The sequence below is a fragment of the Myripristis murdjan genome, chromosome 6, assembly GCF_902150065.1.
Source record: "Myripristis murdjan chromosome 6, fMyrMur1.1, whole genome shotgun sequence".
Taxonomy (NCBI): domain Eukaryota; kingdom Metazoa; phylum Chordata; class Actinopteri; order Holocentriformes; family Holocentridae; genus Myripristis; species Myripristis murdjan.
In genome coordinates, this window is record NC_043985.1 from 10,559,098 (window position 1) to 10,631,186 (window position 72,089).

Sequence of the window (72,089 nt, forward strand, 5' to 3'; positions counted from 1 at the left end):
GTTTTTCAGCTGCTTGAACCTTTAATTGATCCCCTTGCGTGTTTATAGCAAAAGTCAAGGGCTTCTGCTTTGGGCCTTTGATGTTCAGTAGCCTGGTTAATTGCAAGAGCAACCAAGGCAACTATGAGATGTGACCACTGGCTGCGAAAGAGTGGAAAGGAATGACATCAAATACAAAAAAATACATTAAACACTTACATATACACATACATTAAACACAAGATTTAACAGAGAAGAAAATGTTTAATGAATTAATTTAGGAATGGAGTGCGGATTTACTGAAGCCAAGCCCCAATGGGGAGTGAATCAACGGTGTAGACTACTGAAAACACTAAAAACACTATGGTCTTAATAGTCCAGTAATTTTAGGCCAAAATTTGGGTCAACCTAGGACAAATTGCAAGAGAAGCAAACTCAACTGATTTTGTATCCTCAGTATGTCCTGAGTGAGGGAAAAAAAAAGTCCCAGGAAATCCCATTGGTGGAAAGTTTTGAAAATCACCTCTATATGACCACATATTACCAAAAAACACTGTTTTTGACACACAGGGGAAAGGGGTTCAAAATTTTACTTTCAGATATCACTATAAAAATTCACAAGTTGATTGCACACACAAAGACAAGAAAAAAAGTCAATTACAAGTTCTTTGAATTATGATGTTTACACATGCATATCACACATTATCTGATTTGATATGCGCTAATAAGGAATATCAGGAATAAATGCCAGAACAGATATTCAAACAGTGAATTAAAAGGCTACTATATATACAGTAACCCTTTAATTCACTGTTATGTAGTAACCTTTTAATTCAAGGTTACTATATATATAGTAATGTGTGTAACTTTTAACTAAAAGACGTTTTTGTAGGCTACCTTGTAATCAGACATGGGATGTTTATTTACCTTAAGTTTCGGAGGTAACTTCCTTCTTCAGAAAGGTCCAATTGACAGCCGGAGCAGCACCTGTCAGATCCGGTAGACCTGACCTGACCGTGTGGATCTGACAGGTGCGCTGCGCACACAGACTGCTGTACTTTCATTATAAACCGACTTTTGTTTATATGCGGTTGCAGCAGCACAACGGACACAACATAGACAACATGGTTCATTATTGATTGCGCAACGCGGCGATTTGCCGGTAATCGCACTGCGCACATTAAACGATTTTGCGGAGGCAAGAGGAAAGTTGCATGATTTACACCGTATCCACGTTCGCACTGCGTGCGTGACCGTGCATGTGCTCGTGCATGAACGCTTGGGCGCGGTACAAACTTTGTAATGTGAGTAGCCTCTAACTCATTCATTTCATTGGATAATATGCCGGTGGGGTGAGGGGAAGCCCCTGATTGATCGAAAAGATTCTTCTGATTGGCTGGGCCTCTTGTAAAAGTGGCCCAGCCGCCGCCACCTCTGCTCTGCAGGCATAACTTATCGATCACAAGTGGCTTTTCTCAGGCTCAACAGATAGATCACAGATAAACAGAACTGTTTTAGTCAAAAGGAAAAAAAGGCTCTTGATTAGCACTTCAGCGTGAGAAATCGGAGGTGTGGCGTGAGAGCGTGTGCAGCCAATCAAATGCGCGAGTCTCACGGCCAATGCGTGAGAGTTGGCAGCTCTGCAATTGCTCCTCATCCATTGTCAACACAGAGCAAAAAGGAGGGAAAATACAGGAAAGTGACACAGAAGCAGAGAAGAAGAGCAGCTACGGAAGCTGGGATGGACATCCGGAAGGGAGAAAATACGCTTTTTCAGGCGAGGCGACGCTGGAAATAGGACAGTGGTGTAAAAGGTAGCGGCGCGGTGCGTTGACGCGCATCTAGCTGCTGCCGGTGTGTGGACATACATAGAAAATAATGGGGACGGCAGTTTGACGCGCGTCATACGCCGCCGGTGTGTGTTGGGCTTAACACCTGCATGAACCCAGATATTAGATTTTCAGGTTCTGATGAAGTCAAAAGAAAAGTGTGTTATCCAAATACAACAAACTCAACCAGCAAACTACATGTGTACTTTATAATCTATTTACGTGACACAAGGAAATAGGCAAGCATTTTTTACAAGGAGACAGAGAAAGAGAAACACATTCTGACAGATAAAGAGAGGAAACATCTGAGAACTCAACAGCCTCTCCTCTGTTCTCAGCATTTAGAGTGTACCAGCTAAGAGCAATTTACTGGCAGGAAAAAATGCACCAGCTTTTGAAACGACACAACTGAAGAGACCTGTTGATGTTGCAGTTGTGCAATAATGAACAAAAGGCTGTGGATTATACTCTAACACTGCAATAGGTGTTTTTAGGCTCAATACCAAGCTGATGGACAGCAACACCAAGATACACACCTCCCTAACACAATGAAACTACCATTTAGTTAGTTATTGTTAACAAAGTGAAGAGTAAGAAGAGTAAGGAAAGGAAGAGGATGAGGAAAGAAATCATAGCATGGTGATCTTAGTGAAGTTGTAATCTGCAAATGTTCATCATTTTTTATTTATGAATGGCTAAAATATTTCACCAAATACCAAAATTATAAGTGTTTTTCTGTCAATTGCCTAGTCAATTAATTGATTGATCAATTAATCGTTTCAGCACAAAAGCTTAAAAAAAGCCCCCAAAAAATTAATGTCATGATTTCTTTCTACTGTTTAAATATCTCTTATTTAGTCTGTTGGAGTCTATTGGAATTTTACATAGTTATATCAACATGGGAATACTGATTTTAGGACATTAAACTACAAATATTTTCTGTGGATTACCATGAAATTGCGTTGTTGTAAAATTTCTCCTGGACAGTTGAGGGCTGTGGCAACTATCTGCTTTATTAACTGACTTGAGCATCCTAATAAAGTCTGTGCAATTTGCTAGCATTCTGTTTTATGGATAGTATATACTACAAGGTTTCAGAGCCCTGTGTTTCCCTCACCAGTGTGGTAGTGCAGCCGCAGGTCCTGCCTGTGGTCTCCTGCAGCCCTGGGCTTGAACTCCACAGTTACCTGCATGCTCTCATCTACACCAAGATTCCCAAATGAGGGCGTCACAGAGAAGGGGCTGAAACAGAGTTGAACAGAACAGAGCATGACACACACAGAGTGAAATACAGTCAAATGAAGTGATAGGACTTGTTGGTTCTATAAAATGGTGATAGAAACCAAATCTTGAATATAACATGTTTTTTTAACCGCTGGTAATAAAACGATAAGCAAATGGTTTATCTAATGCCAAGCAATATAGCCCTAAGCTGTATATGTAAGAGTGGTGATTTGGAGTTAGTAGTCAATAGTTTAAATAATCTAACAAACACAGTGCCACCAGAGTGTATTTATTTGGTATTTTACATTGGCTCCCAACATGTCTCAATCGGACTGGTTTACACAGAAAATAACATATATTGAAATCATGGAAATCAAACACAGTAAACATTAATAAACAAAACAATCTCCTGGTTCTCACCTCTGTGTGCTGAGCTGGAATTTTGCCTGGCTGTTTCCAATGTTGCGGACAAACTGAGTCCTTTCTGTGGACCCTTTAACTGGACACATGGGTAAATGGATCTGGTCACGAAAGTCAAGAATGGCCCGTGGCCCAATTGCACGAATAGGCACTTCAAACTTCTCCCTCTCTGTCACACAAACCAGTTTGTGGAGGTAGTCCTGGACAGAGACCCCCCCCCCAACACACACACACACACACACACACACACACACACACACACACACACATCCAGATGCATGCAGACACATGTAGTGGGACAAACACTCATTACTTACAGCCCATAATTTATGGGATGTATAAATAACAATAAACAACAACAACAAAAAGCAGGGGATATATTTTCTCCTGTGTACACCACTCAGAAAAGCAGTCCCCAAAACCTTATAGTTCACTGTGGCAACCACTATATGAAAGCCATATCCATGACCTTTCACATAATATTGTTACACTTCATGTCAACTCTTGCTACTCACTTTTCAATTTCACCCAAAATGTCAGGAAGAGAGAAGACAAAGGATGTGCGTGTGTAATATGATGCCTGACTTTTGACCTTTATATCCCTATCCTATCCTTTGTCAGGATACTTCACAGAAATTTGAGCTCAAAATAAAAATAGAAGTAGTCCCAAGTCATTAATTACATTTACTCATGTTACTAACTGAGTAGCTTTTTTGTGTAGTTGTACTTTATTAAATATTTTTTGGTGAGCCTGTATTATTATTTTTACTTCTGTATGTTTTTGCTTGAGTATTGTGCTTCACTACAAGCTATGTCAGCTTCGTATGTGTACCACCCAAAGTTGCAATTTTACTCCAAATTGCTGTATAGATTTCTCCAGCTACTCTTTCTATGTATTCTAATTCTATGGAGCAGTGTAATTTCTCCCTATCTCTGGTACCTTGCTCTCTTGCGGAGTGAAGAAAATGGTGAAAGTGATGGACAGTCCTGGTGGAACCTTTCTATCTGCATTCTCTGAACCGACCACACGGAAATAGTCAGAGTCCTCCAACACCACCTTCACTTGATGTGAAACCTTCCCCCATCCCAGAAAAAAAGGAAAAACAAAGAAACACAGGCTTTATAAAAATGCAAACACTGTCACAAACATACAGTCAGGTAAACACATGGGTAAAGATTTATTGATAATTACTTGATGGTGTCTTGTACAAATCACAGAGCTAAATCTCCTTCAATCCTACCTTACCTTTTCCTTTTTAGTACTTACCTGAGGACATGCACACAAACGCACATTCACACACTCTGACACATATACAGGCACTAGAACACATACAAACACACTTACTTGTTTGTGCATGCAGTCAAAGCAATCAAAGCATTGTGCTACTGCTTGAAATCTTTCACTTTGGAGTCACAAATACCAGCATTGTTCATTGTTCTATTTCTTGAGAGAAACATCAGCTCAGTGCCTGTGCTGTTGTTGTTGTATCTGCCCACACATTTACATACCTTGTCATTGTTGCAGAGCCTTAGAGGCAGTTCATATGTTTGTGGCGGAGTGAAATTCTGGAAAACCAGTTCAGATGGGTAGGGCTGGAAAAGCGCCTTGTCTGTTTCCACGCAGGAGTGCTAACAAAACACACATAAACACACACACGCACAATGTCCCGAATCAGATGATAAAAAAAATTTTCCCCTCAATAACACATCTTCCCCTCTCCTTCCCTTCTCTCTGACTTTGCCTACTCTATCTCACACATTAAACACTGTCTGCCTCTCACTGTCTTTGAAGTCACACACTCACTCACGCAGTACACACATTCCCTCTCATTACCATGCCCCTACTATCCTTGCATCAGGTTTATTTTTAATTACTTGCATATTATTTATACCTTTTGTTGTTTTTTGCCATTTCTCCTGTGATAAGTTTTGGTGTCATTTGGTCTTCGTGCCCAGTTCAGCTGTGTCTCTTCTTGTCGTTTTGATTTTTCCTCTCTCTTTTCCTTCTGATATTTCTACTGCTTTAGAGGGGTTAATTTCATAGCCAGAATAGCAAAGCAGCATTTAAATGAATGAACCCAGCAAGCAATAGACGTCAAGTAAACGCCTCGGCTAGATGTAGCCTTAATTTAGCCCGGCTAAGTGTAACCTACATTTAGCCGACATAATTTTGAAATTGGTCAAACATAGTTTTTGCCAACGCAACTTGCAAAATGTACAGTATTCAATCAGGTAAGCAAAGTCAACAGTGATTGCAACAGTGTTTAGTTTAATTTTTTGACATGTTCTATACATAGCCCCAATTCAGCTCACAATTAGACTGGACATTTGTAGCCGACTTCTAAACAGTACTGTTTCGTTGTAGTTTAAACTGCTGTATACTACGTATACTACTGCATAGTGAAAATTTTCACTATGGTCAGTACCATTTATTTCATATGGTTTATGTGTAGCCACGATTTAGCCTTGAATTTGACTGGCTACGTGTAGCCTGTTCTTAGCCCATCTGGCGAAATCGAGGCAAGCAGTTGTTGTGATTTCAACGGCCCTGATAGACCGGCTATGTGTATCCCACTTCCAGCCAAAGCACTGTTAAAATTGGTGACATGTAACGTTAGCTTTGGCCACAGGACCCTTCTCGATGTGCATGCCATAATTTCATGTCAGCAACTATGAAAACAAATTTCCATGAAGTGGTCTACTTTTAGCCACGATTTAGCTCTGAATTTAACATAGCAAATCCCATTTTGCGAATTAATATTAACTTATTAATTGATATTTTTGCTGTCACACATATTAATACACACCATTCTCAGTATTTTACTTTTTCAGTTTAAAAGTAACATAATGAAATTACGATTCTCAACCGCTAGAGGGTAGTTGAACTGCGTCAGAGACAGGACGACTGACATCGCGAGACACCGCGATAATAGGCTGGAAGTGTCGGTTGACAAAGAAGGAGAGCCATTTTGTGAGCAGCCCACGCCACGCCACGCCGCTGCGACGTTGTTATTGCGAGTAAGTGTGTCTTTGTCTCGTCATGTGTTCATTATTTATGTACATTATTTGATATATATGCAGGAACCGTGCTTATATATCGGGAATGTTCGCAGTTTAGACTAAGCCAGTGTACCTTACCTTAACAACACGTGGCTTTTTTTACTTTCCTTTTTTTTTTTTTTTTAAACCTAACTTATCTAACAGTTAGAAGCGCATGTGCTGGCAATATTCATGCCCATTTCGCATAAGCAAATGATGGTCATTCAAGTTGCATATGTTTCCGTATTTCCCAAAGTAACTGCAGTGCCCGTTCTTGGCTGAACGGTTACCTCCGCCATAGGTTCTCGACAACCTACTCCTCCCGAAAACGGCACGGGCGACTCTGCACAAAATCTTACACAATTAAGGGAATTGGTTGGTCTTTTAAATTTATACACTCTCAAAAATGCCGCCTTTATCTGGGAAGCCGTGTTTGGCCAGTAATATCCGCGAAACTATTGTTTCTAGCTTCAGTAAACATTGAACGATGGAAGAGGAAGATGTTTTTCAGAAGTTTTTACTGCGTGCCTACTTTTTCTATGGCCCTAGATTTGGGGAGGGAAAAAAAACGAAATTCCTCAAAGAGAGTGAGTGTGTTTACATGTGCATTACTATCCTGGTTTTGAGCCTTATCCATTTTTTTTATTAAGTATACGTTGTTGACATGGATAATAATAATAATAATTTTGAAATGTACCTTTGTCCACAATTAATAACTTCCTTAATATGTATCTTGTTTTAGGGTTTTAACCAATGGCCTGATGGCAAAATTTAACATGAAGGGTGGTGGGCCAATCGAGAAGCTGCCTTTTGAGAAGACCAGGCTATTCACAGTCATGAAATAAGAAATAAGTAGGGTGGCTTCCCATTGTTTTGTTTTTTGTTGTTGTTGCTGTTGTTATTTTTAAGGTATCTTTAAGTTTTTAATTTTTTAAATTTTTAATTATTGTAAATCTTGTTCTTGTTTTCCTGTTAAATATTGTATTATTTCATTATATATATTTTTTGTATTGTTTTAAAATGATCCTAATTTGAAGTGTTATATAATTTATATCTTCTATCATTGTTTTTGTTTAGTGTTTTACAAGTTCTAATAATAAATTCTTTACATTTAATCTGTCTGGATGGTTTTCCTTGTATTTGAATAAATAGAATCCTCAATCCATTATTTTTCAGTCTGTTAGATGTATATAGTAGTTGTTCAGTAGCTGTGTCTAACTGATGGCTAAGCTGCATTTGGGCGACGGTTAGACGTCTACTAAATTTTCACTGACAGCCCAAATTTTGCCGTGTTTTAGCCTAGATGTTATTTTGGCCTCTATTAGACATATATATGTAGTCGTTCATTGGACGTCTAATTGATGACTAGGCTATACTTGGGCAATGACTAGACGTCTACTAAATTTTCACTGACAGCCCAAATTTTGCCGTGTTTTAGCCTAGATGTTATTTTGGCCTCTATTAGACGTATATATGTAGTCGTTCATTGGACGTCTAATTGATGACTAGGCTATACTTGGGCAATGGCTAGACGTCTACTAAATTTTCACTGACAGCCCAAATTTTGCCGTGTTTTAGCCCAGACGTCAGGTCTACGTATAGACGTCTATTAGACGTCTTTTAAACTAAAAAATGCTTGCTGGGAACAAGTAGAAAGAACTGCACAAGGGGGTGATTCTGAATTAAGAAATAGAAAGGTAGGCTGTTGGCATGGCAATAGTGTTTAGGGACCAACAGAACCACTTTGTTTTCTACAATGAATTACTTTTTCAGAGCCATAAAGTTATTTTTTCCAGCCCATTAGCCCACTCAGACTATAATAGAAAGCTTATGAAAAATGGCATAGATTAGTTGACTATAGTTATCAGCATGTGTGATAAGAATTTTGCAAGTACATACACAATGCAAGAGATTTCATTCATATTCCCAAACATAAAGTTAAATTTGTGAAAATATAAATTTGTAAACAAATCTTTTCAAAGCCACAACGTGATAAAGTGTGACAATTTTATATCAATAGAAGGAAGGCCACAGTGCCTTTTAATGACGGGCAGTGATAAGTTTAGCTATTTGGTAGTTTTGGTAGCAGCATTATTACAATGTTACAATGTTTTTGTTTTGCTCAAATGAATTCATTGTAATTGTTTGCTGCTCTTGCAAGAAAATTCATGTTAATTCATTAACATTATCCCATCAACTTTTATATTCTGATAAACATGTTGAAACTGTTAGCAGTATAAACTGACATAGCCCATATTTTTATAGGCTGCTTTTTGCATTGTTATTTGTTTCTGTTTTATTGAATATTTTTTAAAAATGTAATTGTGCACTTTTATTCTGTTTCCTTCACAGCTTAATGTTATTACTTCAGACCTAATGTACCCACAGAGATCAATACTTTGATATAATTGTATCTTAAATATGTCCATCTTTCCATGGTTCATGTGATTGGTTATTTCGTACACACTCCTAGCTCAACTGGAAAGTCCTGTGTTGACAGAGAGAGTAAACACTTTTGTGAGACTAGTTTGCAGAGACTGACATGAGTAAGTTTTGTCAAGCCAAAGATACATTGACTACATGGAACTGGCTTTGTGACATAGGACCAACATTGTGGACTAGTTTGTTTTCTGATCAAAACAAGCTCTATTTTTCTCTCCCAGAGCCAGAGACTGGAAAATACTGAAAAAAATGGAAAATATGGCCACTGGTGCCACAAATCACCTACGGTGGCCCATGGTGGAAAGGAATCACATTTCTGTGTGAATTTGTCATGTCAGTAAAACAAATGTGGACAGGCTGAAATGTCAAAAAGGACACTTTTGATTATCAGGGCATTTTTTTGGCACCTCATTATTTTCCCAAGCATTTCAAGAACTTTTGAGGACATTTTTGCACATATCATTCAGTCACACTGGTTGCCCTTTGCCCCTTCAATTAGATCCTGCGGAACGACCTTGGTGGGCAGCTGCTCTGCATGCAGGAGACTAATGATGAGATAATGAGACATCTGACTGCTTTGTTGTTTTCATTTTCTCTCTGGGTACATCTGCTTTTTCAATCAAGATTGTCACTTTAGTGAGAGATTTTCCTTTGTTTGTGGAACAAGTTTGCTTGAGCCAGAAGGTAAAGTCATTCTGACTTAAAAGGGGGATTGGGCCAGTCTTTCAATGAAGTGTGGTAGCTAAGCCTACAGTCCATGTTACTAAAAATATTCCAAAGCTGAGTGACACGAACAAAGAATTTTCATAGGCTGTTATGTATATGTATATCCCTGTGGTCTTTGAATCCTTGATAGTGACGAGACAGCTTATCAAAACCAAATGTAGGTCTAAACACAATTGGTGGACTCCCATTGTGGATTCTCCAGGGATTTCATTCTCAAAAGATGAGCATCGTCCCCTCAAGAAGATGTGCTGGTACAGCTGCTGCCAGCTATTGTCATTGTCACTGTTGTCATTGATGGTGCTGCACTAATACCAGACTCTAGTATGTGCTTCAAGTTCATACAACAGCCTAACACATTTAACTGGTGTCATTAATCCTGTTATTAGTACTCGCTGTATTCTTGAATTTAATGTCACATCTCCCATATGCAACCTTTTTTCTGCTGGTCTCCCCTTAAACATCCGGTTTAATTTAATCAGTAGCAGGCTTTTACTTTGTGATACGTGGTCTCGCTGATGTCAAATGGCTCCACGATGTGAGGTGGATGGACCTCCTTGGTGTTGGCCAGACGCTCCTCTGTAGTTTGTAACATCTCCTTAGCATAAGAAGATGGAGTCACCTGCAACCACACAGCAGCATAATCTATTACAATATTGTGATATATGTGTAGTTTATGTATGTTGGACATATATGTGTAATTTATATCTATGAACAGCATCCAGCCTTTAATGAATGCTTAAGTGCACCCATACTTTGTCTCAAAAATTTAGGGTGTAATATCTTGCACATACAGCATATGTCCATCTATGAAAATGTGTCTGAATACCATTTATGCACAGGTATTTAACAAGTGGAAATTGGGGACACCGCTCAGTTGGCAAACTGTGACAGTCAAAGCGCAGTGTGTCATTAATTTATTGTTCTGTCTTGTCTGCACGCACTGACCGGAAGGTCAGTGCGTGAACAAAAGCAAAATTCTAAGTTGTGGACAATAAAGACATCTTACATAGACATACACTCAGTGGCCACTCTATTAGGTCTGATTGTACACTCTCATGCAGTTCAATGCAACAGCTCTGCCATAAATTCTACCTTGTAAGAAAGTTTATTATGTTCAGTCTTTGTTGACATTGTGGAGAATGTATAAATTTAATTCTGTTTATATTTGAGGTTGTAGTATACATAGGTCTTGTACTAGACTACATTATACTGAGAGGTATTTTTTGTCCTCCTTATATGAGGGGGACAGAATACTAGAAACACATCTCAATAAAATTTAGTCCAGTACAACAGCACCACTATGAGCTCAATGCCAAATATAGAACTGAATGAACATGTCTATTACTGTGACAAAAAGAAAACCTGAGCATTATAGGTATCAGAAAAGTAAACTAATGGCAGAGCAGTTGCACTGGAATTTATTAGCTTGCGCAGGTGTACCTAATAAAATGGCCACTGAGAGTACATGCCTTATGTCGAAATTCCCTAGGCCTGTTCACACTTGAATTACTAACTAAAGTCAGGGCTTAGTTAGATCACGGTTAATGTCTTCACAACACAACATTCTGTTGCCTTTCTGAAGTATTCCATTGCTGTTGTTTCAACCTTGATTCCGTGAAACCATACCCCTGACTTTTTGGGGATATCCCCAGAAAATCCAGAATAATCCAGTTCTGGATCAGGGATTAATTAGCCCATGGGTTAACAGTGGGAGCATCCTGCATTCTATGTTGCAAATGTGATAAAAAACAACTGTCTTTTCACACTTGGCCCTCATTAGCTTAGGGCTAACATGGGTATTAGTCCAGACCTAACTGGACTCTTAGCCCAGGGCTAAGTGTAGTGTGAAAAGGGTATATAGGCTATGCTATATTTCCATATGGGCAGTGTTTCTTAGATATTAACTGACCACAGAAAATGGGATATAAAAAATACATTATAAATTAAATCCATCCTTGACCAAAATAAATAAATACATTAATTAATTAGTTAATTTAAAAATAATAAAAGACAAGTGTAACCAGGGTTTACGAGAAATTCTAACTTGTGCTAACCTAGTGAAATATGTGCACACAGATGTTGGCTACCAATGATAAAATGTTAGCTATGGCGCACACACACATGCACACAGCAGAAACATTTGCCTCAGCTGATTTCATGCACTCTAAGAATGTTAATACTGTCTTCCATCACAGAGGACCATCTGCAGCATCTTGTGGTTAATATCTTCTCCACACAATCCTCTGGCTTGTCAGTACACCAGCAGCAGAGAAACATCTAACTGCACTTAGCCCACTTCAAGGTCAGGATAGAAAAGGATTTTTCGCTTGAAATCTAAATGAATTATGCAGCACTAGGGGTTACTGTACATGCAGTATTTAACAGCTGCCAGTTAGGTGTGGATTCATAACATATACTCCTTTCTATTATTCACAGACAACAAAATTGCTCACCTAAACACTATTCTTCAGAAAGGTAAATTAAGAAATAAGTTAGTTTTTCTTTCAAAGTACATCACCAAAAAAATGTACCCATGCGGTGTTAACAGAAAAAAATGGCTACATGAAGTTCATCATTAAAGTGTTAAATATTATGACGTTAATGTTACATTTAGACTATTATATAATATTATCATATTCTGACTCTTTCCTTTTCACTCCAATTAAGAACAGAAAGTTACTGTGAGTAACCACTACAGAAATTCAGCAAAATTTCAGCTATTCATAATTAGTGGCTCATTCCACTTTACCTTTGCACAAAAACAATGGGTACAGTCAGGCCAGTGATTCTTAATAATTAAGAATTGGTACTAGCTTTGTAGATATGATTAAAAAGGAATCATCCCCAAACTCTGGCCTGAAATTGATATTAGCAAATTATTTATATGGGTAGTAAGTTTTGGCAGAACAATAGCTGAACAAAGTGACACAGTGACAGTCTGAAAGAATTCACATCCAGCAAAGCTATGAGGGATATCAGGCCCCAGTTAGGCCATGAAAATGTTTAAAGGCAGGCTATGCAGCTTCAAATGGAAGGGCACAAGCACTTTATTTACTAATGTTAAGGATGAGGCTGAGGTAGGATAAACCTCTCAGGTTCACACAGACAAATAACCCCCAGAATTAACATAACAATTTTAAATGCCTGTCTTCAAGCTAATATCTTGATGTCAAATGTACACAAAAACATAAATAATGGAGTGACATTCTCTTGCTTTTTGGGTTTTGAAAAGAGTTGTTCTAAACCCTTGGGGTATTTCTGCGTTATATTCTTTTGAGAACTGAGTGGCATTTAACAGTCTTCATTCACAAAATCGTAATAAAGCGGGGTGACCACAAATTTGAAACTGCATAGTCTGCATTTAAGAGGGTTTTGGGTTTGGGTTTGGGTTGTGTCGGCGCTGAGATGACCCTTTTCGGTAACTTCATAATCAGTGTTGGGCACGCTACTTGGAAAATGTAGTGAGCTAAGCTACAATTAATGTAGCTTAACTACATCAAAGCTACTTTTTTTTTTTTTACACCAAACCACCTTCATTCCAAGTCATTGCTATCTTAATGATCAATAAAACTGTCAGTCAAACAGATAGTCAGGCAAATAAATGTTCAGTTCAATAGTTTATGAAACTGTGCTCTCTCTGCTTTTACTGCTACAAACCATGGCAACAAAAGCATGCTTCACATAATAACAAAAAGCAGGTGGTGTGTATATGCAAATGTGGGGGAAGTGTGTATATATGTGTATATGTGTACATATAAGTGAGAAGAAGAGTGAGAGAGAGAGAGAGAGAGAGAGAGAGAGAGAGAGAGAGAGAGAGAGAGAGAGAGAGAGAGAGAGAGAGAGAGAGAGAGAGAGAGAGCAAGTTTCTGCCTCTACATTCCAATGTTTTTTCCTTATTAGTGGATACAACAGGTGATTGTTCACGTGACACAACGGAAGGTTTTCAACATCGGCATCTCCCTCCTCCTCTGTCATCTTCGCCACCTGCGTGCTCGTTTCCCGCTGCAGAATAGGTACGCGACGTCAAACGGAAGAGCGTCGGCTGCACCAGAGCCCGTCTTCTCTGGCTGCACGTACAGGTCCGTGAACGGCGGTGACGTTAAACAGCAGCAAAAGCTCTGCTGCGTTTAAGGTTTAGAAATGCCTGGGAAAATGTAGGTTCTGTGTACGCTACCGCGCTATTTGATCAGTAAAATAGTTTCACTACTCAAAAGCTATTTGATTTAGAAAACAGCGACGTTACGACCGCGCCACTGAGAAATGTAGTTAAACTAGTACTAATACTAGCACTAGCTACTTGTAACACCGCTACTGCCCAATACTGTTCATTATGTCAGTGACGACAATACAGACTGGATGACAGGATGTCAGATGAGGGACAAAGTAGTGAACTTCAGCATAAAATAACCGTCGCCCAAAGTGGACTCTTCTGTCTGATATCTTTTTTAACGATTTAAAATCCAAAAATATCAATATATCTCCATGAAAATTTGTATTTATAGTCTCAAATAGGTGTAATTGAGCATACTAAACTTGTAACCACAACCGTTGAAAATTAAAGTACAAAAACGAACGAAAGATGCGTGAGTGATCGTTAGGCCAGAACTGGTATCAGTGCTAGTTAACCTAATGTGAAATCACTCAATCAATCAAACTTTATTTATAGAACACTTTTCATACATAAAATGTAGCACAAAGTGCTTTACATGTTAAAAGCACCCCCACGCCCCCCACTCCACCCCAACCCCAACCCCAACCCCTAGACCCCCACCCGACGACTCTCTCCCTCTCTCTCTCTCTCTCTCCCACATACACACGCACGTACGCGCGCGCGCACACACACACACACACACACACACACGTTTGTTTCGTGGCTTGAAAGAACATTTCCTTTTATAAGTAAATTCACTTAAAGTATGTGAACTACAGACATAAACAGCACACCAGCCTCACCTTTCGTGGCCTGTCTTTGTTTTGGACGAGTTTGGACGACACTAGTCTCTTAATTGGCTTTGCTGTGGTTGCCATTCTGTGCTCAACTGCCAAGCAAAACGAGAAGGGAAGATTTTCACTGTTTCTCAAGCATGACATAGACGTTAGCTAAAGTTAGCCTCCGACACGCTCCTAAACTGAAGCTAAACAGTAAAACTTTTATTTTATTGCACTGAAATCGTTAAGCCTTACCAGTAAATCTCCATAAATGTCTGTTGCCTTCTAACATGCAGACGCTCGAGTCTGCTTCGTGTTGTGTCGTTGCCGTGGCAACGCGCTCTTCCGTTTGGCCTGCTGCCATCTGAGTGAGAATGATCCACTTCACACTCTGTAGGCTACGTTTCAAAATGTAAACGTGTGTGTTTTAAGATACACACACAAAAAAAAATGATTGAGGTCTGCCTAAGTGGTTCTGCCAGTTTAGATGTCCCCACAGTATGTCTCTTCTCCTCTTTCCCCTCTACCTTCAGTTGTGACTGTTACTAACCTTTTCTCCTCTGTCAATGTGTCTGTCTGTGTATCTATAGGCTGGCGGACTGGCTCTGTCTCTGTGTATTGGTACTCCACTAATGTTCTCCTCCCATCACCCCTAATTTTCAGTGTGTGTGTGTGTATTACATGCTCAAGTATGCATGTCTTGTGTCTTCTTCCCACATATGCCCTACTGCCTTCCACCAACCAATCCTCCCCGTCCTCTTCATCCCTCCCTGTCATCCTCTTTGTCATCGTCATCCCCTTTATCCTGGCTGCCGTGGCTGCTCTGTGGCTGGTCCTCGTCCTGTGTGTGTCTCCTGCCTCAGCCAAGGCCTCCAGCTGCTTCTGTTGTCATATTGTCTGTTAGTGTTTTTCTTTTGCATTATAACTGAATTGTATTGTATGACCGTATATATTGTTTGTAATTTGCTCAAATTCAAAAGTGCAAAGCAGACATCACATATAGGAAATGAAATCAGTATGTATTCATATCCAGAATCACTACAGGTGAAAAAAAAAAATGAAAAAACAAAATAATGATTACAATTTATGTGATGTTGCATGTAATCACAAACATGCAAACATGCAGGACAAGCAGTCAGTACATACACTACCAGTCAAAAGTTTGGACACACCTTCTCATTCAGTGTTTTTTTCTTTATTTTTACTACTTTCTACATTGTGGATACATACTGAAGTAATTTCATCTAGGGCGCCAACATAGGCAGAGCCGGCACTGACCTGACCTAAACCCAGTCGAGATGATTTGGGATGAGATGGACTGCAGAGTGACAGCAAAAGGGCCAACAAGTGCTCAGCATCTCTGGGAACTCCTTCAAGACTGTTGGAAAACCATTTCAGGTGACTACCTCATGAAGCTCATCGAGAGAATGCCAAGAGTGTGCAAAGCAGTAATCAAAGCAAAGGGTGGCTATTTTGAAGAATCTAAAATATAAAACATGTTTGAGTTATTTCACACTTTTTTGTTTACTACATAATTCCATATGTGTTCATTCATAGTTTTGATGCCTTCAGTGAGAATCTACAATGTCAATAGTCATGAAAATAAAGAAAAAAAATAAATTAAGAAGGTGTGTTCAAACTTTTGACTGGCAGTGTATATCAAATATATAAATACCCATATACACTGGCATGTACAAGAAATCAGTACAGTACCATAGAACTGAATTCAGTTGAACTTTGCCCATCTTGCACACCTGTCTGGCCAGGAATCGGGTCTCCTCTCTCTGTGGTCCTTCAAGATTTCTCCCATTTTTTCCCATTATAGCTGTGTTTTTTAGGGGGGAGTTTTTTCTTGCTTGTTATGAGGATTAAGTCAGGGGGTGTCACCCTGTTTGTTGAAACTCGTGGGTGTAAAGGCCTTTGAGACTGTAAACAGTCATATTGCTCTTTTGGCCTATTTCTTGCTGTGACCAAAATATTTTCAACATGATAAAAGCCTGGACATGTGAGGCTGTATTATGGGTATTCTGACTTCCAGAAATTTTGACAAATCCTATTGAACTGTGATTTGTTGTAATTCTTGTTTGGTTTATATGATGTAATAGGGGATTGGCGACTGACAATCAGTGCTGGTTTATCTAAACAGAGAATAGATGCACTTTATAAGCATACATAAAACATAATGCATTCAACATAAATATACATATTTACCTCTTGACTGAAATAATACAATACACAAGATCTAATCACTGTAATTTAAAAAAAGGAAAAAAAAAAGGAACTCACAGTATCACACAGACAAATAACTGCTTCCAGTGGAGTACAGGGATCTGCTTCAAAGAAGTGGGAAAACGGGTTCTAATACAGTAACACGGTAGGCAAACTATGAAGTAGGTATATTTTAAAGTGTCTAAATTTTACGTCACAAATGAAAGGCAAACCAGTAAGCCTGGGTTTAGGTGTATGCATACACACTGCACTATACCATAATGCTGACACCCTGCCTGTTGGCCAATAGGAACTGAACATCAGGTTGTAAGGTCATCTTTGTCTATAGCTTTTTTCTTTTCGTCAAGCAGGGCTTTTTTGTTTCTGTTTCTTTCTTTCACCATGCTCGCTTTCATTCTCTCTCTTACCCACTCTTTTTATACCCTATCTATTGCATACAGTCATGGACGAAAGTATTGGCACCCCTGGAATTTTTCCAGAAAATACACCATTTCTCCCAGAACTTGTTGCAATTACAAATGTTTTTGGTATACACATGTTTATTTCCTTTATGTGCATTGGAACAACACAAAAAAGCAGAAGAAAAAAAAGCCAAATTTTACATAATTTTGAACAAAACTCAAAAAATTGGCCAGACAAAATTGTTACAAGAAATGCAAGAAAATTATTAGTTCAAGCAACTCATGCAAAATCAGTAGATTACCATATGATTTGCATATGATAATGAGTGCAACCTCATGATAACAGACTCTACATATAGCCGAACAAGTTTGGACTGTATAATGGTTAGTTGCACATTTGTCTTTGAAATTGTGATTGCCCTGTATCTTATCTTATCTTATCTTACCTTTCAGTAAAACCAAATGAAACATGTTATAAATATACTGCATGGCATTATGATACATTTTAGGATGTTTCTGAAGCACTTAACACCAATTACAGTGAAAGCCACAGGATTCCGAGTCAAAAAATCAGTTTCAGCCTTATATTTTATCAAAAAGATAATATATATATATAAATGTCATGAAAATTTTTGTCCACTCTGAATAAGTGTGTTCCTTTTATTTCATGAATGACAAGGTAGCAAAACAGTGTTTTAGTTGAAACTCAGTTATGCTGAAAAATGAGTATTCCTGGCATTATTCCTAGAAATTCCAGAGACTGCTCTGTGGTTTTTGTTTTCATGTTTGTTTTCTTGTTTTAAACAGCAGTGTTTGACCCAGTCACTGTCCATCTCTTTGTAATTATATGAGGGTACATGGGTGTCACTGCTCTTAGCATTCCATCATGTAAATTTTCATCAAGGAGGTTTTTTTTTCTTCTGATGTTTTGCCCACCCCCCCCCCTCTCTCTCACTCTCACTCTCTCTCCCACTCTCAGCCCTGGCTCTTTCAGTGTACGGATCACTGAGTTGCCCAGTCTAGTAGAAAATTAGATTTAGTCTTCTTCAGAGGCACCGGCAGCGTACGCAGACCACGCCCCCTCGTTCTCCACCCCTGACGTCACCACGCAGCGTGACCTCCGCCGACTCCCTGTCCGTAGCTGCTGAAACACCATCATCCACTCAGCAACCCTAGTTCCACCGCGGGGAGCAACAGCGTCTGAAACAAAATTAACACCGTTTCATCAGTTCAGTAGATTGGTCTCGCTCGCCATCAGATATGGAAATATCGACCTTCTCTTCTAATCAGTGCAGGTAAGACAGATAAGGCTGTATGTCGCTGGGCTGCAGCCAGAAGAGGCTCATGGAAATGAGCCTCTTCTGGCTGCCTCATGGTTGTCACGGCTACTTAAATTCTAATTATATTCAGTGACATCAAATGATGTCCAAAGCTTCACTCCAGAAATTCTCGGTGTATAACACACATCTTGAAACAGGCTGGGGTATTTGAAAGGACGTCTGTGTTTTATTTTGAGGATCAGTGAGGGCTTCACTCTGCTCACACTCATAATCTGATCAGGCGAGAGAATAAACACATCTATGGTCGCGCTGACGTCATCTTGGGTTTAACAGGAGTTTATCGACAAATATTTAATAAGTTCTATGAGGGATTTTTGTGGGCAAATACTTTGTAGGCCTACATAAATGACTTCCATCATGAATCTTCCCGCGAGGCACTTTAAGGGAAAGTCCTAATCATCCCTTGTTTCAAGTGAACACTGGAGCGTGTAGGACCCAGTCATAACCCGAGCTGCTCATTTGTATTTGACAGCCGTGCTGCTTGGTGTCTGCCAAAAACAGCGGGCCATCACCGACGCTGCAGGCCGCCCGTCCTGCCCCGAGCCTGTCCGGGGAGCACGAGCCTTGAATGAAAAGTGCTGATCCGGCAGCACCACGGACAGCTCCGCGCGTCGTGGAGGGAACTTACAACCAAGGAATGTATAGGCCATATGATCCCTGCTTACAAGGTATTAGGCAGGTTTTATAGGTTCTGTGCGTATAACCCGGAAGTTAGGGGCTAGGGATGCGTTGGTTGTATTTTGTTTGCTTGCTTGCTTTTTTTTTTTTTTTTTTTTACAAGCAGTAATGCACAGGTAAGTAATGCACAAGTAGCATTAATACACATTTATACATAATGCATGTACATTTTTCCCCTGCAGGGATCAGTAAAGTATTTCTGATTCTGAAGTTCATGTATGTATACATGTATTCATTTATTTAGCTTACTTATTTATACATTTCCAGTTTTTATTATACAAAGTAGAGAGACAAGGAGACAGGAAAGTTTGGGAAAAAGTTCTTACATAAAACCAAACCAAAACCCCTTCTTCTTCTTCTTCTTCTTCTTTTTAAACAGTAATGCTTAGGTACCCAGTTGCATCTCACAAGCATAGTCCTGTTCAGAAAGTAAGAATAGATTTGTGAAACTTAGGGTTAATGTTAAGGATAGGTTTAGGGTTATGGTTAAGGTTAGTTAAAGGGTTAGGGTTAAGGTTAGGTTAAAGTAAAATATGACTGTACTGAATCAAGTGTGCATGTGCAAGAGTGTGCTTGACTTTCACAAATCTAAGGTCATCATCTAGATACAACCAACAACTGTTGTCATATTTTTTTTTTGTTACCTGCTATCGTGATAAAAAGTCAAAAGATTGCTAATGTTAGCTAGTGCGTAACTTATTGTCATCTATGTTTAACCACTTTTGAAACTTCTTGAACTTCAACACAGCCAGTGGTTTATTCATCTAGTCTGTGTATGGCATAATTCACAATACACTGGGATTAATATACTGGAATTTTGTTTCACTCAGTCTGACACACCAATTTGTCCTCAGTCATTTTTTTTACTCTTAAAAAACTACATTATTAGCAAAGAACTGCATTCACTAAACTTGCCACTGTGGTCCAAGTTAGCTTCATGCTCTGTTAAACTTTTGCTATAAGAGGATGGTTAGAGGGCAATGAATTGTTCTCACTGCTGCCATCTTCATGTTTTGTGGTGCCTGGGTTTATGAATCACTAACGTCATTACTCATTGAATGATGTCAGGTTACCCTTTGATACCTCATTCCCCACCTTCTGCTTGCAGTAGTTTGTTGAATTTCTCCATGAATCACATATTAATGCAACACCAGAATTTACCATAAGTGTGTGTGCAGCAGTGTTACCAGGAACTCTAGTTCCCCTGAAACAATATTGCACTGGTTCTTTTAGTTTGTGCAAAGCATGCTGTAAATTGTCTTATGATTTTTATATACATTGTATATTTAATTCAGTTGATTATTACTTGAATATAGAGGTCAAACCAATCGTCCTTCCTGCTCCATTTGTATTCTCCTTTGTTTTACCCATCTCTTCTGGATATCACAAGAAATGACGGCATAATGCTGACACCAAATCAGAATCAAGTCCAGCGAGACTATTCTTTATCAGTACCACTGGTCGGTAGCCAGCCACATAAACTTGCTATAACCAAATGCTCATTCACCTCTCAAGGTTGAAGTGGGAGACCCTGTGCTGAATAAGGATTTTTTCAACTGCTCCCTGCATTTAAATTGGCTACTAATGTTACAGTGACATTGCAGCAACAAGTGCCATGGAAGACTAGAATTTCTTATCAGTAGCATATCACTTGGTTGGGAAGGTCAACATCAACACCTGTATACACTCCATACACAGTATATGTGGATAGAATATGATTATCATCAGCACATTTTGCATTATATACAGTTTTATTATTTCATTCTGAAAGAGCAGAAGCCTACTTTAACAAAAAACATGCTACACATTTCATGATCCTACTGGAATTGTTCGAGACCAGTGTGGACCCTCTCCAGCTTCAGGCCCCTAGAAATGTCATCACCTTTCCCCTGCTTATGTGTGTGAGAAGCTGCCATTACCACCTGAAGAATTAAGTGAGGCTTAGTTATGCCAAATGCGACCTCTGTAAATGACATCCATTCAAAGCCTGTGTTCCCACTTGCCTTTACAGTACAATGAAGAGCTCATTACAAGGGTGAAAATGTGTTGCAGAATCACCCTCATTAAGATTTGTGATCCTCCATGATATTTTCCCACACATATTTAGAGAAAATCGATATAGAAATGCAATCGTCCAGCTCACTGTCCGTCCACCTAAGTTTGAACAACTCACCCACACATTACGGCCCAGTCACCTATTGGCAGGAGAATTGTTCACGCTTTCTCAACTTTAAAGGAAGTTTTGGCATGCAAGTTATCACAGTCTCTTTTATAATTATTAGTAAAATTAAACATCAATTAAATTAAATTAAACATGGAAAATGCTAGAAAGCTTTTCACTGAAATGAGCTCTAAATCATCAGGCTCAGCCCTACTGCACACTGAAGCATCATTGTGTTTTAATAACAGAGCTTGAGGGATAGAAGGAGCATTGACCGAGCTATAGTTTAACAATCAGATTTATAACCAGAATTACACGCTGACTCTTACATACTTTCTATTGTCTGGATCCTTGAGGCACTCCCAATCAAATTCACATTCAAACATTCCTCAGTAGTAATTCGTCTGGTACACTTAAGATGGTGGGGTAAAAATGAGTATAGAACCAACAGCTCTGGATTACAATTTTTCATTTGTTCTAATTTTTCTACAGTATTTGTTCCATTGGTCTGGGCACCAACAGAGCTGGTGCACTTCCTGTTGTTTTTGTGGAAATAAGTGTAAACCTGGCAAAGCATCATTTGACTGAATATTCCAGTAGAAGAGGTTGTGTTAAAAATTCCAGCTTTGTCAGTTTCATGTCCATATCTAAGCATTAATCAGTGGTAGTAATCTTTACTGAGCTGAAGTACCTCCTCTAATCTTTCAACTCTTTTTTCAATTAATTCCCTAAGCATTTAAATACAACAGTTAATTCATACACAGTATCCTAGTTCACTCATATTACTATATCATTTTTCCCCATACATTTCTCCCCATACATTTCAGTTGTGCACTTTTTTTGTTTGTCATTTGCTACATTCTTGTCTAAATTGTATTTTTTGTTTCATTCTGTTTTCCTTTGCTGTATTGTTTCCCCGTAGCGATTATTACAATTACATCATACTCACTTATACTCACTGATAGAAGTTTCTTTATGTTAAACAGGACCATACTGGTCTTATTTTGACTTCAACAGTCATGTCTATCCATCAGAAATAACAACTTCACACAGTTATGTGTGTAATGTTATGTGTGTGTACCTCAACTCCCATTCTTGTGGAAAAAAACTGAAAACATCTTGAATCTTGAAAGCTGCTATGCATAAGGAAGTCCATTTTGTTAATAATTGACTGGCTTGTTAGGCAAATTAGTTTCACCTCATTATAATCACATAAATTCCCAAATCAATAATAAATGTGTTCAACACTCAAAGCTTCCGTACATGTAAACTAGAAAGGGAGGGAACACTTGAGCTTCAAAATAGTACCTGTACATTTTTTTTTTTTTTTTTTTGACATGACATGCAGTTGATTTATCAATATCTGAGATCTGATTTGGTATTAAATGACATTAATTGCTATTATTGTCTGTTGCTGTCAGATACAGATATGAGGACTACAGGGAAACAGCAGACTGGTTGCTCAACCACACAGAGCATCGTCCTAAAGTGGCCATCATCTGTGGTTCAGGACTGGGTGGCCTGGCTGACCTGCTGGAGGACAAGATTGTCTTCCCTTATAATGACATCCCAGGCTTCCCCACCAGCACCGGTAGGATATCCTTATGGTTGTGTATGTGTATGTCTGTGTTTGTGTGTTTATTGTACATCCGCATACTAACAGCTGCTCATATGTCTGCTGGGTAGTGCCGGGCCATGCAGGTCAGCTGGTGTTTGGGAAGCTGCAGGGGCGTCAGTGTGTCTGCATGCAGGGACGCTTCCATTTCTACGAGGGCTACAACATATACACGGTGAGCTGGGCTAATTCTGATGAGTGATGAATGGCTAACAGAGCCTACAATATGTAAATGTAAAGATGTCTTTTTGATGTCATATGTTGCATTACAGCACTTGGTATCATTGCTAATCATTACCCACGCCTTCAGATGAGGTTACTGCATGTATGCAGTATACTGGCAGTGCTGTAGTAACTGGGGTTCAAACCACTGATCTATAATATACCATTATTATAGATATGTTGATGAAGTTGCATGTTCTCCCCATGTCTGCGTGGGTTTCGATTACAAAATTGCCCCTAGGTGTGAATGTGTCTGTCTCTGTGTGTCTACCCTGCGATGGCCTGGTGACCTGTCCAGGGTGCATCTCCACCTTCTACCCAATGAGCACTGGCATAGGCTCCAGCACCCCATGATAGTAATTAGGATAAGCTGCTTGGAAAATGAATGAATCAATCAATGAATGAAAAAGAATTTGAGCCAGAAGCATCATGCTGTAAATTAGATTTCAGATGAATGGCTGGTAGTTTCACATATATAATAACACCAGGAATGTATAATATATGTATTTTAAGAAATTTCATTTGCTGCTTTGTAACTGCTTTGCTGAAAGCTGCTGTCTGTCTCTGAGCACTTAAAGTGGATTTGTGTCACAAACCGCCTTGCTAATGTATTTTGAGAAACTTTTGAAGTGAAAGCCGCACTAGCTGGGATAATAAAAGTGGGATATTGACATGGAATATGCCAATCATATTAAAAATTATTTTTTCAACTATGAATAATTCACCGATACATGTCTCATGTGTCTGTACATTATCTTTTTTGTCATAACACTGAATTTAAAGATAAGTGATACAGTTGATCGAGTTACACTACAGCTACAATTAAAAATGGGTGTTTCATGATTGCACAATTTTATAAGGCTGGACATATCGCATTGAAATAATAAAGACTTTTCTTTCGTTGACCTTTGACACTGAAGCTTCACTTGCTCTACAGCTTTGACTAACAGTTTACCATGTGTGTTGGATGATTTGCTGGAGAGTTACAGGCAGAGTCTTTAATAAGAAAACCACCAAGTGTCAGCATGTGTCTAGCCTTTGTTGCAGATAGTCGTTTTTATTTTATTTCTAGCTGTAATTTGCTGTGACTACAGGAAAAGCTCCATACATAAATGCTCCATTTGAGTCAGTCAAATCCAACTTCACATACAGCAGCATGCCAGGGACATTATGTCTCTCTTCTATCCAGATGAGGCTCTGTTCAGGTGACATATTAAATGGGTCTGGTTTTACTATACTCAATTAACTGACTTGACTCCCCTTAAACATTGACAGTTTCTGTGGCATGTTGTTTCCTCTCCTCAGTAAACTAGCTGAGCACAAGTTACATGCAAAACATGCAAAAGTTTTTTTTTTTTTTTTTTTTTTTTGGTTTAGCATATAACATATTAAGTAATAGTTGACAACTAGCATAATGCAAAAAGTAAGAAAATAAGAGCAGGTATTGCAGCTCTATGGCTATATAGCTGTTAATTTTAATGACATGTTAAGCTGCCATGTACGTTTAGGGGATTGGTAAAATAGACATAAAATCTGGTAAAAGATAGCACAGAAGAAGAGCTTTAATCCCACAAGACTTAGGCCCTGTTTCCATCATTAACATGTGTCTTGGATGATCTGATCACAAGAGACAGCTCTAAGTCCGTTCACACTTGGCATTAGAAGACGCCTCCATGTGCATCTCAGTGCCCACTTGTGATTGGATCTCACTTTCCTGCTCTCTATGCAGATAAATATGTATACCATTTCAAAGAGCAAAGATCAAATACTTCAGGTTTTTTGCAGTGGACAGTCTAAATCAACCTGAGCCTGACTATGAACTTGAACGTGCAAGTAGGAACTCTTTCACAGTTGTGGGACTGCTGTATGTCAGAAATTACAGAAGAGGTTAAAAAAATGAAACCCAGAGGATAGTGAAACAAGCCTCAGGTAGACCGTGCTGTTATTCATTAAACAGTTGCTTTATAGCTGACCTGAGCTTCAGATTTCTCATTTTGCCCATTAGCTGACAGTTCAGGTGCGCAGGACAGAATCAGGTAGGATATTTTTCCTACTTGAAAAGTGACGATGCTGGGGGTGTTAGGCTGGACAACAGCTTAAGACACAGGACATCAGGTGAGTAGGCAGTCGTTCAGTGCATCCTGGGTCACATGTCTGTTTACACTTCAAATGTGATGCAGACACAATCGCCCCAGGCCACCTCCAAATGTGGCCTGAGCAATCTGATCTCAAGCCTAATTGAGGATGCACTGGGTGCTGTTCACACCTGTGCTCGGTGCTGTTTACTTGTGACTGGATCACCCGGGACATACAGTGCTGTGAAAAAGTATTTGCCCCCTTCCTGATTTCTTATTTTTTTGTACATTTGTCACACTTAAATGTTTCAGATCATCAAACAAATTTTAATATTAGACAAAGATAACCAGAGTAAATACAAAATACAGTTTTTAAATGATGATTTCATTTATTAAGGGAAAAAAAGCTATCCAAACGTACCTGGCCCTATGTGAAAAAGTAATTGCCCCCCTAACCCTAATAACTGGTTGTGTCACCCTTGGCGGCAACAACTGCAATCAAGCGTTTAACTGGCAATGAGTCTTTTACATCAATGTGGACGAATTTTGGCCCACTCTTCTTTACAGAAATGTTTTAATTCAGCCAAATTGGAGGGTTTTCAAGCATGAAAGGCCTGTTTAAGGTCATGCCACAGTATCTCAATTGGATTTAAGTCTGGACTTTGACTAGACCACTCCAAAACCTTCATTTTGTCTTTTTTTTTTTTTTTTTTTAAAGCCATTCAGAGGTGGACTTGCCGGTGTATTTTGGATCATTGTTCTGCTACATAACAAAAGCGTGCTTGAGTTTGAGGTCATGAACTGATGGCCGGACATTGTCCTTCAGGATTTTCTGGTAGAGAGCAGAATTCATGGCCCCATCAATTATGGCAAGTCGTCCAGGTCCTGAAGCAGCAAAGCAGCCCCAGACCATCACACTACCACCACCATGTTTGACTGTTGGTATGATGTTATTTTCATGAAATGCTGTGTTAGTTTTATGCCGGATGTAATGGGATGCACACCTTCCAAAAAGTTCAGCCTTTGTCTCGTCAGTCCATAGAATATTTTCCCAAAAGTCTTGGGGATCATCAAGATGTTTTTTGGCAAATGTGAGATGAGCCTTTGTGTTCTTTTTGGCCAGCAGTGGTTTTCGCCTTGGAACTCTCCCATGGATGCCATTTTTGCCCAGTCTCGTTCTTATTGTTGAATCATGGACACTGACCTTCACTGAGGCAAGTGAGGCCTGCAGTTCTTTAGATGTTGTTCTGGCTTCTTTTGTGACCTCTTGGATGAGTCGTTGATTCACTCTTGGAGTATTTTGGGTAGGCCAGCCACTCCTGGGAAGGTTCACCACTGTTCCAAGTTTTCTCCATTTGTGGATAATGGCTCTCACTGTGGTTCACTGGAGTCAAAAAGCCTTAGAAGTGGCTTTGTTACCCTTTCCAGACTGATAGATGTTAATTATTTTGTTTCTCATCTGTTCTTGAATTTTAGATCGCAGCATTATGTGTTGCTTTTTGAGATCTTTTGTCCTACTTCACTTTGTCAAACAGGTTCTATTTAAGTGATTTCTTGATTCAACAGGTCTGGCAGTAATCAGGCCTGAGTGTGGCTTGTGAAATTGAACTTGAGCTTTCCAAAAACACATAGGGCACATAGGGCCAGGTAGGCTTTGATAGCCTTTTCCCCTTAATAAATGATATCATCATTTAAAAACTGTATTTTATATTTACTCGGGTTATCTTTGTCTGATATCAAAATTTGTTTGATTATCTGAAACATTTAAGTGTGACAAATATGCAAAAAAATAAGAAATCAGGAAGGGGGCAAATACTTTTTCACAGCACTGTATGTTAATGCCAGGTGGAAATAGCGTTTTACTGTAACTTGTTTTGTTTACACAGGAAGTTTGGAAAGTGTTTCCACTTTTTATTCATCATCACGTGTGTTGAAGACATTGAAGACCCTGTTGTTTTCAGGTATTATCATGTTATTTCAAAAGCAGATGCCCTTCTAGGCCTGCTGGTGGGACTAGAAATTAGTGTTGTCACCAAATTTCATTGCAAGCCACCAAATAGATTTTGATATATAACACTCTGGATTTAACTGCTGACTCACTGACCAGCTTAGTGCTTGATTGGCCCATTCTTCCCAGAGGGGCAAAACACCAATGCCACCTTTGTTGATTCCTTTCAAAATGTATTTTCCTTCAAGTGACCTGCATCTTGTCATTCAATATCAACTACTGAATATTCAGTATTCAGTAGTCAAAAGTACCTCCCTGTAGAGTGTGATGACACCCCTAGTTTCAATCCCTGTCGTTCCTCCTCACTAGTTTGAACTGCAATGCACTGGGCAGAGGGAGAGGCAATGGAAACTCAAGGAAGAACAGATCAAATCAGTCTGATTATATTATGAAATATCCAATGATCTTCATCTACCTACCCAGTGTCTACTCTCTAAAACAATACCTAGACACCGGCCTCAAAATTCATGTTTTCATCCTGATTCCTTTTAACAGGTGCTGCGCAGACGACACACCATTCTTACACAACCTTTTTGTGCAAAAAACAAACAAACAATCCTTCAATTACTTATCTTTTCAATCCTTCCATTAAAAGAATCTTTTAAGAAATCAAAGTATCCAACTCACAAACGTGACATGTTGTTTCCTCCAGGTGACGTACCCAGTTCGAGTGTTCTTCCTGCTGGGTGTGGAGACTCTGATTGTGACAAATGCAGCGGGGGGGCTCAATCCCAGCTTCAACGTGGGTGACATGATGCTCATTAGAGATCACATAAACATGCCAGGCTTTGCCGGGCAGAACCCGCTGTGTGGGCACAACGATGACAGGTAGAGCACACATGGACATACATTATTTTGTATATCATGCAGATACGTACAATTTCTGAAAAGTGGATGAAATTTGAGAAAAAAATGCAATATTACTCAACACTGAATCACTCCTGGTAAATAAACCATTGCTTCTAAACATTTCATCTTTGCTTCTGAGAAATCAGGTTTTTCTGTTGGTTTGGTATGCCAAATTGCGTTAAATACTACTGTACTCATGAGCCTTATGTACCATTACCATGGCAAAGATGCTAACCAAAGCTGAAAATTTCAGCCTTATATTTCATTGGAATTCAAATTGGTGGTTGCAGTGTGGAAAAAATACTGCACCATAGAAATGATTACAGACGTCACTACACACGCCAATACGTTTGTTGCTGTTCAAGTTAAAAGACAATTATTCTTATTAGTATCCTTTTAGCATCATCAAACAGCAATATGTCAGCATTTCTTCTTCATATTAGCTAACCACATGAACACAAAACAGGAATACCTTTACTTGTTGAAACCCGGATGTCATTATCAGTGCAACAATGATGTGAAACAGCCACACTCATAGCTTATTGCTGTGTACCATTGCTTTATTGTATGTCTCCACAGGTTCGGTGTGCGTTTCCCTTGCATGTCAGATGCATATGACCGTGAGCTGAGTGCCCTTGCCAAGGAAACAGCAGAGGAGCAGGGCTGCAGCACCTTCCTACAGCAGGGGGTTTACTGCATGCTGGCTGGACCAACATTCGAGACCATTGCAGAGTGCAGAGTCCTGCAGCTGCTGGGGGCTGACGCTGTGGGTTAGTATGACTCCCTCAAGCTCAGTTTAAGGCAGACTGACACAACTGCATGGGGCAGCCTTACAACAAGACAGAATAGCAAGTGTACAGTGCTTTGGTTGTATTTGTAGACCATACAGTTAAGATCCTGTTTGGGTTAAGCCATTTACATGCACTTTTCCTACCCTGCTGAGTAACCTTGTTGCCATGAATAAACCAAATAGCAGAATATTCTTGTTTTTTTGTTCACCCAAAGCTGTCATCGTAACACTGATGAAAAGGTGCAGCTGCCAGTGATCCCAGTGCTCTTTGATTGAGCAACAGTAGGCTATTTCTAATGTAGTGGAAAGAAATGATGATCCTAGTTGCACTGGCAACAGTAAATACTGCCTGCCACTGAGTTTATTATTGACAAGAAAAATGTACCCAAAACATGGAGCAAGTCTGACTTTGTGCTACAGTAACCTTTCTAATCCAGGAGTCAACCAAGGATCTTAAGGGGCCATACCAATGATTTTGAATGTTTAGCATAATAGTTTCTTATAATCTTTCCGCAAAGCAAGCAGTCATATTTTAGAACTCCTCATTTTTCCTCCGTTTTGTCATTGGTTTCCAATCATTCCTCTACGATATGAATATGAACTTTCAGAAACTTCAAATGTTCCTCATACCAGTATTCCATCATCATAATAAAGTCATCCACATTAGTTTTCCTAAAAGCAGCAGCACTGTTAAACAGCTGCTGCTATGAATGGCGATGGGTTTCTTAGCTGTAGAGGCAGAACATTATAGGGTGGACGTTTCAAACAAAAATTCAAATTTGAAAATCATGGGATTTTTATGATATGGGGTGAAATCTTTAGCACCCCCACATGATTTGCAAAATGATTTGTTGCAGTGTAAAATGTGGGTAAACTATGGTAAATTGCCCAAACATTAAAAAATACTGAAATGGTCCTTTAACAGTAAAAGTCCTGCATGTAGAAGCAAGACGGATACTGAAGCCAAATCAAAAAGCATTTATTTTGGACAAAATGCACCATTTTTGACCACAAGAACAGGTTTTACTAACCTTCAAATTATGCAGGTGAGAATAAGAGTTTTATTTTACATAATACTGTTGCAATTCTCTTGCCACCTGCATCAGTATGTATCATTTTCAGTCAGTTCAGCTCAGGTTCAGTATTGCTGTGTATTGTGACACAAATCATACTGTGACCCATATACCCATGTATGTATTGTACTGTGATGTTACCCATCTCTCTTAATAAGGTTTCCCATAATCGAAGTATGAGCTTGATCTATAAATGAGTGGTTTACTTTGAATTATAAATTGTTATTACCTCTTTGAGCAATTGTGTGTGTACATTCGCATCTATATCTCTCCCTCTGTCTAGGTATGAGTACCGTTCCAGAGGTGGTTGTTGCTCGCCACTGTGGCCTGCGTGTCTTGGGTCTGTCTCTTATCACCAACAAGGTGGTGACAGATTATGCCAGTGAGGAGCGGGCAAACCATGAAGAGGTTCTGGAGACCACCCGCCTCCGAACCCAGGACCTCCAGAGGTTCATCAGCCACCTTGTAGCCAAGATTTAGCACATTCTGGTCTTCATTTAAGATCTGGGAAAATGATGTCGAGGAAATTCAATTGGAGTGCATGGAAGCTGTTGATTCTGTGGTCAGGTCAATCAAAGAATCATGATTTACACAATCACATTAAAGTCAGTGGAAATTAAAAATAAAAAATAATTCTTGGGTCAAAGTAAGGAAAGATGGTGAGTTGTTAAAGCTGGGTTGACCAGGTCCATGCTTATTTTCTGCATGGGTTTTGGCTAAAACCTATACTCACCAACTTGGGATGCATTCGCCAATCTCCCCCCTGTTTACACTGTCAAGGTTGCTGTAAGTAGAGAGCAGAGCAGAGAAAAAATACATGTCAATACGCCATGATGCATATGCCACTTTACAAAATGTATGCAACATTTGGAGACACTCGTTACAGGTAGAGACATCTTCAGCATTTGATTATGGACTCAGTAACCATCACTTGCTGATAAACTATTTGTTATGCTGCTTTCCCATACTACCACAGCATGGGTTTCACAAACAAGGGAATGTTTGGAAAAACAAATTTTTATCATTTTGACAGTTAACAGAAGGCCATGATATAGAGCGTGACTTAATGAGTGTTTTCAAAATGTTTTAAGAAATATGTGGGTGATGTATAGGCATTGCGTATTTGTATGACTCCCAGCTGACTGCCAGCCAGCATCTTTACTCATGTTTACCAGTCCCTTACCATTCCCTTAACCTGAACAACAGTCATAATTCTGTTACTTCATGCTTATGCTTGTTCTTGATACTAATGCTACAGAGTGACAACAGGGCACTGTTATATATTATTCAAGTCGTTGTAGTTAGGACCTTGTTTAGGGAGATTCGCCAGGACTGTGGTATATATCTTTGCCATTTTTACTACCTCTGTCTAATTTGACACTTAACATGTTCAGCCAGCATTACCATCAGCTATGATCAAACACATCAAATGATTACCAGTTATTCACTGACAACCTGTGATCTCAGTATTGATGGTTAGAGAACAATGCCTTCTATCACTGAAACTACTGTTATTCAACATTTAGTAGTTTCACCACCTATGAGAGCTGTAGGTATCCTCTACCATCTCTATAGCTGCTTGAAAGACATTTTGCACATATGGGTTGGTCTTGACATACTTGTGCAAGGGTGGAAGTAACATATAACAGAGTAATTATTGAGTTTATACAATAACTCTTCTGATCAATCATTTATCCTGTTGGGACCCAATTTATTAGTAACTTGGTATGAATAATGTCAAATATTCTTAGCTAGAAATGAAAGCAGTTATATTTATGATACTTGCATTACTTTTAAATCAGACCTGCTTATTTTTTAGTGGACAAATAATTTATTTTAATATATTTATTAATGATAGTACATAGAAAAATGACAGAGACACTGGTTCTGGTGTATTGAATGCAGAATATTTGGTGTAACTACTGGAGCAGCTGAAAAGTTTGATCAATATGACAAAGAGCTCTCTGGTTGATAACAGGATTTCATAGGAATCTAACTTAATAAGTAACTATAAAATAGTCAAAATAGGTGATGAGCACAATGATAATAAACACTTTGGTCTGGTAGTAGAGATGTGTGAAGGTTTATCTATGGTGGATAACATTTAGATAGAAGTTTCTTGCACACCAAAAAAATGTACAAGGTGGAATTGTTATAGGATTATCTGTCCTGCAGTTTTCAGTCTTCTTGGCGCTGATTCTGAGACCTCCTGCCAGGCTCCTGACACCATCTAATTCATTAGAGAGAGGACGGAGTGATGCTAGATCAGCAGTCCACCGTCTTGTCCTTAGAGATGCTAAGACGCTAATGCAAGTCTTAAAGGGGAATTCCTCTCCAAATGGGGAGAGTAACACTTGAATCTGTATGTCATCAGAATGAAAAATCAAGGCTGCTCCTCAGACAATGAACAGAAAATAACTACTGCTATAATGTACTTCTTTATAAAAGCCTATAGCGGATGTTCTCACTGTTATTGTTACCATATATTGCAATTCATTCTTTATGGGGCAGATTTTACATCTTGAAAACATCACAGGTTCAAGTATTAGTCTTCTCCTGACTAGCTTTTGCAGTGTTGCTTGTGTTCACCTTATTGGACTGTAAGAGACTAATAACTGTGTATTCTTAAATTAGGTGCTATTGCACTCCACTTTAAGGCCTCAGATGGGAACTGAATGCACTTAAATAAATATCTTGTGTCTCTGTCAACTTAAATCATAGTGTATTTTAATAAAAGAAACTACAGCTCTTAAATAAAACCTACAGATACATGTGTATGTGTGTGCTATGTGTGTGTGTGTGTGTGTGTGTGGGTAAGTGGGTGGGTGGGTGAGGGTGCGGAGGGGATGGGTGTCCTACACAGAATCAATCAATATGGATGTTGAGATTTGTTCCAATAATCAGTCAATATGGTTGCTGAGATTTGTTCCAATAACCAATCAATATGAATGCTGAGATTTATTCCAAGGAGAACAGTATATACTTTGACTTCCATTGATAATCATGATCAGTGAACCTGACAGAATTCTGTCAAGTTATCTCCCTGAAAAGCAGGGAGATAAAGGTGAGGGAGACAGACAGACAGACAGACACACACACACACACACACACACACACACACACACACACACACATACACACACACCACTTTGCCTCTAATTCTCAGAGTCTCTGAATCCCTCTCAACACACATGGTCACCATAAACAGTGAAAAGACATCGCAAACATACAGAAACACTGTGGGATGAAGCTGAGTGCATAAGGCTGTTCCCATCTTCCCATGCCTTGCTCCAGTCTGTTACATAATTCATATAGCATGCAGAGGTGCAGCCCACTGTGGAGGCGGGGCGGAGCTGAAACATTAATATGGTTGAGCCAGGCGGCCTAATACCAGAAACAGCAACACCTATTGTGCTGGATTGTATTTATTACTGGACTGTATTACTACTACTACTACACATTGACACAGATACTGTGCATTGTGGCTTCACTGGAAAGAGGGTGGGCTCTAGTAAGATGCTCATGTGGGATGCAAATGCAATGCTGCCTACTTTAAATGGGGGAGGAAGTGTGTACAGGGGAAAACGGAATAACAATTAAGACAGTATACAGGAGTAAATACAGAGTGAGATGGGAGAGATGAAGATAGGACAGACAAATAAGCAGTTAAGAAAGGCAGAATACAGAGATAATACCATGGGTGTAATTTCCACTAGGGATGGTTTGGAAAAATGCTATTTGGCTTGCCACACTTTTGCTGCCTTCCACTATATCCATAAGTTGCAAAGGTTAGTTGGTTAGGCTATGTGTAAATGCAATCCAGTGAAAAGCCTAGGGAAAAATGGATGCACACAGCAAGCTAATGTTTGTGTGGCTGTGCCACAAGTATGACAAGTAGGCCTACCTTAAGTGGTCCTATATTAGGTATTTAAGCGTGTAGAAATGAGGAAAAAAAATCCTCATGAAAAATGTCACTGCCAAACGTCCCAACAATAGAAAACTACAAATCACCATTTATCATGAATATTTGATGCAAAGGGATTTTTGTTTAACATTCACTTTGTGTGCTGCCAATAACAGTGTGGAGTGCCAGACTAGCCACATCCAACAGGAAGCTATGAAAGTCGCAGATGATGATCGTGGAAAGAAAAGGAAACACAGCGAGACGAAACTCCACGCAGACAAGCCCTTTTTTCCCAGGACGGCGAAGGAACGTTTTACATTGTGGATAGTCATTTCATCCTATTGCCATTTTAGGAAACAAAAACTCACTGCTGCCGGCTGTTAGCTTAGCTTATGTTGCGTTTACAAACCGCAGCCAACACATCCTACTCATTTTGCCTGTAACAAAAATATTAATGTCACATGAAATGATTTCAAAAGCTTATGTACTGTTCATTTAAGAAAATCGTTCATTTAAAATGAACAACAAATCGCTGTGCTCCGAGTTCTTTGAGGTTAAGATTACTTAAAAAGTGTGTGCATGTGTGTGTGCCCATTAAAGTGCATGTGGCCTACAGGTGTGACTCCACTGTCCCCTAACCCTTACCCTTTGGGCGGGCGACACCTCTGCTATGTAATGTAATGATGATCCATCTATTGTGGCTGTGCCAACCGAGCCGAGCCCAGCGGGAGTGGGTATTGATTATTATGGGATGAAAAAACAGGCGGAGGAAATACACCCGGGCAGCTCTGCTGAATTTTCACTAGTAAACATTGACACACACCGCTACACACTCGGTCTTCTTCTCTTACTGTCACAAGTGTGACACACCGGCCGATCGCTAATAGTGAATGTGACTTTTACACCGTAAGAAATAGGGAGCGCCTCCGTTAACGTTGACGCACCACCTCCCAAAAAGTAGCCAGTTGCTAACGGGCTGTCAGCACTGAAACAGCATGCAGGAAGTGCAGGAGGTGATTGCTCCGCTTCTGGAAGGTGTGGCAGGCTACCACTAATTCAACATAAGGACTGTGATAGACATAGATAGACATAGATACGTACACATAGATATTATACACAACTTAGCCTACGTTGGGCGTACAAACCCCCTCAACTCAAGTTTTGGTGTTTTCCGTTTTTAAAAGCTCAACTGAAAATGGTTTGGGTTTCATCAGCCAAGGGCTTGTAAAATACACACTAAAATGATTTCAAAACGTGTCAATTAAAATAAGGTCGGTTTTGAAGGTTTTTAATCCAACATCGCGAATGCTTTGGGGAAACTTGCCCTCCTGTTCATTAGCCTACAGTTTAATTAAGCTACTTTGTCCTGAATATCATCACTGCTTGCCCGAAATGAGATGAAGAAATATATGAGCAGAATTTTAAAATCCGGATCCTGCTAATATAATAGGCTAGGGTTGTGCTCGCCCTAGTGCACAATAAATTGGCCCTTAATGAAGATAGATAGATAGATAGATAGATAGATAGATAGATAGATAGGCCTACACAAAATTCACATTTATAATGTGGGCTAATCACTACTGGCTGTGTGTGAGAAATGTGATTAGTGTGTGTTCTAATTTACAATTCACACACACACACACACACACACACACACACACACACACACACACACACACACACACACACACACTTGTGCAGGCAGGCACGCACTGACTCGGATGGACGGTGTTGGTGCCGCCTCGCCCCCAGCGGCGGCTCGGCGGCACCGCAGATCCTGTGCCAAGGTTAAAAAGCGCCGGGCAGCGCACCGGGGCCAGTGTGGGGTGTGTGTTCAACCGACACAGAGATAAGTTAGAGGCGGATTTTCTTGCGTCTAACCCTTCTGCAGCTGTCGAGAACAACATGGCAAACAAAGCACAGCAGCCTCCTCACCTCCATCTGGCCGAGGTCACCGCATCCCAGTTCCTCGACATCTGGAAACATTTCGACACCGACGGTAGGACACATTTTATGAATTTTATTTGTTTGAGTGCGCAAAAGTTATCTCAGACTGAAAATGAATGATTGAAACATTTATGCCGCAAAATGGTTTGTATTGAGGGCAGGTCATAATTAACTTAAGAAAAACGGGGAAACTTGCCCCTTTTTATAAGAACTCTACATTGCGCATGCATTTAGAATGACCTTATAAAATTATCACAACCTAAACTGGTCCACAGCTTAGGTTATATGATAATATCGTTTAGTAATATTATAGTGATAACTTTGTCATAATAAGGTCATGATATTAAGACACTATGACTAATTCTCTACAGGAATATTGTAACTGTTTTCTTTCTTTCGCCGGAGCGATAAGTTAATTTCACCGTTCCCCTGCTTGTTAATGGTGAAATTACTGTTCTGAACAAGTAACCTCACACGGGACCGTTTCTTTTCACATTTAACACTGTTTAACAACTTAAATCAGTGCATGCTATTTATTTTGTCAGTTTGAGATAAATTAATGCGGCATTTACATCTCATCAAATCAGTTGTTGATGCGGACCACTCTCAAAATAGTCAGCAGTGGTGTGATTTCGTTCTCTGTCTCTCTGTCTCTAGTCTTTCCCATTATGCCCGTGCTGAGTAAGACGAAATAGTGACAGCCTCTTCTGTTTCGTGCGCTATTTCTAAGGGATTGATTTGTCAGTCCGTCTTTAAAGATTTTCTCTCCATTCCAAAAAATGGTAATGTAGTCCTGGTAGTTAAACAATAATGTGGGTAAACTATCACCATCATATAACAAACAGCAAATAAAAGTAATTATTCAATCAATAAAACGTTAAAACGTTAATTTTTCTCCAGCTGATAACACTGCATCCCCATCTAGCCCAACTTAAACGATAGTAAAGCTTACAATCAATATCGTATCATTAAACTTTATATCAGCAGAAAAACCTATTCCGCAAATGAAAAGACTGGGTAAAATTGAGCTCAGGTGCCGCTGCACTCCATCATATAATACGGCGCGTAATTGCGCAGTAGAGGCTTCAGAAGAGACGCGCATCAGCATTAAAAGTCCCCCAGTGATAAACTTATCTACATTTGCGTTCAATACACATTTAAAATATCGGTTTACACCCTCTGAACCTTTTTAAATTTAAATGCAATCTGCAGCAATGTTTGCTTTACATTTGATTATGAGCGTATTACTTGAACAAGTGCCTCCGGACGATGGTCGTCACATCGATGTAGCCGATATTTTCCAGTGTAAAGAAACATTTCACACAACACGGACTTCTACTGAGTTGAATCGATTATTGCAGTCTCACTCGCAATCCTTTGAAAGATGAGAATGGAAATGATGTAGTAAGAAAAAGAAAAGTGGATTTATGTGGCATTCGTGTGAGCATCTGGCAAAACACACACACACACACACACACACACACACACACACACACACACACACACACATTTCCCCACCTCTCTCAGTCTCTTTTCTCTTTCATCCTTCTCCCCTTGTCTCCCTCTTTCCTTTGAGTCAGTCGTTTTTTTCACTCCATTTTTTCCTCAGTCTGCAATGATGTGTGTGTATGCCTTGCTATTTGTCTGTCTGGAACAGTACATCATAAATGGCACACCTTTTTTATTTTTTAAACAAATGGCCTACTCAAATACACAACTTCTGTGCTTTATTTGCCCCCTGTATACTCAATCAATATGTTGAATACAGCAGGTATCTGGGGCCTCATTCATCAGGGAGGCACTTTGTGGCTTCTATAGGAGGCTTCTATAGAACCAGTTGGCCCTCTGAGGTGCCAGATAATGGGTAGATAACATCAAGCTGAAGATGTTACCTAGCTCCCTGGTCAGCTGCAGAGCTCAGCTGGCTCAGCCACTTATGCTCCTTTTGTATATTTGCTATAAAGGCAAAGTTCACCCATCACGGTTTTCAGTTTATCCCCAGGTGTTTGAGTCCTACACTGCCTAAGAGATTTTACATACTGTGGTTTGCAACAAGCCATTTTGCAAATCAAATCCAACGCATGCATCAGTAGATTTGGCTACAGTGTTTGATTTCTGCAGTCATTAGCAGGAGTGTCCTCAGGATGCTCAGAAAGTGAGGAAAGCTGATTTGTTTGTTCAGATGGAATAAACATCTCTGAGTTGCAGGTAAAAATACACAGGAGGCGAAGCAATGCGCCCAGAGATGATGAAACCACATATTCCCCTGTTGGCCCAGGATCAAATCTCATCTGGATTGTCAGTCCCGTATCTCCTCTCTGTGTCCCTCTTGTCTTTACTACTATCTCAGCCAGGAACTGGGCCCAATTCACTTTTCCAATTCAATAAATTCAAAAATGAAACAGGAAAAACAAAAAATCAAATTTATTTGCTAATCAAAGAGACTTAGTTGTTATTTTCTGTTTAGCCGGCATTCTATGGAAAAATAAATTCTGCAAGATTGCTGCTTCTTGAATTGACTGAATTGAACTTAGCTGAGAATGGAATTAAAAAAAAAAAGCACTCTCCTTTGAAAGGCAAATAAGTATATAGGCTGTCTATTTTGAGATTTCCTGAGTTGGGGTTGAATTTAGAGTTTGAATCAGAGAGAGGGGTCTTTACCAGCTTCTCCTGGGACTAGTGAAGCAATGTTCCTAGGCCAAAAATGGTTTTGTGAACCTTTTATCCTGCTGGTTTATGTAAGCCTTAAGTACTATGCTGCTTCAAAATTGTGCAGAAAACCCCAAACTGTATAAATGCAGCAAGAAAAAGCTGAGTTTGATTTGTATACAGCACAAGAACAATTTCTTTACAATGTATGAAAAAAAGTTCTTTGACATGATCTGGAAGTGAATTGAATTCATCCATGAAAAATAAATCCACTAGCATTGATGTTGTACAGCTGCCCACTAATATTTTAGAGTTAACTTAAATCAAAAGAACTCATCCAGAATAGCAGTTTTGATGTTTGCTGTAATGGAGGAGAAGTTTGTGTTCATTTGTGGTCACTGGGAATTGCACTACTTTAAACTTTGCATATGGTAAATGTCTGAAACACAATTTTTAATTAGGACACGGCACATGTAGCATTTCATAGGAAAAAAAACATAGGGTACATTAGGCATATGGTTTTCGCTTAAAGGCATTGTTTGGAACAGAAAGTACTTAGCCTACATTTGAATAACCACAGTACAATTGCAAACAGATGCTCCCATATACACTAATATAATAGGCTGGATTGATTTATTGTTGGAGTTATTGAACATACGACAGTCTCTCTCTCATAAAATAGCCATATATTTAGTGTCATTTTAAGCCATTTCATGTGGACTTAATCATATTGTTTAATTATCAAGCAGGCAGCTTCTCTCCAGAGTGCTAACTCTGAGTAAATGTCAATAAGACCCACAGGAGTGAGGCATTTTGCTGTCCCACTTATTAACAGCAGGGCTGGTATTCATTCACTGGGCATGTTCACACACACACACACACACACACACACACACGAATCTGTAGGTTTTATTTAAGAGCTGCAGTTTCTTTTATTAAAATACACTATGATTTAAGTCGACAGAGACACAGGACAGTTGTTTAAGTGCATTCAGTTCCCATCTGAGGCCTTAAAGTGGAGTGCAATAGCACTTAATTTAAGAATACACAGTCATTAGTCTCTTGTGGTCCAATAACGTGAACACAAGCAACACTGCAAAAGCTAGTCAGGAGAAGACTAATACTTGAACCTGTGATGTTTTCAAGATGTAAAATCTGCCCCATAAAGAATGAATTGGCATATATGGTAATATCAGTGAGAACATCCGCTATAGGCTTTTATAGGCTCTCTCTCTCTCTCTCTCCCCCTTTCTCACACACACACACACACACACACACACACACACAGAGAGACATGCAGAACGTCTGTGGATAAAAGAAAGAAGCGAAGATGTTGGCTAGATGCGGAGAAGCAGATAGAGAGATGATGACAGAGAGTGAGAGAGAGAAAGTGGTTGGCATGAGAATCTTTGTTAGTGCTTAATGAGGCAGCCCTGCCTTCCAGGGTTTTATTGAAGCAGCCGGTCACATCGTTTGGAGCCATCTGTCCAAGCATTCAGTTTCCTTGTTGATAAAATACTGGCCCTGTCTTACATACTGTATCTGGATGAGGCAGATGCATTCAGTCCGCTCACATTTTCCCCCTGAAAATAGGTAAAGGTCTTAAAACACCAGAAAGTGCATAGACTTTAAGATAGAATTAGACCTTTTTTTAATTTAGCCAGACTACAATCACTTATCATGAACAGTATCTCATGCTTCATTTGGAAATGAGAACCACCATTTTAAAAACAGTTAAAACAGTTTAAGGCCTTCTTTGAAGGATAGTAGGTTGCTCAAGTCCTTTACTGACAAGATGACAACACTTTCACAGACTTGATCAAAGGAGAAAAGGGTTGCTGAAATGAACTGTCCGTTACTTTATGCTGTTATGCATATTGATTTGTCCCATTTTGCCAAACGCTATCTCTGCAGAATGCTTTATTGATCTCCACTGACTGAAAAGAAGCTGCCCGCAGATCATCACCCTCAAAGATCTAAAAAAAGCAGTTTTCCATATATAGCCTCTCCATGTATGCAGCCCCGCTGAACACAGTGTTTTAGAGGGCTGATCAGTTTGCATTGTGTTAGTCAATAGTCTAATCTATGCAGACAGAGGAGAAGGAAGACACTTATTGGCAAAGGCTCATATTTGAATCAATACCAGGGCAAAAACCAAGTCATACTGGGATCTGTTTGACGCTATTGACATTGTGACTGCATGTCATGTTTATGAAGGTGATAGGATTCTTGCATTTTAGCATTCTGAAGATGTACTGTGTTTTTTTGTGTGTGACATCAATCGTCCATCTCTTAGGTAATGGCTACATTGAGGGGAAGGAGCTGGAGAACTTCTTCAGGGAATTGGAGATCGCCCGGAGAGGAGCAGGGGTGGTTAGTGCAGATTAAATAGAGAAATACAATTCATAGTTACAATCATACTTTCAGCTCAGATTGTATTCAGTATGTGTGTGTGTGTGTGTGTGTGTTTTATAGGACCCTACAAACCCTACATTCAGAGAAAAGATGAAGGAGTTTATGCAGAAGTTTGACAAGAACAAAGATGGCCGAATTGAGATGTCAGAGGTAAGGGCACTCCTCTGTCTGTGCTTGAAAATCTGTGTTTCTCCCTGAAATGGTGAAAAGACATTTGAATTCTTCCATTTCTTTGACGGGTCCAAATGCAGGTGTAAAAAAAAAAAAAAAAGAAAAGAAAAAAAAAGAAACAAGGTTAATTCTTGGAACCAAAGAAATAAACTCAGAGGCAGTTCCATAACTACATATTGATAATGACCTCAGTGGGATTTCAGTTTGTGATGTTGCTTTTGTACCCTTAATTTTAACAATATTGGATCTAAATGGGGTAGAATGAGATGCTTGGAGGTGGGGCTGCACCTTGTGTATAAATCCTTTCCCTTAGTTGCAAAAAAGAAAAAGCGCCTCTCACTCTGCAATATCAACCAACCAACATGAGAACTCTGCAAATGACTTTTGGGATCTGTTTTTGTAATGACAATATGATGTAGAAGCTATGTTTAAACACCCAAGTACAAGATTTTGTTTACATAATTCTGACTTGACCGTAGCCCAACTTCTGAGGTTAAGGCATTCTATTATTTATATCTGAAATGCCCATTTTGTGCTTTGTAGACACAAAAACTCCCCTGTTGCCATCTCTTTTCTCTCAGCCAATTAACTCCATCATCTTCTTTCTTACCATTCCCATTTCTCTCTTTCCTCTAGCTGGCCCAGATTCTTCCAACTGAAGAGAACTTCTTGCTGTGCTTCAGACAGTTTGTCAGCTCCAGTGCTGAGTTTATGGCAGTAAGTGTGTGTTTGTGCATATGCATGAATGGGTGGGTCTGTTTTTTTCTGGACTGATGATTAAGTTTTTGGAATGCTTTTGGACTATTTGTTCAAAATCCTGTCTGTTCACTAAGAAATTCCTTTATTCAGGGACAGTCTTCTTTAATGTGGTAACATACCCTGTGGATCAGGAGGATGCCACCATATGCCATAAATGGCCGAAAGGGGCCAAGAGGCCACAGGCTTTCACTCCAAATAAACACCACACCACACATTTTCTGTGTTTAGTTCCTGCTGTCTGTGTGAAAGTGTTTTAGATGAGTTGCGTGCTTGATGTCGTACACAAGATCAATTATGACCCAGCTGTTTGGAGATGTTGTATTCCCCCAATCCATTTTGGGGCTGCATGTTTGTTGTTGTCGATCATATCCATGCCCGATGCATCCTCGGTTAAATGTCTGCGATTGTTATCCATCCTAAATTCTTGCCTTCTTTTGTTCTAGAATCATGCTTTGCTCATTAGATCTTGTGCCAAGCGTGACATGGAGGACAAAGAATTCACTAGAACACACGTAGAGGTTTTGTGGTTGCTTGACAAATCTTGCAGCTGTATGCAGATTCATTCAATGTAAAAACTTGTAAAGTGATTAGTAAGACAAAGTAGGCCAGCTTTGATTTCTTTCCACATTCATACTGATATAGTAAAATGTTGTATTGAGCAGACTGTCAATCTCAAAACGGTCTTAACTGTAACTTGAGAAGAATCGGCTAAGTTAGCCTGAACAAATTTTGGTTTCAGTGTTATTAGAGCAATACCTCAGCAACGGGCTAGCAGAGCAACTTATGTTAATTTTAACATGCAATAAGTAGACACTATTAACACGATTAGATATGTTTGCCAGCGTGAAAATATGATGCGTTTACAAGGGCAAAGTAGCTATGGTGAGCAAACTAACAAACAAAACATAAATAAATAAATAAATAAACAGACATTTTTGGCAAAGTAATGGGCTATCAGTAAAAGCACAGCACACAATAACCATGACAATTCACGGTTATTGTGTGCACCAACATTTGCTTTTATGCCCAAGAGGCGAGCACCTTCAATAATGCCTGCCAGAGGCCACGATACAGCATGCCGCCTCAAAGCCTCCAGGTCTTAGAATGCAGTAAACGTGAGTTTCTTGCAGCTACACTCTGCTATCCCTTGTGAATTTGAATTTCGCGCTCTACTAAATATGTTACATGCAGAATATAGAATATGACTTTGACTGAAATGTGGCCACAGACAGCAAAAGATATTAGAGACGAACAGAAATGGTCTTAAAAGAATTAGTATTGAATCAGTTTGGAAGGAGTGTTGGGCCACTGCAGAAAATTATCACCACAACTAGTGAAAACTAAACATTTCAGTTCAGGCCTAGTAACTCCAATAAGAATGTGCTGATAAGAAAAGTAATGTGTTTAATATGTAAAATCAGTGTTTAATGGATATCATACAGACTCAAAACTTGACACACATGTAACCAACACACGGTTTCATATGTTGCATCAAAGTGAAATGTGGAAAAAGAACTGGAGATAGGCTATTTATAGATACTGATTATGCTGACAACATGTGGACTGCATCTTATATATGGATATTGTGGTCAGGCTTACATCGATACCTGCTATTGAGACATTTCCTGCATTGATTGCATTCCACCAATATCTTTGCAAAATATCTCTTATCTTTTAATGTGTGCTTCTGTGTCTTTACTTATCATTGTTTATTTTTATACTTGCTGCAGCACAAATAGCCCATCACTGGGATAATAAAATTGACTTGTTAGAGGCTATATGTACATGATTCTCTGGAGTCAGACAATGGCCATCTATTCTTGGATGTTTTTTCTTTTTGCCTGTCATGAAGTCATATATTACATAGTGTCTATTTGACCATCTCAGCTACAACAGTTCTCAACAGTTCAGAACCTTTTAATGCAAACAGTGATGAAGCAGAGCATTAACCTGAGTATAAAGATGGGAACTGAATGCCCCCATGTTTATTTATCCTGATATGGATAATGACATACCGCACTCAAAGCCCTCTGCAGTGCAAAAGATGGCTGGTGAAAGATAATTGCTGAAAAATAATTCCAGAAGGTGTGAAAATGGCAGCATGCATGTTACATTCGCTGCCCTGAAAGAACAGTGCTGGAACCAATTACGAACCAATTATAAAAGGGAAAGAGGATGTCCTTGTCTCCTGAGACATGTCAAGAGAAGGAATAATGAAACACGACTGGGAAAACGAATGAACAAATGAGGTGTGTAGAGAAAGACGGAGAGGGAGGAAGAAAGAGAACAATAGAAGGGGGAAGAGAGAATGACATAAGAAAAATATCAGTGGGAACGTGAGAGTTGGAGAACAAAAAAAAAAACAAAAAACAAAAACAAAAACATGAGACATAGAAAAAGCCTAATCAGTCTTTGTGGAGGAGAGCATGGAGGAGGAAGTGGGTAGTGCCAGATTTAATGGGTTAGAATGAGGAAACAGAACCTTCTATTTTCAGAGTCATATATTATGAATAACAACACTGTAGCTCCACTCTGCTGAGCCCAGAGAAGGAGAGGAGAAGGGGGAAGGCCATCCATCTTTGATCCATCCATCTTTTTTCAGGCATGGCGACGTTATGATACAGATCGCAGTGGCTACATTGAAGCAAATGAACTGAAGGTATGTTTCCCACTTTATACTGTGATAAACTATGTAATTGAAAGATTGCATAGGTATAAAAAAAAGATAAAGATAACTATAAAAAAATCAAAGTGGTTTCTCATTAACTTACCAATGTTTTATGGAAATGACTCTATATCGTGTATAGTCCTTTGCTTACAGCTGCAACTGCCTCGATGCACGTAAACAATGATGTCACATCATAGGACACCATGATTTCCTCTGGGTCCAGTTTGAAACTGGACCCTCTGGGTACTGCTGCACAATAATACCCTGGGCATCAGAACCAACCTTAGCCCTGACCAGATCTGTTGACTACTGGACCTCTGCCTGAACACCACCTATTTTCAATACAATGGGGAATTTTACAGGCAGAAGCATGGCTGTATCATGGGCTCACCAGTTTCTCCCATAGTGGCCGACCTCTACATAGAAGTGGAAAACAGGAACAACACCAAGCCATTGGTTCAGGTATGTGGATGACACATGGGTCACCATCAAAGCTCAGGAAGTGCAAGCCTTCACAGAGTACATCAGCTCAGTGGACAACAACATCAAGTTCACAAGAGAAGACACCGAGAACAACAGCTTGGCCTTTTTGGACTGCAAAGTACATTTTGAAGAGAACAGGAGCCTTCACTTGGGGGTTTACAGAAAACCCACCCACACGGACCAGTATTTATTCTTTGACTCCCACCACCCGCTGGAACACAAGCTTGGAGTTATCAGAACCCTGCAACACTGAGCAGAGAACATACCATCAAGTGCACAGTCCCAGGAAAAGGAGAAGAAACACCTGAAGAATGCACTGAAAGCTTATGGATATCCGAACTGGACTTTTGTAAAATAGCCACAAAATACAGGAAGAAAGATAACACTATGGAAGGGGAGGAAAAGAAGCCCAGGCGCATCAACATCATCATGCTATATGTGGCTGGAGTGTCAGAGAAACTCAGGAGGATCTTTAACAAACACCACATCCCTGTTTTTCAAACCCAGTAATACATTGCCTACGTTTACATGCACACCATATTCTGGTTCGGGTCAATATTCCAGTTAAGGTAACTGCGCTGCGGCAACTGGAATATTCCCTTTACATGTCGCTTGGCATGTTCCCGTGTTTCAGCGTATTCCACTCTCTTATGTAATGCGACACTCGGCCATGGTTGGCAGCAGTACGCGTATAGGCGTCTGGGGCCGGATTCTCCAAAGGTTCTTAAGATTAAATTTCTTCTTAAGTTCCACTTTTTTTCTTAAGTTTGGGTTTAAGAAGAATCTTAAGATATTTTCGAATTCACAAACAAAATATCTTAAGAATCCAAACAAAAGATCTTAAGAATGTTCTCAACTTTATTCTTAAGATTTTTCTTAAGAATAAATGGGATTCTTGAAAGAAATTATCTTACTATTTTTCTTAAATAGTATCGTAACTTTAAGACAGGTAAAGGTCGTCTTAAGTAACTACATGCTGTGTGAAGGTAAGCTATTTTTCAAACATCTTTGATTAATTTAGAGCCAAATTTGATTATATAACATAGATTAATGTAGTAGGCTAATACCTTAATAATTTTACATTGTATATGTTAACCTAGTGATAATCGTTACCTAAACTGTAATTCAGCCTAATATCTAAACCAGTATTTAGACACATATAGGGTATTGTTTCTGAGTCTATATGAGGACATTTTGTTTAGCCACCAATCACCACTCAAGTGTCAATTATATTTAGATTTTATTAACTAATAGGTTAGTAATATCGTCGCTGTCCAATACAAAGTATGTATCTCAATTTTTGAGAAAACACTTTTATAACATCAAATCAAAGTTCAGACTATAATGGATATTGTTTTGTTGTATTTTAGATGGAACTGCTGTGGGTTGCAGCTTGAGGCTGTTTGTTTACATAAAGGTAGAGAGTTGAGAAGTTCGTAAGTGGAAAAAAGTAAGAAGTTCTTAAGATAATGTGCAGTTCTTAAGAAAATAATGGGGAATAGCACTTGAGAACATTCTTATGAACTTCTCATTTTTTCCTCTTACGAAACATCTTAAGATTATTAGTAAGAACTTTTTGCAGAATCTGGCCCCTGGTCTGCCGGAAATACAGAAGAAGTCTTCTTCTTCTTCTGTTGCTATTTCTGTGTGTTCTCCCATCGATATACTCCATGATATTTAAATCTTTCATTAGCTGAAGGCAGACTGCAGTCTCCTGGCTCTTGCTGCTTTTCGCCATGCTGTAGTGTGCGCCATGTCGTTTTCCCCGCTTGCAGTAACCATAGCAACAAAGACGCTCCAGAATTTCTTGCGTATCGAGCATGCGCAGTTGTGACTGAATATTCCGGTTCGGGGCATTTTCCGACTAAGGTGTTTACATGCCTCAATATTCCAGTTGGAACAGGCATACACCAGGGGTCTTATTCAGAATTCTCTCCAACCGGAATATGACCTTAATCGGGTTCGGTGCGTGTTTACATGACACATGCGCAACCGGAATATTGCGAATATTCCGGTTATAATACCGGAATATGGTGTGCATACAAACGTACTCATTAAGACAAAAACTGGTCCACCCTAAAGACCGCAGACCCAAACACAAGAAAAGCAGCCTGGTGTATGTAGTCCAATGCAGCGAGGACTGCACAGATTTATACATGGGAAAAACAAAGCAACCATTAAACAGACGCATGGCCCAACACAGGAGGGCCAACTCTTCAGGCCAGGACGCTGTGGTTTACTTACAACTGAAGGACAAAGGGCACACCTTTGAAAACCACAGTGTACATATTCTGGACAGGGAGGACAGGTGGTTCAAAAGAGGAGTGAAAGAGGCTATCTATGTCAAAGTAGATGACCCATCACTCAACAGAGGAGGAGGCCTCAGACACCACCTATCCCCCATGTACAATGCTGTCCTTTCATCCCTTCCCAGGAGATTGATACACCAATCACACTTGATCTCATGCAACAATGGTCGACCACATTTGACACCAGGTGATTCCAACAACTCTTGATGATGATCGTTAACACCTAGGAGCACCTACATATTAGTGGTATCAATTACCCTGATAATGATTCCCACAGAGGTTAAATACCTGGGATTCCCTGCCAGTCAGCCAGAACTGCAGAAGCCTCGTGGAGAAGAAGCGAAACATCTTCTGAAATGCTACTATCAAGTCCAGTTTACTTTGTTTTAAGCTTACTCGCCTATCATGACCTGGATGACTGAGAATTTCCACAAACATAGTGACACAGTCACTGAAACATCATAAAACTTAATAATGTGCTTGCCTTCAAACTGACTAACACCGTTAACCCTCACCCTCTGAGATCTGTCAGTTAAAAAAATCAACTAACCAGCAAACTAGGCCATGGTCGATATTGTGAATGCCGGTAAGACAATCAGCTAAAATATGAGGCTGTATACAGTTAAAAGCTGAAGAGAAGTCGATAAAAAGCAGGCATGTCATCAACACCCCTACCTGCTCTATAGGCAAATTGAAGAGGGTCTAAGCTATGAAGAGGGTCTAAGCCAGGGGTGTCAAACTGGTGCCATGAAGGGCCAAGAGGCTGCAGGTTTTCATTCCAACCGAAAACTCCACCAAGTGATTTCACCAATTACCTCACCTTCAAGCAGAGAGGAGGAACCAATCAGTGAAATCACCTGGTAGAGTTTTTGGTTGGAATGAAAACCTGCAGTCTCTCGGCCCTCCATGGCACCAGTTTGACATCCCTGGTCTAAGCTGTTTGGTGCTGTGTTCATCCAAACTATGAAAAAAAGATATTTTACCACTTATGCCTATTGCACTCTATCCATCTAGACAGTGTCTGTGTGATTGAAGGATTTCCAGACAGCCACGATCTTCCCTGTCTCCCTTCACCCCAATATACTGACGCTAGATGGGTTTTCTTTTGTGGTTTTCAAGCTGTCAAAAACTCAGCAGCAACCCAGCAGCTCTTTCCAAATCTAATAATGTCTGGTACACACTACAGGATAATCGGGCCGATTTTTGTCCCGATCTCCCCCTTCCAATCAAAGCCAGCAAAGGCCTGATTGTCTGATGTTTGCAAACGACATCGTGTCTGATTTTCCTGTGGTGTGGGGTGTGGTAAGAGTGATTTTGTTCGGTCCGATCCGCTCTGAAGGCCTTGGAAGGCCTCGGAAGGAGAGATTGTAAATAATGAACATGTTTAATATTTGCGTCTAGAAATCCTGTAGTGCGTGGGGTGGTCCGAGAGGAGCCGAGCACGCACAATGTGTAATGTCACATGTACTGGAACAAAAGCCAATCAAGACGCGAGCTGAGTCAGCTGACTGACGGAAGAATTGCTTCTTCCTGTTCATATATTGAGCGTGAAGAACCTGATACTCTGCTGAAGAATTGGTTAGGCTTTCACTTTTGTTATGTTGCAGTCTGATGCTACAGTCGAATTCATTTTTTCTCAATCCACACTAAGTACCCTATAATGACAAAGTGAAAACAGAATTTTAGATTTTTTTTCTTCAAATTTATTACAAAGAAAAACTGAAATATTACATTGTCATAAGTATTCAGACCCTTTGCAACAACTCAGGTGCTAGCTTAGCTCAGGTGTCTTCCATTTCTCTTGATCGCTGCTGAAATGTTTCTACGCCTTGATTAGAGTCCACCGGTGGTAAATTAAATTGATTGGACTTAATTTAGAAAGGCACACAGCTCTCCATAGAAGGCCTCAGAGCTGACAATACATATCAGAGCAAAAACTAAGTCATGAGGTCAAAGAAACTGCCTGCAGAGCTCAGAGACAGTATTGTTGCAAGGCACAGATCTGGGGAAGGCCACAAAAAAAATCTGCTGCGCTCAAGATTCCCAAGAGCACAGTGGCCTCCATTATTCTCAAACGGAAAAAGTTTGCAGGAGTGGCTGAGGGACAACTCTGTGAATGTCCTTGAGTGGCAGAAAATCCCCCAATACAGGTGTGCAAAGCTTGTTGCGTCATACCCCAAAAGACTCCAGGCTGTAATTGCTTCCAAAGGTGCTTCAACCAAGTACTGAGTAAAGACTCTGAATACTTATGTCAATGTGATATTTCAGTTTTTCCTTTTTAATAAATTTACAAAAAAAAAAAAAAACAACAACAACAAAACAGCAACCGCACACTAAAAACACTGTGCATATATAAATTTATTGCAAGCTTTCGGTCATAGACCTTCTTCAGGCATACAGAACCTGTATTACAAAAAAATCTAAAATTCTGTTTTCACTTTGTCTTTACGGGGTAATGAGTGTAGATTAATATGAACAATTGTAATCTCAGGCTGCAACATAACAAAAGTGAAAAAAGTGAAGAGGTCTGAATAGTTTCTGAATGCACTGTAGAGTGTGCATGTTTGAGCCATAAATGCAAACTCTACTTAGCCAGGGCTCTGTTTGTTCTCACTGCACGTGTTTTTCTGCCCTCAGGGTTTTCTGTCAGACCTGCTGGAGAAAGCCAACAGACACTACGATGACCAGAAGCTCCAGGAGTACACACAGACCATAGTAAGAGTCTCTCACTCACAGACAGACATAGAAGCATGTTATACACACCACAAACAATACATGCGCAAAGACACTAAAAGAGATCCCAGACATTTCCTAGGTGTTACTTGAAAGCTTCTGTCTAAAGCTACTTGCTACTTGTCTTGGGGGTAAACTGACATGTTTGTCATAGAATTATGGCTTCATGAGGTAACGTTCAGTATCCAGCAGGTCGAGAGGATGACAGAGGCCCGTCGTGTTGGTGGCAGCAGCACTGTGTGGCTGAGTGACCACAGCCCATCATGCCTCGCAGGTTGCGTGTTTGACACCCATATGTGCCAGCATCTGATTCCTCCTTGAAGCCTCAGAGCCTGACCTGATTTGCTGTAGAAATGTTCCCGAGCATTCACACATAAAGTTGTTCATTGTTTTCTGTCTATAACTCTATTACTATTACTACATAATTGCAGAGCCACAGATGATACAGTTTTTGGTCAACTAAACCATTCAATGATAAGAACCTAGACTCCCATGTAATGCCCCTGGTAGATCATTTGCTTTGTTTTACAGTGCTAATGCTTTAGCATACATTGTGACCAGAGATACTTAGTAGCAGGACCAGCTCTAGCCATGTTGGTGCCCTAGGCTAAATACCAACAGTTTAATATGAAAAGAATCATTCAAGTAAAAACAATTTTAAAGTAATAAATACTTAGCTGAACATCAAAACAGTGTAATAAGAAGAATCTTTCAAGTAAAAAAGGTTTTCACATAATAAATACTTATCTGGAACATCAAAACAGTGTAATAAGACGAATCTTTCAAGTAAAAATAAACTGAACTGTGCACTGGAAGGTTTGGACAGCCTTTTCATGTCCAGAAAGTAACGTTAGTCAAAACACCTGTGACGTTGCCCCTTGACCTGACCTCTCAAGGGGCTTTCATATAGTATGCAGTTTGGGCCGTGCTCTGCGCATGCAGAGTAATAAATGTATGACTATACTGCATTGTCTTTGCAAAAGTAGTGCATATCTCATGGTGTCAGTCATCTAGATTTCTAAATACGTACACCTCCTGTCCATGTAGTAAATAATTTGCTTCAGTTTACAACAGTATTGGTCTTTGATTGCAGAAAAAAAGAAAAAAAAAATCTTGCCTATTGTGGAAAGCAAAAACATCATATCTCTGCCAGTTTTTAAACACACCTGGTATTTCCAAATTGTTGGATATCTCTCTCCATGCTTGGGCTTTTTTAATGAGATCACGATAGGACTGTAATCTGGTGTCCCACAGCTCTGCACACAGAGAGACAGACACAATGATGCTTTCCTCCATTGTTGTTTTGCCATTCTGCCAAAATCTGCCAGATTTTTTTCTGATTCCACTATTCTCTCCTACTGAACGGCTGTGCAGGCCAAAGTGTGCGTGCGCTATGTGAAAGCTCCATGACTCCCCTGACCCTGAGATACGCCCCCCCCAACATGTCATATGACTTGGCACCGCAAGTGACAAACATGTCTTTGTTTATTTCTTTCTTTATTTGGTTATTTTATTTGTTATTTTCAAGACAGAACACAAAAAGAGGGCGCCAGTGGGCATCGGAAATTATCATTATTTTTTTTTTTTTCCCGAGGGTGACTGGCGCTGGCGGTGCCCCTCCAGCACATGGCGTCCTAGGCGACCGCCTATACTGCCTATGCCAAGAGCTGGCCCTTACTAGCAGTATCTCAGAGGTGAAAAAATAATAATTTGTCGTAGTTTCAAAGGTAAATGGTAAGCAAATGATACATGACCAAATTAGATAGATTGTGATTGGTAAACTGTACACAAAATCACAAAAAACAGTTTTGCACTGCAGGCTACTTTAAGATGGTCGGAATTAGGAGAGTATGCACAGCTAAAAATTACTATGCAGTGACGAAATGCATGGCAGCTAATCTGAAATAGCTCCAAAAATAAATGTTGCTGCATCAGCTGGGTGGAATGTATTTATTTTTTATTTAAATGTATGACTCTCCAGACCAAAATAACACTAACAACTTCTTTATTGTGAAAATTTCAGTCTGCTTTGGCTAAAGTGTCTCTTAACATAATGTAGGTGTAAGAGTTAACATGGAGCACTGGAGCCAATGATGGGTCATTTGAACTATGGGATATGGGTCACATGAATGATTTTGGTATCTCTGTCCTCTTCACCTGACAGATGAGCTGACCAACAGTTAATCTACACACCAAGGAATATTTGGTAGATATAAGAAAAACATAAACATCCCATTCCTGAAGCCCGTTGACAGTGAAGCAAGCCCTTGTCCCTTATTGGAATGGAATGGACGAACAGTCTGTCTTTCTCTCACTCCAAGACCTCTTCTTTCAATGAAAGTTTCAGGATTTTTAGAAGCCTATCTTATCCATCACTAAAAAAGAAAATGTTCAAAAATTCATGTGGCACCAGCCTCCATGAGGATTTGTTTGAAATATCTTTTCAACTCAACAAAATATGCAAAATCATTCAGAAGACTTTCCACATATTGAGATACTTATATTTATGGTTTCATACAAATGTTTCTTGTATGTCTGGGGGCGTCCTTGTGGCTCACTGGATAAGAATGCATACCTCTTGTTAAGGCTGAGTCCTGATCGCAGCATCCTGGGTTTGAGTCCGACCTCAGGGCGTTTGCTGCAGGTCATCCCCTCTCTTTCCCCTGCCCTTCCTGTGTCTCTTTACTGTGACACTCAAGGAAAGCAGAAATGCCAAAAAATAATCTTAAAAAAGTTTCTTGTACATCTAGATGTCATTTCACTCAATCATCTCAGTCAGTGCAGTTCTCTAAATCACTGAACCATCTTTGCCTTAATCATGACAGCTAGTGCAATAACAATAAACTGAAAAGAACTGTGGAAATCAAAAAGAGAGAGGAGAGAGAGACAGAAAGATCGCATTTCCTCGACAACCTCAAACTTCCCTTTAATCTCTGTTCCTTGCTATTTATTTTCTCCATCCACTTTGCAGCTCAGGATGTTTGATCTGAATGGAGATGGGAAGTTGGGCCTGTCGGAGATGGCGAGGTAATATGCAATTTTCTGCGAAAGCATTCTTCATTAGTGCTCATTCTACATAAACAACTATTGTGTGAACTGATGACGCCTTCCTCTCTCACAGGCTTCTCCCTGTTCAGGAGAATTTCTTACTCAAATTCCAGGTAGGAAAGAATGTAAAAAGAATGCTTAAACCTAAACAGAATTTAGTGAGCATTTTCCATTAGCTTTTAGAGTAACACGGAATGGTGTGAAAACGATTACCATTTTGGCACGCACAACACATACTACTATGCACATGTAATGCAGTGCAGCCCTTTGTGGGTTCTTATTTTATGCATTTCCCCCGCTTTTTCACATAGATTTTGCACGATTGTGTATTCAGCAATTTGGCAATTTGTAGTCCGGCAATAAAAGTCAACAGTTCTGTTTTTTTTGTTTGTTTTTTTTAGGGTGTCAAGTTGACCACTGAGCAGTTTAATGCCATCTTCACATTCTATGACAAGGTGAGTGAGAGTTTATATGAGAGTTTTAATGGCTCCTAGGTACAAAAAGACAGATTGTATCTGTCTTTTTTCAATCATGACACCCCCAAAACTGAGTGATATTGACCCCTTGGGAGTCATGTGCCCCAGGACACAAATATAGATGCCTCCATGTTATACTGTGCTGTCATATTTTCCTCACTTATCAGTGCTGCTTTCACTGTACTATCTGAAAAACTGATGAAATATGATGAGACCACCAGCCCCACATTGGTTTTCTGCTGCTGTAGCATAGGTATGCGACTATGCCAGAGAAAGGAGTAAAGGTTCACGGACACTCTTGAGTCATTTGCTGGATGACTCAGCTGTATTTGTTTTAGAGTTTCCCTTCTTCTGTCAAAGCTATGACAATGCAAAATGCTGGCTGATCCTCCCCAGTGCTTAGGGAAACAAATTAGGCTCACCGCACCTGTCCCTCTGTAAACAGATGAGGGTGGCTGAGCAGTGGTTCAGTTAATGGCAGTTTCAAACGAATTTCCATATTAGAGGTAAACAGGGACTGAGGAGATTATATGAGCATGAGTAGAGTGATGCGGCATAGGAAAGAAGGGCATGGAGCAGAGCAAATGCTAAATCATTTTTCTTATGTATGATATCTGCCAAGGTTTTGTAGGCCTGACATACAGCCAGAATTAAGGCAGCTATAAGAGGGCTAAGGCCATTTTTGAGGAAATAAACAACTCAGATGGCTGTGCCACAGTACCAGAGCTCTTGTTAGATCAGATGTTATGTTAATTCACATGTATTATTCTTTCTATGTAAATGATTGTTTGCATTCCTACCCTCTCTTATTGATTGAAATAACACAACTGTGATTCACACTGGTCAGTTTATGAAAGATTTTACATTTGCCGTTAGTAGTATAGTATTTGTTACTGTAGACTCAATCAGTCAGTGATACAATGGTGCCCCTCCAAAACTGGTCGAGATGTGAGCCAGTTCCTTATTGTGCATCTTGGTTCCAAGAATCCTGAACTGAACCAGTTTGAGAACCAGCACTTTTTTGATGGAAAAGACATTTGGGGGTGCAGTGCAAAAGCAACACAGTAATGAGTGCTAAGTTAAGCTACTACTATAAAAGGGTCATAATACAAGCTGTGAACTCTATCAACTTCTGCTGGCAATTGGATCTGTAGAAAATGCAACTTGAAAAGCCTGGTATCGCCCTCATCCTCTTATCCACTTGAGGTACGGACAGCCGAAGAAACTCCCACCCTAACCCCACATAAACCCTTGTCATATTTGAACATATTTATCTGTAAAAAAAAAAAAAAGAAAGAAAGAAAAGAAAAGAAAAAAAAGGGGGAAAAAAAGGAAAAAAAAGAGGATCTCAAGTCAATGCCATTTGCGAGGTTGCCAGTTCCATTCCAGTTTTTCCCAGGAATCTAGAATGAACTGCAGTCATTGTCTTGATCTCACTATGCTGACGTTGGCAATAATTTCTACAAGAGGTCAGACGAAGCATGCACTTGGCAGCAGCAGGGGATTTGTGTGCATGTTCATGTAGTGGACTGGACTACATGAGTCCTCTCTTGCTCGCTTGCTCATGATGGGCTCAAACATTCAATTATAGATGAGTCACTGATGTCCATTCATGTGGACTCTCTGCATATGGAGCATTAGCATTTTTGTGTGTAATTAGTGTCAACATTTTGTTATGAGCTCAACCCCTGCAGCTGAAACACAGGCAGCTGCTGTCACTGGTGCTTAGGGATTGTGGGTAGGGGGCGGCCAGACGGCAAAGTGCGGTAGGTCAACTGAACACTAACACGACTCAAAGTGCCAGAGCCTAAAACTGTGCAATGCTTTGAAAATGTTTGAATTGGCAAGATGGCATGCAACTAAGACAGAAAGGCTGGCTGATATGTGATGTTGCTCCACTTTCTAAACAGCAGCTCCGCAGACTCTCATGACTTTAAGCCAGAGAGGGAAAATTATTGGAATTCACACTTTGTTTGCAAGATCAAGGATACTTCAGCCTAAGTTTGTAATCATGAGCAGCTTTCAAAGTTACAAAAATAAGATTGGCAAGATTCATTTTTCTGATGTCATCATGAGACTGAGCCCAACTGAATGGAAGATTGTTTTGTGACAGTGCCTAGGGAAATTTTCCCAGAATATGCATAGATTTTTTGGCTCAAAACTTCTAAACAGCACTGTGAGATATAACTCATTAGTTAGTGAAGCGGCTCCATATTGTCTTGACATCACAGATGATCCTCTGTATGGAACTGTTAGGGACAGAACGCAAATCCCTTTTCAAATCTGGTGCATGCCAGATGGCTGTCATGAAACTGTCAATGATGTTTTCACAGGCATTAGCAGTAGAACAGTGCACAAAACTCAGAGAGCTGATAAGCTGTAACGATAATGGCGTTACTTCACTAAACATTTAAGTGACTTGTACTATGACTATTCTGACTTTGTCTTTGCACCAGCCACATTGACATGAAAAAACATTACTTTCCATACAAATATTATCAAAACTCTGACATCCATGACAGATTTAGAGAAAATTGACCATGTTATACAAATATCCTGTTTTTTTGTGTACAAATTATATATTGCTGAATTCTGCCTATTTTCTCCACATCAGTTCTCCGAACTCATTTTGGCTGTCTTTCCTGTCTGGGCAAAATGACATGTTTGGTGTGTTGCTGTTGTCTTCTGTCAGGATGGGAATGGCTACATTGATGAGCAGGAGTTGGACGCTCTCCTACGAGACCTTTACCAAAAGAACAAGAAGGTGAGATGATGTCTTCGATAGAGGTGTCAGGAGCCAGTTTGAAGAATATATCATATGTCAGAATACATATAATTGCTCAATGGATGAAAATGTCCACTGTGTTTGGATTTAACTTATGAGTGACATATAGGGTTCTAGTTTCATGGTGCAGCGCAGAGTGGCACAGCGAGGCGAACCCCCCGCAGAGCTAGTTTCGAGCAGCGCAACCCAAGGCGCGCACAGTTTGGTAGTTTGGCAGGGCGAGGTGCGCTGAGATGGGAGTGGTGGCGCAGCAGGGGGAGATGTCGACAGATTCAGCTTGGCGTAGTGACAGTTTTGTGCCAAAAGGCTTCGCCGAGGTGCACTCAAAGCTCGCCATCTGAAACCAGGTCTACTTTCAGCGCAGGCGGATCGGAGCTGGCGTAGTGGAAGTTTCGCTGACCGGCGCGCAGTGCGCACACGTCACCAAAACCTCACAGGCAGGTTTCCAGAATGCCAGGCACATTAACAATGTTATAAATACCCACAAAACCACTATTCAATGCTACTGTCTCAATCAGCACATAAATCTATCTCCATATCGACTGTCCTGTCACATCTGATGTCAGATCAAAGGAGATTGGCACCGTTTGGCATGCGTAATGGAAACCCAACCTGATCACCTGTCAGTCAATCAATGTGTCCAGTACGGTGATGTCTTTTTTTCAGTCATGGTGTCTGGCACTGCTCATGTTAACTACCCAGTTCTTTTTCCATATATATGAATATTCCTCACAAATCGAAAATGTAAAATGCATTAGTTCCTTACCAGACTCTGGGCGTTTAGAACAGCGAATGTAAAAGCTTTCATGATCCGGATTTTGTTTTAATCTCTAGTGTGTTGTTGCATCAGTAAGTGATGGAGTCGAAAGTTGCAAAACAAACATGTATTCATATGAAGATGGCAAGGATTATCCTTTGAGGTAAAAACATTCATTAAAAATGGGGGCTTCACAGTTAAATTTATATTTGCTCGTAAAAATCAATAACTTTAACAGGCGGTGACAGAGCTGGAAAAAGAGAGATTCGAGGCAAGTAGGTAATGGAAAGAAAGGGGAATGAGGAAGACGAATGTAAGGATAGATGCATGGATAGATGGATGGGTGGACAGATGGATGGCAGGTAGCTCTAGCAACATTCGAGCAGCCAAGACTGGCCTCATTGTCCTGAGTGTGTGTTGCTGCTGCCCTCTTCCTCCATGTCAATTGTGTAAATGTTCATTACGCCTTCACGCAGCTTCAAAGGCGAGGACAGGGGCTTATTTGATTGGTTTAAAGTGAATCAGCTGTGTCAAACCCACTCCACGCCTTCTCTCCTCCCTTCTGCTCGTAGGAGGGATGGCGGAGTACGGCATGCCAAACTTGTAAAATCCACTTGGCCACACCCAGTTGGCAAAGCGCAGCTGCGCTGCGCCCCCGCCTCACCCAGTCTGCGAAACTAGAGCACCTAGTGTCTCTCTGACCAGTGTGTCTCTCTGCCTCTCTCAACTGTTTACTTTATAATTAGCATATATAATGAAACAGAACTCGCAAAAATGTATATTAAATAAAGAAACATAGTCTTTAAGCCAATGAATGGAATGCTGTTGACTGAAGCACATCCCATTCAAGCTACATATAAAGTGAGAGCTTTAACTCCACTTTGTCTGCTATTGCTGCTACTTCTTTTAGCTTCATGGATCCTAACAAATATTTCAAAGTCTACTAGATGTTTTTGGAACCATGGTCAGAATATGCAGACTGGTCCAAATAGTTAGTAAATACAGAGTTTGTCTAACGTCAGTCTTCACCATCTGGGCCAAACCATGGGTGCAAAATTAAGAAGAAGGCACATTATATGCTGTGTGTGTGGTGTTTTGTCCAAACAGTGTGACATTATTGGAATTGTTAAAGGACCATACCGGTAATTTGGCCCATATAATACAGTTTACCCACATTTTACGATTTGATGTCATATAATCCAAATCCATCAATCCTCAAATTCAAATTTTTGTTGAAACATCCACCTGCGGCTAAGAAAGCTGTCACCATTCATGAACCACAGAACTGATTATTCTCTGAATAAAGCCAACATTTCCTTGAATTAGAGGCAGACCCTATTCACAGGTGTTCATGTTTTACTTTTCTACTGTCAATCTACTTTAAGCTAAAGATTTTTATCTCATGTTATGTTTGTATGTTTTTTTTTTTTTTTTTTTTGATAACCTTATCTGTGTGCTGCAGCCTCTTGGCCAAGTCACCCTTGAAAAAGATTTTGAATCTCATCATGTCTTCACCTGGTTAAATAACAATGCTGCTGCTTTTAGGAAAACTAATGTGGATGATTTTATCACAGCGATGACTATAAGTGTGAAGAATGTTTGAAGCCTCTGAAAGTTCATTTTCATATCATAATGGAGATGATAACAGAGTTCTAAAATATGACCGCTTGCTTTTGGAAAGATCTGCAGAAACATGAAGTATCTACATTTTGTAGATATTACGCTAAACATCAAAGTCACAGGGATAGTCCTTTAATTCAAGAGGATGCTACAGTCCTTTCTAACATGGATGTCATAGGCTCTGGTTATATGAATAACACATTCCTGTTAACAGCAACTTAAATGTCTCAAGCCAAGTCTTTATGGTGTGTCTCTTTGTATTTGGATTGAACTGAACACTAATTCATATCCAGTTATGACACCACAATAACTTCTGAGCGTGAAGCAATCTGATGGTTGCTTAGCTTCACTGCTGTGTTTGCTGCCTCTTAGCTGTCATACCTCCCCTCTTCCTCCTTTAGGATGTGGACCTGAAGAATCTGGCAGGCTACAAGCAGAGCATCATGGCCCTTTCTGATGGAGGGAAACTGTACCGCAGTGAGCTGGAAATTGTCCTCTGCAGGGATCCGATGGTGTGACCCTTCTCTCCTTTCTCTTGTTGTGAATCATCATTCTCTCTGCCTGCCCCGCCCTGCTCTACCAAGACCACGCCAACTTCCAAGCTGCCTGGCGACGGATACCAGGTGCATGTGCCGGACACAACCCCCTCATGTTATAACTTCAAAATGATTGACAAGTGCACTGTCAGCACAAAACAGCTCGTCCTTCTTGAACCCCCGATCTCTGAAACCTGACCTCTTCACCCAAATTCCAGTTTCCTGGCCAAAACCTCTACCTTTTCACACTCAAGATGAAATCTCTTTAATCTGACCCATCAACTCTTCTTCTGACCCTCAACCCTGACCACTTCTATCTTTATCCTAATTCCTACCATTCTGACTCTCTACACCCTGGCCAAAACCCCAAACCCCTTATTCTAGCCAATAATCCACAAAAATGATCCCTCACCATAACAATAATCCCAGACCCTTGACCCTGTCTTCCCAAAATGCATATTGACCCCTCTGTTCCCTTGCTCTTCAAATCTGCATCAAATACAATATATAGTAAAATTTTACTGAATCTAACTTCTATCATTTATAGTCTGTGATGGAACTAATATAATTTTTCCACCTGTACTTTTCCTAAAGTCCTGATGTTTGGTTCATTCTCTTCTGTACAATTGCCATGTTATGATTTCATTTTCAATGTTGGTTTTTGGCTGAAACTGTCAACTGAGAATATTAATAAAATGTCTTAAGATAAAGCCACTCCAGTTTTTGAATCTGATTTTTTATTAGAGAGGAACTGCCAGTGGAGGTCATTCTGTGATGGAAAGGATTACTCCAGAGCTTAATAAATGCGGAAGCCTCCTCCTGCCTCACAGTCCCCAATGCTATTTCCTACTTCAGAGCCCTGCAGTGGTGTGTCATTCTTTGAAAGTCATAGTACCTAATTCGTTTCTATTACGCTGACCTTCTGATTGTCAGTGTTACTCAAGAGATTTTGTCTCCTCTTTTAACATTCACTAAACTACACTAGGCCTTAATTGTAAAATTACTGGAAAGAAAATCTAAAACCCTCAGCTGGTGTTGCACTATCAATGGCAGGGAGCCTTACAGCAGCAACAATCCCTCATGCCTGCCCTGCAAATTTACTGCTTGAAATATTATATGTTGTACCATAAAGTGCTAGAACAGATGGTGTTGTTTACATCGGAAATGGTACAAATAAATGCACATTTATTGTACCTTACACCTTTGTTTTGAGTAGTACTCACTCTGACAGGTCCATTTGCAGCATAATGTCATTCTCCCCACACCAAGACCGCCAGCTTGCATTATGAAAATGACTCCAGAAGTGGACTGATACTGCTGATCTCTGCAGTGTGGCATAGCCTGTTTTCTGCCTTGTATAAATGAAATGAGGCAGGATAACACCCCCTCACACTTCACCCCTCCCTTCTTGGGCACCAAACCTGAACTGCTGCATCTTTAGAATTGAAAGGAGGTAAAGGGAAGACCAAAGAGGTGTTAATGTTGTTAATGAATGTTTTTTTTTTCAAGTTTTCAACCGGACACAGGCTTATCCAAAACATTGCAACAGTTTAACATTAATTTAAATTCATCTTCTGTGTTAAGCCAAATTACAATGCACAGTAAGACCATGGTCATTTTTCCCCCTTTCCCAGCGAATAAAATGTTGTTTAGGTAATTTACACATGATTCATCTAAGTTTAAGAAGCCTGTGCCGCAGTCAAACGTACGATGAACTGTGCAGAATTATATAACTATAGGACAGAAATAGAGTAAGGCCCATCTTTGTATGTTTGTACATGGCAGAGTAAATCTTGGGAGTTGAGGAACAGCATCTTAATGAGAGATGATCAGATAAATCAGTGCAGGCACCGTCTTGTAATTCACACTGATGAAGGCCAGATGGTCGAAAGCGTTCTGTTGTGCAAATGCTTGAAAAGCCTGAATAAAAGATTTCACTAGCTGATGGACAGACCTGTGTGCGACCCACAACTTCTTTCTTTCTGTGATATTCGCTTGGACTGCGCACCAGGAGGGTAAGAGCGCAGTGGCAACCCTGTACGTTAGATGATCTGACTTGACATAACTGAAACAAAAAAAGTCATTGTCTCAGAAGCTTTAAAAAGTTAAAAGAAAAAGTTTGCAATTACATATTTGTATTTAAAAAAAAAAAAAAAAAAAAAAAGCGGATTTTTTTGTTCAGCATGAACTTGTCAGGGTCTGTGTTTTTTGTTCATTTCCTGTTTTATTTTGAAAGTCTCATCTCCCCTTGTGTTGTCTCTGTGTTTACTTCCCTCTTTTTGACCTGGACTGAAATAAATGACCTTGAGAACTGTGATTGCCTGCCTGCCTGCATTTGTGCCTGCTAGTGTGCAGTGTTGGGCAGTAGCGGTATTACAAGTGGCAACGTTACAAGTTTAACTACATTTCTCAGTTGTAGTTTTCCAAATGAAATAGTTTTTAAAGGCCCCATGGCCTGAAAAATTGAATTTTTGTTGTTTTTGCGTGATAGGGAAGGTCTTGGGACCACATAAATACTGTTCCATGCATTTTGCCTATGATAAATGGAGAAGTGCGCACAGCCCGTTTTTTGAAACTGTCCCTGTAAAACGAGCGGATTTCACTTCCTGGAGTTTTAATACGTCATTCTGGGTTATTACGTCAGTGACTCCGCCCACAGCCCGCCTTCCCTCCCCAGGCAACCAACTCTCAAGCCAGCCAATTCAGACAGTTTTTTTACGCTCCTCGGGCTACAAGCTACCAAGCTAGCAAGCTCAACCAGTTAGCTTCAACACCCCGACCAACAAGCTAGAACGCGTTGTGCAGTGACGTCGGTTGCAGACCCCAGGCGTTTAAAAATAACCAGTCGGCTATTTGTGGCCCGGCGATTAATTGGTGAAACACGGTATGTGAAGCATGTTGTTTGTTTTTGTTGCCATGGTTTGTAGCAGTAAAAGCAGAGAGAGCTCAGTTTCATCAACTATTGAACTGAACAAACTATCTGTTTGACTGACAGTTTTAGTGCTCATAAAGATAAAGACTTGGAATGAAGTTGGTTCAAAGTTTAAAAAAAAAAAAAAAAAAGTTTTGGTGTAGTTGAGCTACATTTTGTCACTGTATTGTAGCTTAGCTTGCTACATTTCTCTGGTGGAAAGCTTCAGTGTAGTGAAGCTTCATTTAATGCAGAGTGGTGGGTAGCTTAGCTCACTACATTTTCCAAGTAGCTTGCCCAACACTGCCAGTGTTTGTGCATGACAGAACTAACTGTAAATCATTCTAATAGGTTAATTTCTTCTTTATGTTGCATATAAAATAAAGAATATGAATGCAGAGCTAATCTTTCTTCATTTAAAAACAGTAATTAAAAAAAAAAAAAAAAAAAAAAAAAAATTACAGTAACACTAGTGATTCCAGCTTTTCCAGAGGTGGACAGTTTTCTGTTAGGGTTTTATCTGTGGTGGAGTTTCTCAACTCCAGAAATGATAGAAGATGTTACTGCTAAGGTAGTAGGACAGGACATGATATTTCTAGTAAAAATCCTTTAATTGGGTTGACATGCTTTTAAAGCCATCTGAATAATTCAGCAAGCACACCAGCTCCCATCTCACTGTAGAGCTGGTGCAAACCCACATCAATTAATCAGAAGCATTTAAATCTTTATATGACATGCCATTGCACAAGAAAAATATGTGCTTTTTCATTGAAATTGCTTTAAGACTTTAGCTAAGGATTCCTACTGTACATGATGTTTATTTTGAACAGGACAATTTCCAATGAAGATTGAAGAGACAAGCAGTGAAAGGTGACACAGTATCAAACCTACAGTAAATTGTTCATTAAATTGTTATACTGAATGGCATCATTCAAACCCAGAGGTAGAATTCTGATATCAAGCAACATGACAGGTTCAATCGAGATTTGATTGCATTAGATACCACAGGAAATAGAATCTGTCATTTTTACCACACAATATTTCACTTTGTGTTACATAGAATCAGGGACTTTCTTTCCACCTACCAGGAGAAGGGAAAACATGGCGGTACCACCTGTGTATCTCCCTTTCTCGGGTGCTTGGACTTAAGTGAGAAACTTTTGGCTAAAACTGTACATTAGTTATTCCTGCCGTTTACCTGCACTTCACTGAATTTCATCACTCTGGCATTCAGATGATTGGGCAGGAGTCACATGAAAAAAGTGCTCCCCTGGTATTCAAACTGGGTGTCATGCCTTGGTACACCTGGAACGATAGTGCTAGTACTCCATGACCTTCAGCTTTTCAAATGGGGAAGAGCACTCGGACAAGCAGAAGATACTCACTTCTTACATCACATCACAGCTGTGGCATTCTTACATTCTTCTCTCTAGCTGTCAGTCAACAGCAGGAACGCACTGAGGAGCACCATCAACTAAAGCCTCTGAGTTGTATACTGACATGATGCAAGACTGGACTCTTTGCTTTTCAGTAAATAAAAATATGAGAGTATGTTAACCTGTGAATGCTATTTATGATGACCATTGATGTGCACCATATTCTGAATAGTAGGAATGCTTTATTCATGAATGTTGTTGTACAGGCCAACCACTGCTGAGTATAATGTGCACTTCATTCACAGGTGTAGGACTCTACTGTATTCTGCTGTAATTTACAGTGCATTCAAGTATTCAGACCCTCTTCACTTTTTTCACTTTTGTTATGTCCTACCATTCAGCACTACCTATCTCTGTGAATGTGGCAGCTGAAGACAAAACAGAGAAACAGACTGGACATTGAGCATGACCTCAGAGTTGCTTTGTCTGCTGTAACTCAAGACTGAGAGACTCTTGTCAGGAGCAAAAAACATCCCCATGAATCCTTCCAAACTCAGTTCTATGATGTCAGTGTTGAAGTGAGTGCTGCTTGCTTAATTTTCTTCAAAGTATTTCGGTATTTACCGACTGAAAAGGTAATCAAAAGAACAGTTAATTTTGTATACCTGAATCTTTCTTAATTGCACTGTTTAATTTATTTTGAGTCTGTGGATAAAAACTGCTACCAAAGACACTGATTTTTCCCCCCCATAGTGCAGTGTTTGTTGTCAGATTCAGTGAGTGAGTATTCTCAGTTAAAGCAACATAATTTGAGTCTTTTTGAAAATAACTTCTCAGTAGTTGCACTTTTTTTATTGAATTCATTTTGCATGAAAACAGAGTGTGTTAAAATGGCTGTTACTGAAATGTTCTGATTATGTAGGCCTTATGATTAATGCTTGAGTAAGTGACTGAATGCACTTTTAACTTTTACCTGAGCACACTTTTTGGTTTTAATTAAAATGTAGCTAATTGAGTGTTAAACAGAATATTTCCCTCTTTAGCATCACCACCTGCTGGTCGTTAAACTTGTCTTTTGTGTTGGCACACTGATATTCTGTATTATCTCAGGTTCAAAATGCACCATCTTTTCATTAAATAAATTTGAGTAGTTTAACTTGTCATTGAGGGGTGATGGTGGGTCCCGAAGCCAGACCACTTGAGAACTGCTGCTCTAGGGGGAATCCATGCCACCTTGCGTGTATTATTTTCTTTCTATATAGAAGGCCTCAGCTGTGAGGCCTTCTATAGAGAGGTGTGTGCCTTTCCAAATTACACTACTCACAAAAAGTTAGGGATATTTGGCTTTTGGGTGAAATTTACGGAAAATGTCAAAAGTTCACGCTACAGTGATATTATATCATGAAAGTAGGGCATTTAAGTAGAAGCATGCACTGGTGATTTTCTCATCTCAAACAATTTCTTGAAACAAAAGCCAACAACAGTGGTGGGTATACCACAACAAAAAATGTCAATGTCTCAATAACTTGTCATGTGCCCTTGAGCATCATTTACAGCTTGACAACGACGTCTCATGCTGTTCACAAGTCGACTTATTGTCTGCTGAGGCATGGCATCCCACTCTTCTTGAAGGTTGGCCCTCAGGACATTGAGGTTCTGGGGTACAGAGCTCCGAGCCTCTACACGGCGACACAGCTGATCCCATAGGTTTTCTATGGGATTCAGGTCTGGAGAAAGTGCAGGCCACTCCATTTGAGGTACCCCAGTCTCCAGCAGCCGTTCCCTAATGATACGACCTCGATGAGCTGGAGCATTGTCGTCCATGAAGATGAAATTAGGCCTGTGTTGTTCATGCAGGGGCACAATGACTGGATTAATGATGTTATTCAGGTAGTATGGGCTTGTCACTGTACCATTCACAAAGTGTAGGGCAGTTCTGTACTGACTAGACACACCTGCCCACACTGTAACACCACCACCACCAAAGGCTCGTCTGGCGACAACAGTGGCTGATGCATAGGGCTCTCCTTGACGTCTCCAACATCGATGGCGGCCATCATTTCTGCTCAACATGAATCGGCTTTCATCAGAGAACAGCACTGAGGCCCACTGGTCCCTCGTCCAGCGTAAATGCTCCCTGGCCCATGCAAGAAGATGACACCTGTGCCTGGTGGTGTGGTCAGGTACCCTTGCAGGTCGTCTAGCACGCAGACCATGCTGATGTAAACGGTTTCGAATGGTCTGACGTGACACTTGGGTGCCTCTCACCTCCCTTAAACGTGCCTGGAGTTGAGTGGCATTCATCATCCGGTTCCGTAGGGCACTGTTCACAATGAAGCAGTCATCAGTGTGGGATGTGGCCAAAGGATGTCCACTTCTATGCCTTTCTGTGACTCTTCCAGTCTCTCTGTATCTCTGTTGCAACCTGCTGATGACACTCTGTGACACTCTAAGCTCAGTGGCCACTTCCGTCTGAGAACATCCTGTATGAAGCCTCGCAATGGTGAGGTGCTGCTGATCAATTGTTAGGTGTCGTCTTGGTCTCATGATGTCAAAATGTGAACAGCATGATGAGGAGGACTGTTTAAATACCAATTCTAATTGAACCAGGAAATTTATTGGTCAATTCATGGATCAAACACCTGATGTGAATTTTGCCGTTAAACTCCTTGTTAGAGAACAGCAACTTGTGCAAAAAGTACTGAAACACTGAACAGTTGGACATGTGCATTCAAAAGTTTACAGAAGGTCACATTAAGTTCACCTGTAAAGGTTAGAATGCATTTTAGGTTCATCCTGAAATTTCACCCGAAAGCCGAATATCCCTAACTTTTTGTGAGTAGTGTATGTCCAATCAATGTAATTTACCACAGGTGGACTCTAATTAAGGTGTAGAAACATCTCAGCAACAATCAAGAGAAATGGAAGGCACCTGAGCTAAATTTTAAGTGTTGTTGCAAAGGGTCTGAATACTTATGTCAATGTGATATTTCATTCATTCATTCATCTTCTAAACCGCTTATCCTCACTAGGGTCGCAGGGACCAACCCTGGAGCCTATCCCAGCGCTCATAGGGCGAAGGCAGTGAAACACCCTGGACAGGTCGCCAGTCCATCGCAGAATGTGATATTTCAGTTTTTCTTTTTAATAAATTTGAAAAAAAAAAAAAAAACTCTACAATTCTGTTTTCACTTTGCCATTATGGGGTAGTGAGTGTAGATTAATGAGAGAAATGAATTTAAAAGATTGTAGCATCAGGTTGCAACATAACAAAAGTGAAAAAAGTGAAGGGGGTCTGAATACTTTCTGAATGCACTGTATGTGTAGCTGTGAATAACGACAATGCTAGTGACAGAAAGAACAAGAGCAAGAGAGTGAGAGTTTATATCTTGTATTTTACAGCCCGCCAGGCAGCAGCCTCAAGAGTATCACGTTTAGTTGTGTGTTTCTGTCTGCAGCTAATTTTACATACATCGGGCTTATCAGCCAAATGTTTTTTGTGTTAAGACTAACAGTTAAGACTTTATGAAGACTTTATTAAGACCCTCTCATGGTTGCAGTGATTCAAAACCTTCAAAAAACCTGTTTTATACCACAACTGAGCACTAACTCCTCATTCTTCATAACCTGCCGGTAGTGAGTGGCTTCAGGTGATCCACAACTGTTTCAGTTTGGAATCCTGTTTTTTTTTTTTTTTTTTTTTCTTGTTGCCACAGATTGAAACACAGTTACGATTGTGTCTTCCTGCCAGAATTTCAGAAGTTAACAGATATGCCTCAGCTCGTTATCTGGTGGAATCTCTGGTGGAACATTTTCACTTTGAAAAGGACATTTTACATGACTTTTTTTTTTTTTTTTCGTTCCTGTAACCTACACTGCTCACCGGTGCTCAATGGTACTCACCGGTAAACGGGAATTATCATCTTATATAGATATATATTATGTATGATTGTCATGGCTACTGCTGAGAGTGATCTTATACGACCGTACATGTTTGAGCCCGACTCAGATCCCGAACCACAGACGGCAGGAGACACTGGCAAAGCCAGCATTGTATCGTGTCAGATTGATAAAACAGTCAGCGCTGAAATGAGCCGAACAGACAAACAAATTTGGACAAAAATCCTGTGGGACACAGGAAACATGAAACATGAGTCTCCTTGCATCCGTCTGTGGCGCAACGACGTTTCTTGGACATGTTGCTAACTTGTTACCGTGTTATCCAGGGAGCGGAGGTGGGCTGGCTAGTTTAAGTGAGCAGAGTCACCATATGTGTGACATCACAAAAAGCCGGAAGTGGTGTCCGTGCGTTTTAAAGGCTTTAAAACTTTAAAAAAACGGGCTGTGTGCATTTCTCCGTTTATCGCAGGTTTAATGCATGGGACAGTATTTATGTGGACCCGAGACCTTCCCTATCATGAAAAAACAAGAAAAATTGCATTTTTCATGCCATGGGGCCTTTAAGACAACTGTAGATTTTATTCATGTAAACAAACATTCCAGCACTATCATCATTTGAAAAAAATTCAGTCAGCTGCTGAAATGCCTTTGTCAGTTAACTTATCACTAATGTTGCCATGAAAATGTACTCTGCATATTGTCTCCCCTTCACTCCACTACGTTGTTGCACACACAACGGACACACAGCCTACCCTGCAGTTCCTGTTCACCACCCAAATGCCCCCAGACACATGTGGCAGAGATCTGCACTCTTCTGGTTGTCTAGAGGCAGTGACTGCGCTGTATGCAGGAGAGAACGAGAGACCAGCAGAGTATAAGAGGATAACAGCCATGATTTATTCATAGATGAAAGGAACCCTGGTATTTTATTTATGATCTCTTTAAATATAGCTCATCTGAATTAAATAAGTGATTGAAGATGGATGTTCCAAGCAAGATTCTTGTGTATTCTGCACACGCCCTACACACCTGTATGCATAGACGATTACAAAAACATAATAATACATATCAGCGCACTAACACGCACTCTTTTTAACAAAATTATACGGGTTAATAACTGAACTCATCTCAACAGAAGAACACATTAACAGATCTACAATGATGAATTAATCACAGCTCCTCTATTTAACATGATAAAACGGCAGAGTTATGGAGCATTGTCATCTCTGTCTGAATGGTTCCTATTATATTTATCCTATTTATTATATTTTACAGTACAATATAGATGCGACTCAGATGAATTAACATGTCACTGGGAGAACTGTCTCTTCTAACTCATTGCGCACATCAGCACAACAATTTTACTGCTCTGCTGAGTGGACATGATCCAATCACTTAAACTTCTCAGTTGCTTTTGTTTGTCCGTGTTTGACTTGTGTTGCATTTTCATCTGAAAAACTGCCTCTCTGTTAAATCTGAGTTACAGGCTGATCACAAGTACGGATATTTGTCTCCACACATTTGCAACCCTGCAAACAAAGCCTTCAACATGACATCGCAATGACATAGAGACACATTTTCCGGTTAATATATTGTAAACAAGAGAAGTATTTTGTCTGAGGGCCTATTTGGAAATCCAAAACCTTTACTACTATACAAGACAATATAATTTGTGTACAGTACAGGCCAAAAGTTTGGACACACCTTCTCATTCAATGCGTTTTCTTTATTTTCATGACTATTTACATTGTAGATTTTCACTGAAGGAATCAAAACAGTGAATGAACACATGTGGAGTTATGTACTTAACAAAAAAAGGTGAAATAACTGAAAACATGTTTTATATTCTAGTTTCTTCAAAATAGCCACCCTTTGCTCTGATTACTGCTTTGCACACTCTTGACATTCTCTCGATGAGCTTCAAGAGGTAGTCACCTGAAATGGTTTTCACTTCACAGGTGTGCCTTATCAAGGTTAATTAGTGGAATTTCTTGCTTTATCAATGGGGTTGGGACCATCAGTTGTGTTGTGCAGAAGTCAGGTTACTACACAGCCGACAGCCCTATTGGACAACTGTTAAAATTCATATTACCAATCAGCTAACTAAAGAAAAACGAGTGGCCATCATTACTTTAAGAAATGAAGGTCAGTCTGTCCGGAAAATTGCAAAAACTTTAAATGTGTCCCCAAGTGGAGTCGCAAAAACCATCAAGCGCTTTGGCACACATGAGGACCGACCCAGGAAAGGAAGCAGCAGTCACCTCTGCTTCTCAGGACAAGTTCATCCGAGTCACCAGCCTCAGAAATCGCAAGTTAACAGCAGCTCAGATCAGAGACCAGATAAATGCCACACAGAATTCTAGCAGCAGACCTATCTCTAGAACAACTGTTAAGAGGAGACTGCGCCAATCAGGCCTTTTAGTCAAATAGCTGATAAGAAACCACTGCTAAGGAGAGGCAACAAGCAGAAGAGATTTGTTTGGGCCACGAAACACAAGGAATGGACATTAGACCAGTGGAAATCTGTGTTTTGGTCTGATGAGTCCAAATTTGAGATCTTTGGTTCCAATCGCCGTGTCTTTGTGCGACGCAGAAAAGGCGAACGGATGGATTCCACATGCCTGGTTCCCACTGTGAAGCATGGAGAAGGAGGTGTGATGGTGTGGGGGTTTTGCTGGTGACACTGTTGGGGATTTATTCAAAATTGAAGGCATACTGAACCAGCATGGCTACCACAGCATCCTGCAGCGACATGCCATCCCATCCGGTTTGCGTTTAGTTGGATGATCATTTATTTTTCAACAGGACAATGAGCCCAAACACACCTCCAGGCTGTGTAAGGGCTATTTGACCAAGAAGGAGAGTGATGGAGTGCTGCGCCAGATGACCTGGCCTCCACAGTCACGGGACCTGAACCCAATCGAGATGGTTTGGGGTGAGCTGGACCGCAGAGTGAAGGCAAAGGGGCCAACAAGTGCTAAACACCTCTGGGAACTCCTTCAAGACTGTTGGAAAACCATTTCAGGTGACTACCTCTTGAAGCTCATGGAGAGAATGCCAAGAGTGTGCAAAACAGTAATCAGAGCAAAGGGTGGCTATTTTCAAGAAACTAGAATATAAAACATGTTTTCAGTTATTTCACCTTTTTTTGTTAAGTACATAACTCCACGTGTTCATTCATAGTTTTGATTCCTTCAGTTAGAATCTACAATGTAAATGGTCATGAAAATAAAGAAAACGCATTGAATGAGAAGGTGTGTCCAAACTTTTGGCCTGTACTGTACATAAAGGTGATCAAAGAGCTCAGTCGTATTTTGTCCTTGCATAGGACGTTTCAGTGGGTCCAAATGGCCTTGTGCTTGTTCCTCACCACCTAAGACCCCTTGCCTGAAAGCCAAGGGAACCTGGGATTGCTCAGGAAGAGCATATGAAAGATGATCCTGGAGAGATTCAGGGACAATAAGAAATAACCACAAGATAATCGATACATTCTTTTTCCACTTCAGCCAAATCCCCTACAACCACTTGGCTGCTATTTTGTTTGGCTTGAATGTTACATAGCCTTTTTGACAAAATATATTCCTTCCTTTTCCACAGACATCCTTCAAACTGAAACACACATTTGCAAAAGGAGGTAGCCATTGGTGAAATCTGTAGTTGACTGATGGGCGGATGGAAATTGCATTACTCTGGGGAAATTTATCTTGCCATTTAATCTTGATTCATTGCAGTGGAACAAATGTGTCAGCAGGATTTGTAAAAACTTGTCCATGCATTTATCCAGAGTAGTCTCAACTACTGTAACATTCTCTGAAAAAAATCAATCTGGATGCTGCTCCTCGAGTCCTTACAAACACCAAAAAAGTGGCTCATGTCACTATAGCTGTGGTGTTATATGATTGTTGTATAATATTATTTAGTACACTGCAAAAACTCAAAATCTTACCAAGATTATTTGTCTTATTTCAAGTCAGAAATGGCTTATTCCTAGTCAAAATATCTCATTACACTTAAAATAAGACATGATCACCTCAGAAGTGACTTGTTTTTAGACAACTGTCTCTTGTTTCAAGTGAAAATTAGCTTGAAACACGTGAAAATTTGCTTGTTTCATTGGCAAAATTTGTTTCTTGTTTCTAGCTAATTTTCACTTATTTCAAGTGAATTTTCACTTTTTCCACTGGCAAATTTCGCCAATGAAACAAGCAAATTTTCACGTGTTTCAAGCTAATTTTCACTTGAAACAAGAGACAGTTGTCTAAAAACAAGTCAAGTCAAGCTAGCTGTCAAGTGAATGCCTTGCAGTTGCCGCTGAACATTTCAAGCGAGCTTGCTACGTAGCTACTCGTGTTGTGCATGCGTCTTCTGAAAAGCTGATTTGCAGGCAGCTTATTTTCCATTCAAAACGCCCACGTACAGGAAACACCGGCTACAAATATATACACGTAGAAATAAGATATAATATAAAAGGACACACTAGGAGACCAACATTTTCAAGATTTTAATTGAAGGGCTTGGGCATGCGCTGCATTTATAGCTTATTATGACTGCTTGCCCCTGATATATTTTTTATTTTTGACAACAGAAAATACAGCACAAAAAGACACGATACA

At 40.0% G+C, this 72,089-nt stretch overlaps 2 protein-coding genes across 2 annotated transcripts; both read left to right on the forward strand.

The window, feature by feature from the left end:
• The first annotated feature begins 18,359 nt into the window (after positions 1 to 18,359).
• On the forward strand, positions 18,360 to 32,804 carry pnp6 (purine nucleoside phosphorylase 6). Its single transcript, XM_030054279.1, has 6 exons — positions 18,360 to 18,513; positions 22,819 to 22,988; positions 23,084 to 23,187; positions 27,970 to 28,145; positions 28,746 to 28,936; positions 30,313 to 32,804. Exons 1-6 carry the CDS (start codon positions 18,479 to 18,481, stop codon positions 30,507 to 30,509), a joined length of 873 nt encoding a protein of 290 aa, XP_029910139.1. The 5' UTR covers positions 18,360 to 18,478; the 3' UTR covers positions 30,510 to 32,804.
• A 2,962-nt stretch (positions 32,805 to 35,766) lies between these two features.
• Positions 35,767 to 60,003, forward strand: calb2a (calbindin 2a). Its single transcript, XM_030054585.1, has 11 exons — positions 35,767 to 35,932; positions 40,826 to 40,902; positions 41,005 to 41,094; positions 41,752 to 41,832; positions 44,477 to 44,533; positions 49,972 to 50,049; positions 53,039 to 53,094; positions 53,189 to 53,228; positions 53,517 to 53,570; positions 56,284 to 56,355; positions 59,155 to 60,003. Exons 1-11 carry the CDS (start codon positions 35,839 to 35,841, stop codon positions 59,269 to 59,271), a joined length of 816 nt encoding a protein of 271 aa, XP_029910445.1. The 5' UTR covers positions 35,767 to 35,838; the 3' UTR covers positions 59,272 to 60,003.
• The last annotated feature ends 12,086 nt before the right edge of the window (positions 60,004 to 72,089 follow it).

Excerpts from the sequence above, each read along its gene's own strand:
- pnp6 (XM_030054279.1), top strand. The coding sequence starts at position 18,479 with ATGGAAATATCGACCTTCTCTTCTAATCAGTGCAG. Across the intron at positions 22,989-23,083 it reads AGGCTTCCCCACCAGCACCG|TGCCGGGCCATGCAGGTCAG; the intron begins GTAGGATATCCT and ends TCTGCTGGGTAG. Across the intron at positions 23,188-27,969 it reads AGGGCTACAACATATACACG|GTGACGTACCCAGTTCGAGT; the intron begins GTGAGCTGGGCT and ends TGTTTCCTCCAG.
- calb2a (XM_030054585.1), top strand. The coding sequence starts at position 35,839 with ATGGCAAACAAAGCACAGCAGCCTCCTCACCTCCATCTGGCCGAGGTC. Across the intron at positions 50,050-53,038 it reads AGGAGTACACACAGACCATA|CTCAGGATGTTTGATCTGAA; the intron begins GTAAGAGTCTCT and ends TCCACTTTGCAG. Across the intron at positions 53,229-53,516 it reads ATTTCTTACTCAAATTCCAG|GGTGTCAAGTTGACCACTGA; the intron begins GTAGGAAAGAAT and ends TGTTTTTTTTAG.